This window comes from Equus asinus, chromosome 2 (genome assembly GCF_041296235.1).
Source record: "Equus asinus isolate D_3611 breed Donkey chromosome 2, EquAss-T2T_v2, whole genome shotgun sequence".
Classification (NCBI taxonomy): Eukaryota; Metazoa; Chordata; class Mammalia; order Perissodactyla; family Equidae; genus Equus; species Equus asinus.
In genome coordinates, this window is record NC_091791.1 from 41,125,481 (window position 1) to 41,181,138 (window position 55,658).

At 40.8% G+C, this 55,658-nt stretch overlaps 1 long non-coding RNA gene and 1 pseudogene across 1 annotated transcript; one reads left to right on the forward strand and one right to left on the reverse strand.

The window, feature by feature from the left end:
* Nucleotides 1-10,309: 10,309 nt before the first annotated feature.
* On the reverse strand, nucleotides 10,310-35,889 carry LOC139040750 (uncharacterized). The gene is made up of 4 exons (XR_011495069.1): nucleotides 35,751-35,889; nucleotides 35,050-35,140; nucleotides 34,531-34,691; nucleotides 10,310-15,567 (listed from the first exon to the last, which is right to left on the reverse strand). It is a non-coding gene; the product is annotated as an uncharacterized lncRNA (long non-coding RNA).
* Nucleotides 22,695-27,593, forward strand: LOC106845898 (mediator of RNA polymerase II transcription subunit 6 pseudogene; annotated as a pseudogene).
* Nucleotides 35,890-55,658: the final 19,769 nt, after the last annotated feature.

The following is a 55,658-nucleotide window of genomic DNA, read 5'->3' on the forward strand; positions in this document are numbered from 1 at the left end:
ATTTGTCTCTTTATGTCTATCTGGCATGTTATTTTCATGTACGCTACGCCATGCATCTTTAACCTTCCTTCCAGAAGGCCCTTACCTACATAACAAGAGTCTTTGGCTGAAAAGGGAAAGAACTGACATGATTCAAAATGCATGGGAGCCAGGTAAGTGTGAAAGCTTATAACTCCAACAGAGCTTGGGACCAAAGGTGTACACGCTTATTAGGGTAAAAATATACCCCACTTGCCTGAAACCATCCTAATTTATACTTGGTGTCCAGGTGTAATTTTTAATAGCATCCTCTTTCACTCTCAAAAGTTTCCTAGTTTGGACAATAAATTATATGAACACCCGTCTATGATGTGAGATCAAAGACCCAAATTGCAGAATCTCTGAGCTGAAAGGCACGTAAAGACCTTTAAGCTCAGCATCTTCTAAACATCACAACAGAACTGAAGCTCTGTTAAGCAGCACGTTGGACCCACAGCTTCATAAAGATTTTAAGTCACTTCATCTGTCTGTTTTGTCTCAGTAGCTCATAGCAGTGGAAGACATTATAAATGTTAATGAAGGAGAGAATGGCACCAGAATAACCTGGTTACACGTGACGCAGAGATATTAGCCAAAAGCAGAACGAAACTAATATTTCTGACTCCCCACTATGTGCCACATACTGACATAAGATGTTTTCTACAATATATTTATGTTGGGAGTAACGTCGAGAAACAGGGAGTATTTCCCCTCTTATAAGAGAGAAAATTGAAGCATAGCAAGAAGAAAATTGAAGCATGGCATTTAAGAAAATTGCTCAAGATCCGACGAGCTAACATTGCTGGACTGGAATTCGAACTCCACTCTTTCTGACCTCGAAGCCCAGGAGCGTTGCTCCTGGTAGAGCCTGTGGCCTCCCACTTTGCCTCCCCTTCTCTTTTTCATTCTCCACTAGTGTTTGAGGTGAGAAAGCAAAAAGTGTCCAGAGATAGCTCTCACCTCTGATGCCAGGCAAACTCGCCCACAATCTGGCAAATTCCTGAAGAACACGCTTCGTCACTGAAGGGCAGAGACAGAGCGCTCCCCTGAAGAAGTTCTGTTATGATCCACCTCCAGCTTCCAAGTATCAGCTTTTGTCCCACTCGGGATCTCCTGTGAAATGACAGTGAATGGTGAACAAAGTTATTAAATAATTTTAGTGTTCTCTTTCCTTTTGCGGGAAAGGCAGGGACTGAGAGAAAGGAGGAGAAAGGGAATTCAAAGCTGCTCTGTTACTCTGGAGTGACAGTGGCACAGCCCCATTTCCTGCCTGTGGTAGCACTTCAGAGCCATTGTTCTCTTCTGTGAGGACACTTCAGAGATTCTCGGAGACCGATGCCCTTGTGACTGGCCATAGCGAATATAAAAAGGCCCGGGTAGAGGGGCTGGCCTGGTGGGCAGCTAAGTTCGCATGTTCTCCTTCAGCGGCCTGGGGTTCACAGGCCCGAGCCCAGCTTATCAAGCCATGCTGTGGCAGGTGTCCCACATATAAAGTAGAGGAAGATGGGCACGGATGTTAGCTCAGGGCTGATCTTCATTAGCAAAAAGAGGAGGATTGGCAGCAGATGTTAGCTCAGGGCTAATCTTCCTAAAAAAAAAAAAAAAAAAGGGCTCGGGTAGAATGATGAAGCATTCTCGTGCCCTGTATGTTGGGAAGCGCTTCACAGCTGTGTGGCAGATATGAGTGGGCAAAGCAGTGAGGGAACTGCCCCAAAGGAGAGGAAGTAACAAGCCAGGGGCCAACTGGCCCCAGCAAAGCAGCTGCAGTGGCAGCTCGTGAAGGTTCACTGGTGAAGTCAAAGGTTGGGAATGATAGAAAATTAACATCACCCCATTGAATAAAGTCTGGGGAAAACATGAAGAAGAAAGTCAAGAGTGACCCAACACACTGACAGCCACCAAGTTTAAGTTCAAATGTGGGTGTGCAAGTTTGCATGCGTGCGTATATGTGCTTACATGTTCATGTTCCACATCATCCTACAAGTAATTGCAGCGTGTCTACCGTACGGTGATGAGCAAGACAGACTCGTTTCCTGTCCTGGCAGAGTGTACTGTGTCATGGACTCTGTACGCTCTATCTCTAGGTCCCGTGTCTTGAGGCAACGTGGCCCAGTGGAAAGAGACAGAACAGCTCAGTGACCTTGCTCAAGGGCTTTCACCCATCAAGGTCTCAGGGAGAATTTTCCAAGTGCGGTCCTTGTAGTATGATGTAGTGAAGATGTTTTATTTTAATTGTTTTGTAATTATTTAATGTATAAGTATTATATCAGACCCAGGATTTTCATGGATTTTATGGCTTAAGAAAGGAGGGGTAAAAATAGTGAGTCAATTTTTTTTTAAATTAAGTATATAATAGTGGAGGTGGTACAAAGAAACAGCGAAGGTTGTGAAAAGACTCAAAGAACTGACATTTCCAAATCACTGAGATAACGCGAGTGAAAATAAAAATGCGTGTGGTCCATAGAAATGGAAGTTCTAATTACCCCTCAGTGGGCATTTGCCCCCTCATGCACCCAGTGATGAATTAAGCAATTATCTTGTAAATAATGCTGCTCTTACTGCCTACGCCCTTGCTGACAGCTCAGCCATCATTCAGAATGCACTATGCGTGCCGATGCCATGGGGAACCTAATAAGGAGTGAGACCTATTCCCTGGTCTAAAGAGAGGATAATTTAGTAAAAAAAAAAAAAAAAGATGATCACAGAAATAACTGCAAAATGGGATAAGCCCCAAAGAAGGGTACAAAGTCCCCACAGAAGGTACTCAAAGGAGGAATAAGTCACGCCTGCTGGGCGAGGTCAAGGAAAGCTTCATGGAGATTTGAGATAAGCCCAGGAAAGTTGGGTCGAATTTCAATGATCCAGGAAAGGAGGGAGGGAGGGTTAGAAGGCATTCTATAGGAGAAACACTTGAGTGATGGTACAGGGACTGGGAAGTGGTATAAGGGTAGAGGTCTCTTCTGTCTATTTAGCTGAGATGTAGATGCAAGTCAAACGGATGATTAGGAGGGATTATAGTATAACCAGCCTCGAAGAGCAGACTAAGGATGTTCTACTTGATGTAGTGCAAATGGGCTGGGAGGCAATGGAGAGTTGAAACATGATTGGTGCTGCACTGGAGGAAACTAAGCCTGGAAATGGGCTGGAAGTAGAGGTTATTGTCACCCCAGCCCTGGCTGTTATGATTGCCGAGGAGAAGTGTAATAAAAGTGTGAATTTGGGGGATCAAAATGATGACTTTACAGAGAGAATCTCTAGGACCTGGGAATTGATTAACACGGATAGGAAAGATCCAAAGAATACAAGATAACTAGACCCCCCTGTTTCTCTAATATTTATACATAAAATTATTGCTATATAATATATATTATATAACTATTATACAGCTATTATATAGACAACTAGTTATATATACTATTATGTAACCATATATTACATGTCATATGTATGCATATATAAGATATACTATATAATATAATACATGTATTATATATTATGTGTAATAAACCACTGTCATTTGGTATATTTCATCTTGATTTTTTTTTTCTCCCCAAAGCCCCAGTACACAGTTGCACATTCTAGTCGTAGGTGCTTCCAGTTCTCCTATGTGGGACACAGCCTCAGCATAGCTTGATGAGCAGTGTGTAGGTCTGTGCCTGGGATCCAAACTAGTGAAGGCTGGGCTGCTGAAGTGGAGCACGTGAACTTAACCACTCAGACACAGGGCCAGCCCCTTGATTTTTTTGTTATGCAAAGATTTACATGTGTGAATATACAGACAGCAAGCCATCTATTTTCTCTTCTAAATAAGGATCATTCTCCTGGTCTTCTGTTCTTTTCGCTTCCCCCCGTCTTTTTTCCTGATCATCTTCCTCTCTTGAGGCTAATGTGGGCCTCTAAGGTGTTTATATTTATATTAGATCACTTAAAAGTGTTTGCCTTGGCCTACAACTTCAGCATATATATATATATACATATGATAAGTATATATAAAAAATATTTGTTCAAAAATGTATATAAATATATCATGCATATTTATATATTTTAATATATATTCTAAACAAACTTTGTAGATGTGATTAAGGTTACAGACCTTGAAAAGGAAGATTATCTTGGATCATCTAGGTGGGTACAACCTAATCATGTGAATCCTTAAAAGTGGAGAACCTTTTTTTGTCCCATCTGGGGTCAGAGAGAGCGAGACTGATGACAGAAGAAGGGTCATAGAGATGTGATGTTACTGGCTTTGAAGATGGAGGAAGAGGGCCACAAACCAAGGCATGTGGGCAGCCTCTAGACACTGGAAAGGCAAGTTCTCCCCTACAGCTTCCAGAGGGAATGCAGCCAGAAGGCGCTCAAAAACTACACTGCCTACCTGGCCTACCTTCTCCGCTTACTAGTTGTATGGCCAATGGCCTGAGGAAGTCACTCAAACTCCCTAAGTCTCCTCAGCCTCCACTAAAATGAGGATGATGCTTTGTCATGGAGGGTCAGGAAGCTCAATCAACTCTCAAATCCACTATCCCTTGCTTCTCATGCACAGGCTCGTCAGTAGGAAGTGTCAGTGCTTCTGCAAAAATAGCTAATTCAACATTACTTTATCAGACCATGTCCCTTCTCTGCTCAAAACCTTCCAGAGGCTCCCCTTCTTTCTCTCAGACCAACCTAAAGACTTCCTCTGTTCTCAAGGCCCACATGACACAATCTGATCCCATTTCCTCTCTGACTATACATCTGTCTACTCTTCCCCTTGCTGACTTTGCTCCAGCCTTAGTGGTCACCTTGCTGCTTCTGCAGCACACCACACAGCTTCCAGCCTCAGGACATTTGCACTTGCTGGTTTCTCTGTCTAGAATCCTCTTCGCCCGTATCCACATAGCTTTCTCCCTCAGCTCCTTCAGATCTTCACTCAAGTATTACTTTCTTCCTGAGGCCTTGCCTACTAACCCTATTTAAAATTGCAGTACCCCCAGCAAGAAACTCCTCATCCCCCTCTTCTATTTTAGTTTCCTCCATAGCAATTTCACCTTCTAACATAATAGATATTTTATTTGTTTCTTTACTTTGTTTCCTCCATTGGAATGTAAGCTCTAGAGGGCTCTTCATGGAGAACACATAGTAGGTACTTGATAAATATTTGTTTGATGAATAAATCAGTACATATACAAATCTCTAATCAGGAAATAAATATCAGCATTGTCTCTCACTAAAAATATACCTTTCAGCTACAGGTGGAAAAGGGACTCAAAAGAATAGTAATTGATCTGTCACTGAACAATGAAGCTGCAGCGAAGATCACATCCTTGACTGAATTTGTTAAGCCCAACCAGCTCAAAGGAAGAGTGGAAACATGGTCAAGGGTCCCAAGACCCAGCTCTTGTCTCCCAGACAGAGATACCAACCAATTCCCCACCCTTCCTGGTTTCAGCCAACCTCTAAAAACCATAAGAACAGTTTGTCTTAGTATTTCAGTACTTCTGCTTCCAGGCCCAGGAAAGAGCAGGAAGTGCGAGGGCGTGTGAAAATTGAGAGAAAAGAAGAATTAAACCCACTAGACGTAAAGTGCTCAGAGACTTCCTCTGTAGCCTGTCACAACACTTGGGTTTCAACGTGCTTTCACTGTGAGCCGAGAGGGACCATTCTCAGACAGAAGACCAGAAACCGAAATGCAAGCGCTAGTACTCATTCATCCAACACAGATTTACTAGGAGACAACAACTGTGTGCAGAGGAGAAGACAGACGTGGTCCTTCCCAAGTGAATTTACACTTCATGGTATAACGTTAGGAAGATAAACTCGGTTCAGGTTTTATCTATGCAATATCTATGCTGAGTTTCCAAAAGGGTCCCCAAGGAGTGTCTTAGACTATGAGGAATTGTATTTAGGGTTTAAGGCAAACTTTAGAATCAAGACAACAGAAGCTCTAGTCTTGGCTATGCTACACTAAGTAGCTAAATGTTAACTTCCTAAAAAAAAGTACTGTGCTTATTTCATTTACCACTATATCCTCAGAACCTAATACAGCACCCAATACTCTCAACAAATATTTGTTGCCTAAAAATTTAAACTGTCAGAGCCGGTTCCCTCATTTGTAAAAGGGGATTATAGAGCCCACCTCATGAAGCTGTGTGAAATAACACAAAATCGAGTATAGTTACTTCTTACATGGTGCCGGGTACATGACAAGCCTTCATCTAAATGAACCGCCATTTTGGCGGCAATGGTGGTGATTCAATGCTGCAGGAGGTTTAGTTAGCTCTGGATAAATTACAGTACATCCCTATCCCTAATCATTTGTTCAATCTGGACCTCTTGGCCTAAGCGTGGGCTTGATGAGTTAGACCTCAGAGTGATCCATTTCTCTCAGAAAAGTTCTGTTCAACTTGAGCCACAAACTCTGTAAAGGGGAAGGACGTGTTCTACATCCCAGCTACTGGGGTGACCGGCAGCAGAACTGAAACAGCCTGAGTCAGCACAGCCCATCTCCTTTCATTACATGGGGCTGAGCTCCCTGCCTCTCTGCAGTCGGGACTGGAGAGGGAAAGGGTACCAGCTTTAATTGCATCTAATAAATGGATTATAAAGAGCAAGGGCAGGCAATGGGAACATTTCCCCAGCCTTTCCTCTGTTAGGTTCTCAAAGCTAAAAAACAGAAAAGTGCTAAATGTCCTTTCCCTAACTGCGTATCTTTATGAGAGGCCAAGCTAAGTTTCCCTTGAAGTTCACTAGCCCGTTTCCTGAGTAGGTCTACAGGGTCACCTGCCAATGTGCAGGTGTTAAATAAAGACCTAAAGCCTTTCTAGAAGCTAAAAATCCTAGGATTCTCTCAAAGCTTTGACGGTTCAGCTCAAAATCTACATGGTTAAGGGGTATGGGTCTCACAGCTTCAAGCTGAGCCATACTTTTTGGAATACTGTGTTCTTTCTAGAACGTCTCACTATGGTAATAATAAATGAGATCTCTTCCAGAAATAAAAGCAAAGAGCCTTGAGCTCGATGCCGAAGATGTTTGTGAAGGAGATCTGCAGGAATAGGATATTAGCAGCTTTGTTTGCAATAATCATCTCCGACGTGCTTGCCAATACAGGTGGGTTTTCTGTCAGCTATCGTGGTGGAAACAGGGAATGTCTTCTCAAAGAAACAGAAAACGCAATGACTCAAAGGATTTCAAGTAAGTGTCACTATTACTGGATTTAGTCACTTGTATTACCTTTTTCTTATTTTAGATACCTAGCTTTAAATTAACTGCTCTAATAAACAGCAGCAATTTGCCTACTAATGGATAACAGGTTCTTTTGATCTTTCTTTTTTTTTAGGACTATGTGGTGGAGAAGACTCCAGAGTTCTACTTCTCCAAATAACTAACTATTCCTCCTCATCCTTCCATAAAGCCACCACAGCTGTAGGGGAGGAGAGACATTTCAGGAACAGCTCAGAGCAAAGTGCCAATTTCAAATCTTCTCAGAAGGCAAGTAGCATCCTTCCCTCCTTCATCCTTTTACTAAAGGCCTACTATGTGTTACTCCCTGTGCTGGGTGTTAAGAATATAAGGGTGGGTGAGGAATGGGGCCCCAGCACTGAGGAGCTCACAGACTGGTGGAGGACTTATGTAAGAGGCCTCTGTGTAAGCAGACAAATGCAATAAAATATGACAAGTGTGATAACCTGAACATGTGAAAAGTGGCGAGGCTGGGGGAGCCAGGGCCTGCTTCCTGGAAGGTGACATTCAGATTGCATCTTAAAGGATGACTAGGAATCGACCAATCTGAGAAACGATGGAGCAGCAGGCTGGATACACAGGCTCCGCTTCATTTGGGGCTCTGATTTAATAAGACAAGCCGCCTGAACCACGTGGGGGACCCCCAGTTGCCTTCAAAAGGGTACATTGATACACCTCGTCCTGAGGTCTTTACTTTTGCTTCTAGAGCTAGAGATAATTTTTCTCAGATGTCTCTTAGGTAAACCTTCCAGTCCATTTCATCTGAGGCCACTGGTACTACAATTGGACCAAGAGAAAGGAGGCTATGAACACAGCAACATCCTTGCTGTGAGCAAGGTGACTTCACCTCCTTCCCCCACCTTAGGTTTGAAATTGAGAAACCCAGAGACGAATATAGCCCTAGGCCACCGTGTGCAAAAATGGGAAATATCACTCACCAGGTCCTCCCCTGTGTTTAACCAGAATCGTCAGCCTATAGATTCAGGAACTAAGTGGCTTGACCATTTTGCACGTAAGCCGTATGCATTGGTCCAAAGAAGACCAGTGAGCAACAATTCAATTTAGAGTTCACTGAACCCTCTGGTTTGGGAAGGAAATTGCTGGTAATCAATTGCAGCAAGCACACAGGCTGAGGGCCAGGAAGAGAAAAATCACTTTAATGGGCAAAGCAGATGTTGCTAAACTCATTGCAACAGTGAGATGGGCACAGAGCCAGGTCTTGCATGAGAGATGCTGATCTGTTCTTCTGAATGAAGAAAACAGAGATACTTCAAAAGGGGATTCCACGAGGGAAGCCAGAGGTCTGTGTCCCCGTTAGACTGAATAAAAGAAAATGCACCGAGGTACTCAGGTCTCCTCTACCGCCACAGGACTTAAAGCTGTTAACATCTCATAAGGACTTTAAGCACATCCAGAATACTAGCTAAAAACTGTCTGGAGAGTCTTCGTTCTGTTCTAAGGAGCCTACGTGTTAGAGTGGAAAGAATATAGGCTTTGGCATCAGAGCCGTTTCTTCCGTCAATTAGTTGGTTCCAGCATCAAGAAGTTGTATGACCTTGAGCAAAGTTCTTAATCTGTTTCAGTTTGCTCAGCTGTACAATGGGCCTAATCTCACTGACCATATGAGAGCAGTTGTGAGGATTAATGATAATGTCTATAAAGTACTGTAGAGACATGCACTTCAGCAATAGCATGTTTTCAGATCCATGACAAGACTGGAGCCCTTAGAGACAATTGGCTCATGAAGGAATGGAGAGGTGGGGGGAGGGGGATTTCTGGTTCAATATCAGCTAGCTTTGCCACTGCCTCTCAGTGATGGATTGCTTCCCAGGCCAAATGTTGCTTTGTATATGTAGGTGGGTAAGCATAGAAGAGTTCAGAGAGTGCGATGTCAAGGCCAAGGAAGGTCACCGTGTATATAAGAATGATGTTTTCATGAAGTATCTTCTAACACAAGCCTGCTGAATAGAGATTGATTCTGATTCCCCAAACCTTCAACGTTCCTCGCTTACCTAATTCCCATGCATTCTTCAAGGGCGAAACAGACTCCTTCCTCTGAGAGTCATCACAGATTCCTCTAGACCTCACCATCTCTACCCATTCAGAAATTCCCTGGCTTTTTATCAGCTGCCTTAAATCCTTCATGGAACAAGATAGATTCAATGCCAAACTGATTCATTAAAAACTTTAAATGCTACTTGCTCAATTCTTTGGCCTGTAATAGTAAATTGTCTCACACTGCTCTTTACCTGAATCATGTAGGTCTCTCCTAAATATTTTGTAACTTCCTGGAGTTCAGATATTGATCTTGAACTAGTTAAAATCTCCAAACCAGAAGGCAGAGAGACCAGAGGGCTCCATTACTTGACTAGTTGCGTGAACGTGAGCTGTTTCTTACCTTTCTAAGCCTTGGTTTCCATCATCTGTAAATAGCAGATAATAATAGTGCCTTCCTCCTAGGCTCTTGCAAGGACTATATAAAATCAGGCCTATAAAGTGCTCAGCACTACCATGTTAGCTGAGTAGGAACAGTCACTCTCCTAGAAGCTTCTTCACCCAGAGAGGCTAGCCCATCCCTAAGCATCTAGAATGTCAAATTGCATTCACGTCCCCTGAGATTTCCAAACATCAAACCATTTCCATAAAGTGGCCACTCTTCAGAAAGCTATATCCCATTGAAAGTATGTTTCCAAGTTGCCATCAGCTTTAGAATGTTCCTGATAAGTAAGCAAAGCTGCTGAGGGACTTTGGCAGTGAATTTCTGGGGGCTGGTGAGAGGAGGATGTTTACCAGAGCGCAAAGGCCAGGTCCTGAGCAGAGAACATTTTGGCCCAGATAGATCCCGGAGAAGGCATTTTTGCCAAGCACAGACTCCATTCTCAGGTCCTGAAGTCAGCGTTAGAAACTAAACAAACCTTCCCGGGTTCACATTTGTTTACTTTTGGCAAAATGCAACTTCCTGTCTGAAAGGAAAGGGTCAGTAAAGCTTTCTATAGCCTTCTCACACATAAGTCTCTCCTTAAAACAATTGATTTGTTAAGCATAAATGAATTAAATGTACACAATGGGGATCTCCTGTCTCCTCGAAATATTCACATTTTAATAGGGAAAGCGCTCAACAAAACCAAAACAAATATTTTTTCAACTGTTGGCCCATGAGGATTGTTTAGGCCATTTCTTCTTCTGAGAGCAAGAAAAACAGACATCAGGAGGGAGCCAAGTTATATGTGCTGTGTCAGAGAAGTCACTTCGACACACTTGGGGGTTGAGATTTCAGTTACACAGAAAGTCAGAAAGTTTAAGTTCCCACAGCCACTCAAACCACATTCCCCAGCATGAATACAGAGCAACTGGGTCTTTCATTATATGACTGCATCCCCAGCCACACCCTTCAGGGTCCTGCAATTCTCTTGGATGGCCCCATGCCCTGCACTCAGGTTTGAAACTGACCCACAACCCCTCACAAATCCACCATAAGCCTTTTACAAGGATCCTAGATAATTTATTCTGTGTATGGGCGGGGGTGGGGGGGTTTCTGTAATTAATTTTTAGTGCATCTAGCAAAGTTAGCGTCAACTTTCTGTTTATTTATAATCCAACTGCTCGCTATAAATTGCAGATCTTTTTGTCATAAAATACTAAATGTGTAAAATACCTTAAAAATCATCTGCTCGACTCCTCTGCACCCACCTATACTCAGACACGTAAATAGCATAGATGAAGAGTATAGAGAAGATTTCTCCCTAGGTTGAAACTTCTTGCTCCTAGGGCAAGAACTATTTTATTTATCCTTGCACTCTCCAATATAGTACCATGAACACAGCAAGGACTAGGGAAGAAAGTGTTGAATGAGTAAGTTAAAGAGCTGTCCTCGTCTGCAAGGTCAAGGACAGCACACAAGAAGCCTGACTCCCCGTTCTCTGTGCCCCTCACAGTGCTGCCTCCTGTGCGTCCACTAGATTGTAAGCTCCTTGAAGGCTAAGGAAGTAACTTACAGTTCTTTTTGACCATCCCATCCTAGGCATTGAAATTTGCAAGCATTCAATAAAAATATTTTGAATGAGTAAAGGACTTAGTGAATGAGTAAGTAGATGAAGACAATTCTAGATGGTCCCCAACTTACGATGGATGGACTTAGTTTTTTGACTTCCCAATGGTGCAAAGTGATATGCATTCTGTGGAAACCGTACTTCAAATTTTGAATTTTGATCTTTTCCCAAGGTAGTATTATGTGGTACAATATTCTCTCAAGACACTGAGCAGGAAGCCACGGCTCCCAGTTAGCCACTCAGTCACAAGGGTGAACAACTGATACACTTACAACCATTCTGTACCCAAATGACCATTCTGGTTTTCACTTTCAGTACAATATTCAATAAATTACATGAGCTAGTCAATGCTTTAGTATAACATAGGTTTTCTGTTAGATGATTTTGCCCAACTGTAGGTTAATGTAAGTGTTCTGGGCATGTTTAAAAGCTACTCTAGGCTAAACTATGATGTTTGATAGGTTAGGTGTATTTAAAGCATTTTGGACTTAACAATATTTTCAACTTACAATGGGTTTATTGGGACATACTCCCATTGTAAGTCAATGAAGCTCTGCACATGAATGTCTTTCTTGAGTGACTGCAATATTATCCTGCCTGAAAGGGAGAATTCTTTCCTTCTCTAAGATGCTGGGTTCAAGGAGAAGTGGATTTGTTCATATTTCATTTCTTTTGGCCCTTCCTTTTGGTGTCTAACTGGACAATCACAAAAATGAGAAGAGCAGTTATGACAGGAGAAATCACCCCCCCTCACAGTGCTGCCAGTTCTCTTCCTACAAACCAAAGCAAACCAAGTCCATCACCTACTTTTAATGAAAATGGGTCCACCTTGGCCCATGAGGCCCTTACACCTGGCTCCAAGCTACCTGTCCATCTTATCTGCAGCCTACCTACCAAGTGAGCTTCTCCTAGTTTTTTAACTTAGTGAGATATTGTATGATGTCATGTTCCTGGGCATGCTTTGGCCTCTGTCTGGAATGTACTTCACTATCACTATGATTCTTATGATACTACCATCACCACAGCCACCTCATCACTGCTGCCATAGTCATTTTCACCACCATCACCCACCATCATCTTCATTCAAAACCAACATCACCACCAACACCATCACCGCCTGTCCACTACCATTACCATCTAATTACCACCACCTCACCACTACCCCTTTAAACTTGAAAAAATTCTTCCTTTCTTAAGAGCCAGCTCAAATGGAACTTCCTATATCCCTCCAGAATTTGGTGCCAAGCCCCTCTCTGAGCTCCAGCAGTCATTTGTTCTTAACTGTGTAATTACATCTAGCACATTGCATTGTAGTTTACTCAATTGCATGTCCTTTCTAGTAGCTCATAGCCTCTGCTGGAGTCTGAATCCAGGACTGAAAGAAAATATTTAGGAAGAGCCTGACCACAGATCACAGAGCAATGAGGGTCAAGAGGAAGGAAATGCATGAGGCCTGGTGGCACAGACAACAGAGTAGGGTTACATATCCCCAAACAAAGGTCAGCAGGTTTCAAGAGTTACTGACCTTGCCCCTCAACAAAGATGTGGTATGATTACTTTTTGGGGGCAGGGGTAGGGGGAAGATTAGCCCTGAGCTAACTACTGCCAGTCCTCCTCTTTTTTGCTGAGGAAGACTGGCCCTGAGCTAACATCCATGCCCATCTTCCTCTACTTTATATGTGGGACACCTACCACAGCACGGCTTGCCAAGCGGTGCCATGTCTGCACCCAGGATCCAAACCGGTGAACCCGGGGCCACCGAGAAGCAGAACGTGCAAATCTAACTGCTGCGCCACCATCCTGGCCCCGGTATGATTAGTTTTATAGCCTACCTCTTACATCTTTCTGGGATTCTCACTTTCATTCAAATAATCATTAAATAAAATTATAAAGCAGATGTTCAGTACCAAGATTGCAGACATACTGGGTAGATAAACAACCAGATCACTCTCACACAGGACTAGAATAGGGTGGGGGTGGGATAGTATGGGAAGGGTCTTCTGAGTTCAGGGAAGCCTCCAAGAGGAAGCGCGGTTCGGACTGAGGCCTGACCAACGAGGTAAGGAGAGAAGAGAGAGTCCATGATGAGGGAGCATATCTTTTTGTTTTTTGAATACACTAAGCGTATTACCATCCAGTCCCTTGAATTTTCTATTCCCTCCGCATGGAATGCTCTGCTCCCAGATCTTTACATGGACGGCTTCTCTTCATTCAGGTCTCAGCTCAGATGTCACCTCCACAGAGAAAGCTTCCCTAACTATCCAACCTAAAGGATCCCCCTTTCCAAACACTCTAGCACAGTACTTGGCAAACGTTAACGTGCATAGGAATCATGGCGGCAGTGGGGGGAATCTTGTTAAAATGCAGATTCTGATCCAATAGGTGTGTGGTGTTTCTTGAGATTCTGCGTTTTAACAAGCTTCTTTGTGATACAATGCTGTTGACCCAGGACCATGCTTTGGACAACTCTGGCTCTAGCGTATCATAGTGTCTGATTTTCTTCACAGCTCTTATCATTACTATAAGAAATTATCTTGTTCATTAATTTTTTTCTACTTATTCTTCTCACATACACATAAACCTTTCTACTAGAAAATGAGTTTCATGAAATTAGTTATGTTTTTTTCTCTTTTGCACCCCTGTCTCCCCAGGACTTGGCATATAGTAATTGCATATCAAATATGATTGAACATGTGAATGAATGAATGATCAAGAGTTTGGCCTTCTAGCCCAAGGCTGCACATCTCTCCCATCCCATAGGCTTCTAGAGCAAGACATCAGCATCTCATACCAAAGAGCACGAGAGAATTATCTTGAGAGTTAGTCAATGCCATGCCTGTGGGTCAGCATGTAGCCAGGGTTTCACAGTTCCTTCCTCTTTATTTCACCCCAGCAGTCACTATGAGCTCATCCCAGCTCTGGGAACACTGTCCTTTCCTGCTCAGCTTCCAGCATAAGCGCTTGGTGTTTCCGGTGGAAGCTACCCTCTCCACCCGAACCCTGAATCAAGGGAATTCTCAGATTCTGTGCCGTCTTTTCTTTAATCTATCTGGCTTTTACCAAGCCCGATGAGCTGTAGCTAACTTGTGCTCTTAAAATTATTCTTAAAAAGTCTTCCCTCTGGTCAGATACTCTATCTCATTCTGCTGCTCAATGAGCCTTTCCACCTGGGATTGAGCATGCTTTCAAATTTTTCATTTTTCCAAACCAGCTTCCATTTCCTGAACATCCTCTTTCTTCTCACTGACCCCAGTGGGCACAGATCGTCATTGCCAAGCATTATGGAACATTGCTTCAAGATTAAGTACTGTCCCTGGTATGGGGAATTCCAGAGGACAGACATGATCCCATTCCCTGGAGACCAAAGGCCTTACCACAGAGAGAAAGCGGCCTACACACAAAAAGAGAAATAACTTCCCAATCTACTATATACAAGGTGCCAAATGAGTAGCACACAACACTCATGTGCTGTGCACAAGCAAAATGGGCCTAGGAAGCCCACTTTCTTGACAATACTTTGTTGCTAACTCCTGTTACTCCCCACTGGCTATTCCTTCTTAGTTTCTTTTACACACTTCTTCCCCTCCTTGCCTTTAAATGTTGACATGCTCTGGGTTTAGCCATGACCTTTTTCTCTTCCATCTCTATACTTTCCTGCTGTGGGAAATCTCAGCCATTTACATGACTTTAAATAGTATCTCTGTGCTGACAACTGCCAGATTTCATCTCTATTCCAGACCCTTCTTTGAATGACAAGTTCATATAATCAACTCTTTGGTTAATATCTCCACATAGATGTCTTACAGACATCTTAAGCTTAACATATCCAAAACCAAAGTCTTGGATTCCATCTCTCTCTGTCTCTCTCTCTTGCTCTTTATCTCTGTCTCTCACACATAGACACTCACAGGCATATACACACACATACGCATACCCCCATTTAAATTCTGTTCATCACCCAATTTTCCATTTAAATAGTTGTTCAGGGAAACAAAAAAGCTGAAATCATCTTTGATTCTCCTTTCTTGCTTCCCCCACCTCCAATCTGAGTCAGTTAGAAATATATTTGGTAGTCTCTAAACAAAATTTAACTTGCAGTGATTTAATAGGAGTTCGATTATATTTTTCACAAAAGAAGTCCAAAGATAGGCAGTGCAGGGTGAGATGACAGCTCCAGAATGTCATCACAGATCAGGCTCCTTTCTTTCTGTTTCCTCTGTGGGTGACTTTGTCCTTTTGATTGTTGCCCCTCGTCCTCAAGATGGCTGTTCCACACCAGCATCTGCAATCCAGACAGGAAGAAGGGGAAGAGCAAAGGGAAGATGTCATTTGGCAGTTGAATGCACTTCCTTTTAAAGAGCTTTCCCATGCTCCCTGCTCAGCAGTTCCCTCTCACATCTTGTTGGCTAGAACTATAGCACATGGCCACCCTTAGTTGCAAAAGAAGCTGGGAAATACAGATTTTTGGGGGGTTAGGTACATTGTCACCCCAAACAACATTTACATTATAAATTTATATAATTTATATTATATAGCATTATATTAGTAAGAAGGAAAGGGAGAATGGATATTGAGAAAGCAACCTAAAATGTCTGCCACAAAATCCATCAGCAAGTTGTTATTCCTACCTCTGAGATACATCATAAATTCATCCCTTTCTCTCTGTCTGTGCTATCACCAGCACCATGATCCCCTCCAACCAAGTTACTGCAATAGCCCTTTAAGTTAACTGGATTCTACAATTGCCGATCTCCACCCAAAATCAGAAAGCATATATCAGATCATGTAATTCTTGTGTTAAAATACCTGTTATTTGCCACTGCAAGTAGAATAAAATCCGAGCACCTATCATAACCCACACGCCTTGTATGATTTCACCCCTGCCTACCTCTCTAGATTCCCTTGCATCGCGCTCTCTATTCATTCACTCAAATACATTTATTGAGTGCCTACTGTCTTTAAAGCATTGTTTTAGGCACTAGGGATAAAATAGTCAAAAAATCAGATAAAAACACCTTCCTTCATGAAGTTTACACTGTAGTGGAAGGAGGAGACAGCTAATAAACAAAATATTTAAGTAAGATAGTTGATGATAACAAAATGCATGTTGATGATAGTCAAATGATGATAGTAAAATGCTTGGTCATTCTCTCTACTTTACCTTTACTAAACTCCCTCCAGTTAGTCCAACTCTTCTAACTGAGAGTCTCCTCTGCCTAAATTGCTTTTCCCTCACCATTCCCACAGCCTTCCATGTATGTCCTTTGGGTATCAGCTTAAAGGTCACTTCTCCAAAGGGGCCTTCTCTGACCACTCATAATAAAATAGGACCACCCTGGTCTTCTCTTTCATAGCACTTATCACATTTTGAAATTGGATGGATGGATAAATGGATGGAGAGTTGATAGATAGATAGACAGACAGATAGATAGATAGATAGATAGAGAATAGATGTATTAATGCATATGTTTAGTTGTTCAATATCACTATCTCTCACTGAAGATTTACCTCTGTAATTGCAGAGATCATGTCTACTTTGTCCAGCATTCTAGCCCCAGGGCCTAGAATGGTCAGTTCCTGACATATAGAGGCACTTAATGAATATTTGTTGATGGATGAATAAATCAGTGAACAAGTGAAGTGAATATGATATGGGCCTTTGAAAAGAAAGATCAGTGCTTTGGTAAGAAGAGAGAGAGGAAAAAGGCTTTCTTAGACAGAGCGAACTAGATAGGCAAAAGCAGAGAGGCAGGGATTGCCTTGGTCTGATTGCTGGGCAATTAGCCATTTTGGACTAGAATCATGGGAGAAGATATTAGAGGGATGGATTGGAGACACATGAAGGAAGGTCTCCAATGCTGGGCCTTATGTGGGGCAACATTAAAAATAAACAGATAGAAAGTAAGCACACCTTCACAGAATAATACCATATCTCTTTGGAACAAGCCCCACTCAGAGAAATCAAAAGACAAGAAAAGTCCATAAACTTGGGTTACTCCACTGTTGGGATACAAATCACCTCTTCCCTCTTAACCAACTTAATACCTTAAAATTATTTCTTTCTGATGATAAAAGTAATAAATATTGAGGCTGGTCCCGTGGCGTAGTGAGTGGTTGAGTTCAGCACACTCCACTTCAGTGGCCCAGGTTCACATCCCAGGTGCAGACGTACACCACTAGAGAGCACGCTGTGGCAGTAACCCACATACAGAATAGGGAAAGATTGGCACAGATGTTAGCTCAGAGTAAATCTTCCTCAGCAAAAAGAGGAAGACTGGCAACAGATGCTATCTCAGAGCAAATCTTCCTCAACAACAACAACAACAAAGTAATAAATATTTATTATAGAATATTTGCAAAGCACAGAAAATTATAAAAGAGAAATTCAGTATCACTACCGTGAACATTGATACAGGCTTTCGCCAACTAAGGAGCCCCCTTTGTCACACTCAGCCTAGTGTACCAGTGTAGGGGGGTTGAGGGCGTGGGCAACAGCAGTGACCAAGCAGCTGGGACAACCAGAGGAGGAATTGGTAACTTTGGCTCCAACAGTGGGCACTGGAAAGCCGCTTTATCCCTTTAGCTTTGGTTTCCTCATCAGTCAAAGAAAGGATTTTCTGATTGGTAGATTTCAAAGTTTATTCCTTAGGGCTTTATGGAGCCCTTTAGAAAAGAAAGGGGAAAGGCTTGAATCTCGCCCCCGTGACCTCTCCTCCAGGCAGCAGAGATCCACAATTACCTGCTTCTCATATTGGATTTTGGCATAAGTTTTGTATTGGATTTTTTCGTTGATGTTTTATTTTATTTTTAACAACAGATGAGAAGACTAACACAAGATTGCAATTCATTTTTTTAGATACTTAATAAAGTTACTTCCAGCTCTAACTTTTGATGATGATTCTAATTCCTTTCTGGTAGAAATCAATATAATCACAAACTAGGTGAAACTGAAAACTCATTTTTCTATGGTCCTAGAGGAGCTTCCTAAAGATTCTAAAAGTATCAAAGTGCCCTAAATAGAATAGCTTATATCAGCTCAGCTACAGCTGTATATGACTTTGGACAAAGCGTTTAACCTCCCTATACTTCAATCTCTTCATTTATAAGATGGAAATCATATCACCTACTGTATTGGATGCAGGAAAAATGAAATTATGTCACATACACAAAAATGCCTAGCACACAATAAAGAATGTAGCAGTAGATTATATTTCCTTGCTTCTTACTATGTGCCAGGATCTGTGCTCATATTTGGTATACCTTCCATCATTCAATCTGCATGCGAGCTTATGAGATAGTCACTTTTTTACTATTGTCTATTGTTGTCCCTGTTTTGCAGATGGGAAACTGAAGCTTAATGAAGGTAAGTAATTTTTTTTTCAGTCTTGCACAGAGCTTGGATTTGAACCCAGGTAGTGAGATGCATGGGGCTGGGCTAGAAAATGAAGAACAGTCCCAACAATACTAACTGCAGCTCGCCTATTTTGAGAGCTCACTGGATGGTAGATACTGTTATAAAAGCTTTGGCTCGTTTAATCCTTGTGTCAATCCAACGGTTTACAGACTGGAAAACTGAGATGCAGAGACACTAAGTGCTATAATCTCTCTGCTTAGAACTGGTTTCAACTACTCACGTAGTTTCTCTACTGGACATTAGGAACCCATGCAATTAATTGTCTAATTGATCCTTCTGAAAACATGGAAAAATAATTATCCTCTAAAATGAGAACTCCCAGGGGAGGAGGTACATTAACTCAGGATTTACAGCAGGAAAGGGTAATCATCCAAGACTCCTTCCCCTCCCACCGCCCATGTCCATTCAATTACAGGTCCTGCAGCCTCACCTCCTGAATTTTCTAATTCATCCCTTCCTCTCCATCCTACTTGACTGCTGTAGTTGGGCCACTTTGCCTCCCAACAGCCTGCCACCTGGTCTCCCTGCTCCAATCCTGACTACTCCCCTAGTCCTCTCAAACTCACCCTCCATACTGCAATTTCCCTGCTAAAATGGCTCCCCCACGCCCTACAGAATAAAGCCATCCCTTCACATTTGTCTCCAGCCCCATTTCCGGGCTTAAAATAGATATATTCTAACATCAACAAATCACTCATAATTCTCCACACCAACCTTATCATTTCTCATCTTTGTGCCTTTTTACGTGTTCTCTCTGCATAGAAATCCTTTCCCATCTTTCTGCAGGAAATTAACTCTTGCTCTTCCTTCTCTGCATCGCCAGGTTAATACACGTCCCTCTCCGCCAGGCTCCTAATGAGCCCTGCGTTCTTAGCACATTAAGTTGAAGGTCTGTTTTGATGTCCGTCTACCCCACCACACCATACATTTTTTGAGGGCAAGAACAGCGGTGTTTTATTCTTCTCTCTACCCATGACTCTTAGTACAGTGTGTGACTTATAGTGAGCACTCAATAAATATTTGTTAAAGAATCGAACCAAAGTCAGTGAACTAGAGATTGTAATAGGCAGTATGTAAATCTGTAACATGTTGTTAGTGATAATTAACATTCAGTGAACCCTCCCAAGTTTGAATAATTCTATTAAGCAGGTAACATAAACCATTTGCTCATCTAAGCACTTTACCTCATTTAATCTTTGCAACAGTCCTACGAGTTAGGTGCTATTACCGTCCCCACTTTACAGATGCAAAATTTGAGAGAAAATAAGCAACATTCCCAGGATCACTGACCTAGTAAGTATCAGGGTTGGGGTCTGAATCTGACTCCAGGGTCAAGTTCTTAACCAATAACCACAAGACTGTATCCAACCAATAACCAACAAGCATGTATCATATACTCAAGCCAAGAGCTGCCAATGCTGCATACACAGGGACCAAAATAAAGGCATAACATCTATCTTAGAAAGAGAACCAAGAGAGATTTGTAACCAGCATAAATTATCAGGGCATGGCTGGTGTCAAGAAGAGCGGGTCACCTGGCATCTACATGTAGCTCCAATTCTCCAAAATGAGGAGCTGATGCTATGGCCACATCCATTTAAGCCACTGTTTAGCAGTTAAAGCCAAAGGTCTTGGAGTCAAACAGACCTAGGTTTAAGTTTCAATTCCATTCACTTTAGCAGCAAATGAATGATCTTCTCCAACCCTCAGTAGCCTCATCTGTAAACTAGAGATAATGCTACTTAACTGGCTTTGAGAATTAAAGGAAATAATGTCAGTTAAGTATCTAGTGATGTGCCTGACGCACAGAAGCACTCAAAATAGCTACTGTTATTACTGTGATGTTGACTATTATCATGCAAGCACTAAATCAAAAAACATTCCAGGAAGGAGGAGGTCACACAATATGCATGGCTGCTGGGAATCCATCGCTCCGTCTGGGGGTCGGGGTTCATCATGACCCGGGAAGACACCCTAAGAGCTGTCTACAACTAGAGACTGCTGATTGCACATTCTTCACGAGTGGTGGGAACAGCTCAGCGGTCTTCATGACGTAGTCTGAGAAAAAGGCCCTGGAAGCTCCCAGTTTCACATTTCTTTTGATTTCATTTTAAAACCTAATGGGTTAGAAATGTAAGAATAGACCAGAAAATGAGGTCTTTCAGAGTCTCCCCATCTGCCAGTCTCTGGTCAGGACATCCTTGAAGAATAATTTCCCCTCTAGCCCATAAGAAAGGTGATGTTTATATCCCCTGAAGTCTCATCACCGGTATTTATTTGATCAATTACTGATAAACTTGGTCTTTGAACAGACTTTTCTTCTTAGAAAGACACTGCAAGTGATGGATTGGGGTGCTGTTTAAAAGCCTTATTCATGAGAAGCTACTCAAGAGTTCCTTTTTAAAGTCTTATGATTTAACTAGACCAGGATAGGAATAAGTTAAACAGGTTGGAATAAGTTAAACAACTGACATGAAAGGCCTGAAGGAGATTGCCCAGCTGTCAACCTCTGGTGGTGCTAGGAAGGAGTCTCCACCACCCACAGCATCCTCTTCCACATCTGACACAGACGGTGCTTCCTCTGCTCCATAGCAGCTCCTCCCTTCTCATTCCACCCACTTCACTTCTCCCGCTGTCCATGTCCAGGAACACCACGCTGTGTGAATGTAGGCCAGGATAATACAAAATTACGTCCTCACGGATGACTAAACTCCTCTCACTCCATTCTTTACCATATTTTTTTATGAGAAAATTCTTCTTGATCTATTCAAGAATGCGACATTTGAATATGCCAAGGAGTATTTGGATACCTCCTTGATTCAACCGTAATAATAAAAAAAATAGCTAATATTTCTCGAGTGTTTATTATGTTTTAGGATCTGTGTTGAGAGCTTTTTATGTATATTATTCACTTAATCCCCAAGAAAACCTTATGAGGTAGATACAATTATTATGCCCATTTTATAACCAAAGAAACAGAACATGAGAGATAATAACTCATCCAAAGTCACACAGCTAGCAAAAGAAAAAAGTGGTTTTTAAACTTAAATGTGCTGAAGTCTGCATTAATACTCTTAACCTAGAAACTTCTACTACAATCCAGTGCAACCTATTTACTGAGTGTCCCATACACAGCAAAGCTACTCAAGGGGCTCTGACTTCGGATTATGTGACTGTATCTGAGAATTCCTATATCTTTTTGAGATAGATTCAGAAAGACAAACTCTTCGCAGGTGGCCCTTTCTCTCATGAAACCTGCACCCACAACCTAAAATGTGCAGAGGAGCGTGGACAGAACACCCCAGAGGCCTGCCCCAGGCTGGGGAGTCTGCACTGCTCTGCAGTTGGTCTCAAGGCTACCCAGACCTTCACCTGTTCAGCCCATCCCCTGCCTGTGCATTTGTTACTATGCTGAAGTCCTAAGCTGCCCCTTGAAGTCCTGTGATGTGTCAAGAAGAAGAGTCACAAGACGTAAGGTCCTTTCCTGGAACGATGTTTTGGATTTGGTTTGAGGGCCTCAGCCTGAGCAGAGCAACACTGTTTTAGCAATTTACAGTCCAAGACAGATGGCAGGGCACTGAACCATAACCGGCACTGCCTGTCACCTAGACCTCTGAATAATGCATGAAAGTGCTGGTAAGATGCCCTCTTAGTAATGCCATGTGCTCTTTCTTAGAAGAAAAAATATGAGAGTAGGTTCTTTTTAGTTCATAGTTAGCATGTGCCAGGGCACTGTAACACGTGTTATTTCATTACAGCCACCCTGTGAGGTCAATACAGACAAAAAAACTGAGCTCTAGAGAAGTTACATAACTTGCTCAGTGTCTCACAACTAGTAAGTGCCAGGATTTCGACTCAGGTGGTCTGACACTCTCACTCTTTACTATATCTTTATTCTATACATCATGAGAAAAATGAAGTAACCAACAGCTATATCTTTAATGTGGCTCAACGCAGCCATTTTCATCAATGACCCACAGGGCTCAAGATGGATGCTGTGTGCCGACTCATTCCAGTTATGAATTTCCCATGCCTGTCGTGGTTCAGCTTTTACATTTTTTAAAGAATTCCTTTGCTGTAGGAAGACCCCCAAAAACACCACTGAATCATGCCAGTGGTGGATATCCAAGATCAGCTACTGGAGACTTTTTGAGTTAACACTTTCTCAATCCCCATTTCAAACAGTGGTGGTGTCCTGGATTACTCCCAGAAAGAGTGATCCTTTCCGAGACTGGACATGTAATAAGGAAGTGGACAGACTACAGAAACTAACATTAGAATACTTTAGTGTTTCCATGAGGCAATTCCTTCCCAGCATATCTCTAGAAATTAATATGTTGTCTCTGAATCCCAAATCCCAAGAAAACTTGGTCAAGAAATTGACACAATGGTGGAAAGTATTATAATTACACTGTAAGAACTAAAGCCTAGCAGTCAACAGAGACATTACTGGTTTAAAGGAATCACTGACATCAAGTAGAAAGCAAGAGCAGAACAGCTGACGAGTGCAGCCAAGGGTTAAGGCCGATATTTCAGGGAACTGGGACAGGCAAATGGAAGAGGGAAGCTGCCTTGATCCAAACAGTCAATCTTCTTTGTAGCTGTTGCCATGTTATAACTGTGTGTTTGTGGTCTCATTTGCTATCAATGGTGAGTCATTTTTGAAACAAAAAATTATATTAATAAATTTATATGCATATACATTTTATAAAAAATCCTATAAGCAGTATACCAAAAAATAAAGTTTTGGGAGTAAGATAATTCCTTAAATTGGCAGTTTCAATATGAGATGCTGTGTTGTGCTCTTAACCTTGCTTGGAGATCCAATGTTACATTATTCAAATACTAGCCAATAATGTGTGCTGGCATTTTCAAGCATCTGAATATGTGCAATAGGCTACAATTCCTTGCAAATACTATTAAATTTAATGTTTCTTATTTATTAAATACATTTTCTTAGATATCTATGGTAATAAAGCAAAGATTATGACAAATGTTGAAGTATTTTAAGAATAATTTAGGATTTGGAGAATTCCTAAGACTTCCTGGGAGTTCTGATTTCTCATCTCCGAACCCTGAAGATTAATATCTGTTAGAAATTTGGAAACACTAGAATTCTTAAATGAGATGGTTGGAGGGAAAAATATGGGGCATCCTTTGGCTGCTCAAGAGCCTATTCTTTTTAGCTTTTGGAAGCAACAGCAGCAGCCTCCTACCCAAGTCATCCCACTAGTGGATTGCTAACATGTCACTGCTGGGGGGAGCTCTCAGGCAAGAGACTTGGGATCAGCTGTGAATTCCAGAGTACCCACTGCAGTGCACAGAACTCAGGCTGCTTTTGATGAAGAAATGTCACACTGTTGATACCATCCATCCGTAGGTTATTGGTGGCACACCAAGGACGGAAAAACAAGAGAAGGCCAAACCCAAATACAAAGGAGAGAAGAACAAGCTCTATTTCCAAAGGCACCGTGTGGACTTTGACAAAATTTTCCACCCAAATTTGTGCAGCAGAGATCTGGAGAAAAACCTATCCCAGAAGATCAAACAAAGGAGGAGTCAGAACCTACCACGAGCTGAAAAATCGGAGGAGACAAAGACCTCTAAGAGCATCCCACAGAGAGCGAGTACTACAGGCTCCTTGAGAACTAGGCAAGACACCAGTGAGTGCAGGACGAAGGAGAAGCTAGCATGCCTCCTCTTCTTTTTTTGTATTTCCCACCTATTTGTGGCAGATACTGAGCTCTAGAACACCTTGTCATAGCCTTCTCTGTATGGAAAGTGCCTGTTCTTTAAGAAAGGAGATTACTCCCTTCGTGTTTCTATCTGAACTTTCCGTATGCATTATTTGTACCCCTCCCCATCTGGGCTTGGGCAGCCCACCCACCTACTCATGTACCTATATATAGAGGTAAATATATATAAAGATATGTATATATTACAAAAAATTTAAGTAGTTTGAGGACAATAGTTGATCAAGAAAGGCTGACTATTGTAGAAGGCTTTCATCTGTACATGGACATTGTCTCAAGTTTGCTCGCTTACAAATGCACCCCACTCACAGAGCTAACTGTCTTAAAGTTCTTCTTTATGCAGCTACTACACCAAAAATGGAACTTTCAAAAACCATGTTATCTTTGTGCACAGACCCACACCAATCTTTTCTCAATCCATTCAGTGTGAGTGTAGGTGCTGCCCAAATGTGGTCTTGTGCAGTTTTCATTTTATTTTATAAATCTAAGACTTTCTTTAGAAAAGATGTGGTGGTGGCACTTTTTTAAGGAACAAACAACAGTCTTCACAAGCCAATCCCCAACTGCAGTAGCAAGCAAGGAATTAATTGAGCCCCAAACACTTCCCACCAAGTGGCATGCAGAGTGGCCTGGTATGTATAGTGCAGGCAGAAGAATTTGGTCTTTATTCTGTGGAAAATGGAAAGTCCTTGGAAGATTGGTATAACATTCCCAAAGCAATATTTTTGGAAGGTAAATTTGCCTCTTGAACGGGATGATACAGTTGTCTGTCAGCCAGCCTTTGGCCCATTACCAAAAGTACCTCTCTACAAACCACTTTTATATTTTTAGTCAAATTTTGCTTGTGGGGAAAGAGGTTGCAATACACTATTGTGTAAATTGTTAGGAGGTAGGGAGCTTGATGGAAGCCAAGGACTTAGTGAATGGATGGATGAATGGAAAAGTCACTGAAGCTCTCTGAGCCTCAGTTTCCTCATCTGTAAAGTGAGGGTAAAATACCTACTGCATGAGAATGGGTATAAAATACTCAGTAGGTTGGCTATCATTTAAACATTAGCTCTCCAAATGTTAGCTAACATCATCATCATCATCACTAATGCTACCACCAGCACCACCATCATCGTTATCACCAGCAGCCACAGCAGAAGCATCACATGCTACCCACATAGGGCCTCCAGAACAGGCCTTCCCACAATCTCTTGAAATCTGCTCCACTGGCAGCTCCTTATTGCTTATCATAGGATCCCTCAACGTGCTCTTCTCTAGCATGGAGAAGATGCAATCGGGGGCAGGGTGTTGAGGAAATAATTAAGAAGGCTGAAGGTGTTGACCGGAAAACAAATTAGGTGTTAATTCAAGCACAATGACAATCCCCAGGAAATTTAAATTGCTTGGACACCCTTTGGGTTATTCAAATGTTCCTCAGAGATGCTAATCCATCTCCTTGGGACTCCTTTACAAATGGCAGCTGCCAACAAGTATCCTTGGTTAAATCCCCCTTAAGAGAATTATTCAGAAACGGACATGCCCTGTGCTCCTCCAAGAACCAAGTTAAGATCATTTGTCCCTACTCAATTCATCTTTTACCCCAAATGCATTCTCTAGGAGCAATCTTCCTCTTTAGAGTTCCTCTCTTGGGTTTTAGAGAACTTTTTGGCTTGAACTCTTTCTAAAATTAAAGCCAAGTGCTGTTGCTCTCAGATGCCATGAGATTTCATTGTGGCCGGAGCTGACTATCACAGACGCATCCCAAACCACATAAGTTCTTATTGTTTAAACTGTCTTAAGCAGCTGTTAAAACATACCCTAAGATATCAAAGCCACTCTAATTAACTTCCTGCTTTGCTGGGACTTCAAAGTCTTTCGAAAAGTTTTAAATAGGGTTTTTATAGAGAATTTGACCTAATATTTAAAGGAAAATTTTGCAAGCTTGCCCAAGAGACTCCAACTTCTCCTTCCCTTTTCCACTCCCCTTCCCTCCTTACCCCACAGAATCTTAGAATTCTGCAACCAGCAGTGAGAATTGAGGAGAAAATTTTAAATCTGTCGTAACCAAAATGGTGAGTCTCTTTACCTGCATCCCCCCTATTTCTCAGGTCAGTAGTTGACATCCTGCCTCAATGACTTTCCCTGCCCCAGCCCTTCTCAACCTGGCAACCCTTTCCCATCCTCCAAGACACAGCTCAAACGCACCTTCTCCGGGAAGTCCCCTTGACTCTTCCAGGGTGGAGGTACCACTCCCTTCTCTTGTGCACGCACAATCCCCCCATCTCTACTTGTCCCTAATCATGATGGATTAGAGTGTACCCACTTATGTGTCTGTCTCCTCGTCTAGACTGTGAGGTCCACAGGGTAGGAACTGTTTTGTATGAAGCTTTGAGCTCCCACAGCCTCACACAGGGTTCTTCGTATCCTTCGTCAGTGCTCAATATATGTGTGATAAATGAGTGAACCCCAACTCCTTCTGGGGGAGGTAGGGTGGTAGTCCTTACCATTTCTTACAGGTTTTGACCTCTCTCCCTAGGCTTCTGTAAACATCATAATAAAGGCATTATACCTCATGATCACTCCTCTAAGAAACAGTGCCATAAAAACAGCCACAACTTAGAAATAAGGCAAAAAAAAAAGTGGGCAGTACATCTTTCTCAGGCCACCCAAGGTCCCTTTCCTAGGAGAATGCAATTAGTTTATCTCATTGTCTACTGTTGACTAAATGTCCCTGCCTCGGTGAAGTTACCTGTTATCTTGTAGATTTTTGTCTGGTAGAGATGCAAGTAATTTCTGTCTGGTGGAACAGATAACCCCTAGGATTTATGGCCTGTTGGACATTAACCAGTTATATCCTAACATTTTGTTATTAAATTTCCTGTAAATATCAGCAATTCTTAGATAGTTCTTGAGCAGGCCATAACATCTTACTGGATCCCTCATTAATTAATGAGGTAAATAAAATCTTTGACTTGTGTTTCTTTTACATTTCTCTGAGAATCAAGATTTTACCTCTTTGAAAATTATTTTTTAACACAAGGTGTAAACCAGATTGACAACGTACAACCAAAAGGTCAACAGGATGGATTGAAGGAGCAGCAGAGAACCCTGGGCTGGGAGTGTGAGAACCTGGCTCTACTAGGAACTTCCTAAAACCTCAAGAACCTCCTTTTTACTTGTCTGTCAAATGGGGACAATATCCTAAGCTCCTCTCTCCCACACAGGCTTACTGAGATCATCAAAAGGGATGATTTACTTAAAGAACTTGGGAAAAGTCTAAAATACCAGTCCCCCCCATGAAGTACTTGTAATAAAGGAAGGTCAGCTTTTCCCCTAGAAAATAGTGATAGGGAGGAAAAGATGTGGAAGGAGACCAGAAGGAACACAGATAGGAGGGAGCTGCTGCCACCCCCAAGGAAAGTCACTGTCACCTCTTGCATGGACCTAACCTAGAGCATTCCAAATCTTCCACTCCTGCCTCCGTTCCCAACCATTCTTCACATAGCAGCTGGTGTTCTTCCAAAACTGTAAGACAGATCGTGTCACACCCATGCTTCAAGCTCTCCAGTGGCTTTCCAACACTCTTAGGATAAAATTTAAGCTCCTCTTTTTGGCCTATAAGGTGCTGTGTGATCCAGGCCAATGGCTAACCCTCCAAAGTCTTCTCAGGCCTTTCTCATCCTCACTCACTTTGCTCCAGCTCATCTCAGGTGTCGTTAGCTTCCTCAGACTTACTTAGCTTTCTCACCTCAGGGCCTTTGCACTTGCTGTTTCTTCTGTCTGAAAATCTCATCCCCATGCCCCTTTCTTCTCATTACTGGCTTCTTCTTTTGATGTTAACTTAAATATCACCCTCCCAGAAAGGTCCTCCTTGCCTACCCTTTCTAAAGTATGTCTACCATTATTCTCTCTCTCAGTACCCTGTTCTTTTCCTTCACAGCACTCCCCAGGATGTGAATATATTTATGTATTTTCTGTCTCCCCTACTAGACTGTTAGCACTATGTAAGCAGAGGCTAACTGTGTCTCTTGTGTTCACCCTTGTGCCTGGCACATGCTAGGAGCTTGGTACATAGATGTTGAATAAACGAGCATAAAGGCACGAGAAATCTAGCTGGCTCCAAGTACAGATGCCCCACGCTGTCTGTATATATTTCGGAACCAATGCAATGCAAGTTCCTCAATCTTGAGCACTTGTTTCAAAAGACTGCAGCCAAGAAGAAAAATTCCCACGCTCACAAGACATCAGCTGAGAGCTGCTTTCAAGAACAGTGTTCCTCGGAAAATGCTTTGCTTCAGGAACGAGTAATAAGTCTCCTCAGCAGCACTTCATTTCGTAACTCCAAAGAAACCAAATCTCTTCATGAGAAGAGAACAGCCCTTCCCACGAAGAATTAAATGTTACCCAGAAACACAACTGCTTCTGCACCCAAGGGCTAGGTTTGAAGCAGATGAAGGAAACAACCAACTGGAATTCAAGAATATCTCGACAGAGCACGATGGGGAGAGAAAATCCCAGGCTGCCTCTTAGAACTCCACCCCTGGTTTGTTTCAGAGTATCAGATTACATGGCTCCCTCTAAACAAGCCTGCGTTTCTTAATCAAAGCCCAAGGCACAGCTCCGTTTCCAGGGGTTTAGGGTTTTCCAGTTCTGTGATCACTCTTCCCAGGCACTTCAACCACTTCTCCAAATGCCCCCATCACCTTCAAGATTCTCTCATAGGCTCCTGGGCTGCGCTGGTTGGGCTCCACACCTCTAGTGAAAAGATACCTTGAATATGCGATGCTCCTTAAGAGTTGCTGGTTGGTGGCGTACTTGTCTGCCTTTGCATTTTTCATATCAAGATTATCAAACAGCAGCAAAAACATCATGGCATCAAAAAGCTGTTTCCTGGAATGGTGTCTGGTGGTGGGAGGGCCAAAAAAGATCTGCTCCACCATGTAGCTGGCCCACAGTTTTGCCTTGAGATCAGACTCTGCTGGAAATCTCCCCGTGGACTTGCTTTGAGGGAGACTATTACTTTACGATCCAAGATAGGTTTATGATGGGCAGGGAACGCCTGTCTTTGAGTGTTTTCCTCTTTCAGGTGCAAAAGGCGTTTTTCTCCACACCAGCCAATATGCCTGTCATCAAAGGCCAGGCTACAGTCTTCACAGCCAGGACCCACCCACTCGTGCGGCCTCTCTGCCCAGAGCCCTCCAGTCCTAACTCAGGAATCCAAATTGAATAGTTCCTGTTGTCACTCGGAGACCAGTGCATCCAAAAAGCTGTTCTTCTTTCCCCAAATGCATGAAACTCTTAAAACTTCTTCAAACTCGGAAAACTGAACACATGAACTTGTTACCATGCTTTGTTTAATTTTTTTCCTCAGAAATATTCTTGTGGCCAAAAATAGAACATTTTCCATTCTGAGGAACAAGCGGCATCCATGGGAATTAAAGTAGTGCTTCGTGCCTCTCCAGAAAATTCCTGCCAAACACGCACACACACACACACACACACACACACACACACACACAAGCTGCTTGCGAGTTGTAAAAAGCTGCTTTCTGTAGGTACAGTGGTGGTCAGGAGCCAAAAGTCCTCTGTTTATTTTCTATCCAAGAAAATTACCAGAAAAGAGTGCTAGGGCACCTCAAGGACGCTTTATAGGAAAAATCTAGCTTAATCTAGTGTAATGATTTTGAAAATGGCCTTATTGTCCACTCTGCCTCCCACCCACCATCATCCCAGGATTCCTCTCAAGTCTTACTCCTCTAAAATTCCAAAGCTTCACACAGTACAAAGTTCACGGCCTTTATTCTAGGGAGCTACTGTCGGATGATTAGCCTCGAGTTCTCTCTAAAGTTATTCCTACAATAGAATCAGAAATGGCAAATTTAGGAAAATATTCTCAAGCTTCAATGCTGAACAATATGTACTGGTAAAGTCAGACATGCATAAAATGTCAGAATAACAGTAATCCAGAAAATTATGCTACTAGCAAAAGATATGGGAGTGTTTTGTACACTCTGTTCTAAAAGTTTGTGATTCTCAGCATTTCCATAATCCTCTTTAGTGGAACTTACGTGACTATAATGATATTTCGCATTTTTGTATTTGGACATGCAACACGTTGTACATCCTCTGGCCCCTCCTAATCGAGGAGTGGCTTAGCTATAAGACCTGCCAGAGCTGTTTTCATATGCTGCTGAAAAGCATTTGGTTACTGTTGAGGAAAATGAAGAGTCCTTTAAAATAGCAGTGTATTCCTGACACCAAAAGTAGGAAAGACCAATAAGGCGATGTAGAGACAGTGAAGGAGAGGCCAAGAAATGGGGGAAAGCATGAGGATGAGGGAAGAAAAGAGGAAATAGGAGACGGAGAAGAATCAGAATGTTGCATTTTAATTGGTGGTGGGTGGAGGCAAAGAGAAGAAGGTTGATTGATCCATGATGGCCATGGAGAGACAAGCATGGCAAGAGAAGATGGGAAAGAGAGAGGGAGGCAATATGCCTAGCAGTTAAAGGTCAGTTATTTACCAGCTGGGTTACATTGGGCCAGTTCATCACTCTCAGCCTCAATTACCTCATGTATTAAATGGAGATAATAGCATCTCATGGAGACGTGTAGATTAAATGAGTCAGTATACAAGATGCTTAGAACAGTGCCTGGTGCTGAGTAAACACTCAACAAATGTTGGCCATTTTTATTACTGAAAGATAAACAAGTTGCATGTTTCCATCAGAGAACATTTGCTTGTGAGCTAGACCTCCAGTTCTATTGTCCTTGAATTCTTCTAGGACACACAGAAGCACAAAAATTGTGAGGGAGCTGTGAACCCAAGCAAGTGTTGGTGAAAGGAGCAGTGGCAGGATAACAGCCCAGATGCGAATGAGTACGTGGAACAATGAGCGAGCCCCTGACATTGAAAGAGGAGGAATTCATAGCTGCCAATTAGTCACAACCATTCTCTCCCACTTCATTAGCTCATTCACCCCACAAACATTGTCCAAGCAACACTTTAAGCCTACACACGTTTAGTCTTTCCCCAGGTTATCTTTCTAGCATCACTGTGAGCCCTTTCCACCAACCTCACCATTTCATAGCTGCACGGGGATAATCATTCAATATACATTCCTTACAATCCCACCCCTGTGTGTTTGTTTAAGCTCTTTCCTCAGCCTGGATTTCTCTTTCCTTTTTCTTCATCTAGAAAGATACTAGTCATCCTTCCAGGCCAAATGTTGTCGGGGTTTTGTGTGCCCTCTCTTTCCTTCTCTCCCACTGTTTAGCAAAATGACTCTCCCTGACCTTAGTACCCTTGGCATACACACAGTAAATAGGTATATCTTGTTGTGGGTTGAATTGTGTCCCCCAAAGATGATATGTTGAAGTTCTAACACCTAGTACCTTCAAATGTGTGAACTTATTTGGAAATAGCATCTTTAAAAAATTGATTAGGTTAAAATGAGGTCTTTAGGATGGGCCCTAATCCAATATGACTGGAGCCCTTATAAAAAGTGGAAATTTGGACACAGAGACAGACTTTCACAGAAGGAAGACTACATGAAGAGACGGGGAGAATGCCATGTGAAGGCAGAGGATTAGAGTGATGCATTGAAAAGCCAAGGAATGCCAAAGATTGCTGGCAAATCCCTAGGAGCTACGAGAGAGGCATGGAACAGATTGTCCCTTACAGTTCTCAGAAGGAGCCAACCCCGCCAACACCTTGACTTTGGACTTCTAGGCTCCAAAACTGTGAGACAATAAATTGCCCAGTTGATCGTACTTTGTTATGGCAGCCCATGAGACTCATCCATACCTCCATCACAGCATGTGTGCTTGCTTTCCATGTGAGCTCCTTGAGGTCAAGAACTGAGTCTTACTTGATTTTGGATCCTCAGGCCTCTTACAGCCTCTGGGGGGTAAAAGGGTCTCTAAACTTTAAATTCTTATTAAGTAACCCTTGAAGAATTCAGAGTCTAGAACAGGGGCAGCAAACCACAGCTAGTGGGACAATTTCAGCTGGCTGACTGTTTTGGTAAATAAAGTTTTATTGGAACACAGCCACACTCATTTCATTGATGTTTTGTCTGTGGCGGATTTCACACTGTAACCACAGAGTTGAGTAGTTGTAACAGGGACCATATGGCCCACAAAGCCTAAAATATTTACTCTCTGGCCCTTTACCGAAAAAGTATACTGACCCCTGGTCTAGAAGAAAAGAAATATAGATGAAGCACACCAATAGAATACAGTAAGTGCTATCATAATGCACAGATAGTACAGAAAAGAGAATGATGGGGTGAATCAAAGCCTTCATGGAGAAGGTGACATTGGAAAAGTGAGAGAGATTTTACTCAGAAAACGCAAAATACTTAACTTATTCACTTGACTGTGCTGCCTGGACTGATCATTTTTGTACTGGTAGTTGCATAGAGGCTAAGGATTGGAGCTGAAGCTGGTTTGGGGGAAAATAATGATGAATGAGTTTTGTTCTCTACACATCGAGCTGTACTTTCCAGTGGCATATCCAAGAGGATGTGTCCAGCCATGAACGGTGCTGAGCAGTCTGTGTCAGAGACACAGATTTGGGACTCAATATAATAAAGATGTATCACACATCATAGGAGGAAAGAAGATCGCTCAGGAAAACAATGAGAAGTAAGGAAAGAAGATGGTCACACATAAAATTCAGGGGAACTTCAGAACTTACATGGTTGGCCAAGGAAGAGGAAGAGACCTTGAAGGATTTGAATAGAGGCAAAACAGGAAGAAAGGAGAGAGTCATGTCCTTAAGGCCCAGGTAAGGGAGGGTTCAGCTGTGTTAAATGGTGCCAAAGGCCAAGAGGACCAATCCACCAGATTTAGCAACTGAGATCCCACATGGCCTGGTAACAGTAATTTCAACGTTCATCACTGGCACAAATTATCCCTCAAAGCAAATCATAAGGAATGGCACACTACAGTTATTGTCAAGAAAAAAAAAAAAATGAAGAGTATGAGAAAGGGAAAGAAGAAATCAAGAAAAGAAATGAAAAAAACACAGAAATTGAAGATAACTGGATTGAAATTCCTACTTCACCCATAAAATCTAAATCTTATACTCTTTCTATGGAGGTTCTATCCTTTGCCTAAATTCACCAGGACTGAAAATTAATCAAGTGCCTAGGATCCATTCCTTTAGACAGCCCAGCCAATTAAACAACTGACTTAATGCATACCAACAAGCATTAAGGTGATCACAGCTGCAAATTTTAACTGCCTGCTCTGTGCCAGGGGTTGTAGCAGAGATTTCACACCAATTACCTCATTTGATCTCCAGTGAACTCTATGTAGTGAATATATAGTGAAGTATAGTCTGTATTTTATTCAAATGAGGATATTGAAGTTCAGAAAGGTCACCCAACTATACACCATTCTGGGAAGAAGCAAGAGTAGGGGACGCAGGAGAGGGAAGGGGGCTGAAACCAATGTTTACAGAGCGCTTACTCTGTGAAGGTATTTTATTAAGAATTATGCCTACTTTGGTTCATTTGAGCCTCACAAAAACCTATGTGGAAGAGGGGGTGGTAAGGAGATGAACTTGGAGAGGCTCAGTACAATGCCAAAGGCCAACATTGAGTGAAAAACTTGGTTTTCCAAAGAAATCCTTCAAAATTCAGAATTAAATTAGATATTGAGCTATTTGAAGGTAAGACCAGTCGAAGTCAATGTTAAAATAATTCAAAATAATGCCGGGTGCCTTCTAACACATTCCAGAAGGGCTCCTCTGACCATGACTGAATGATATAGAACCCTCGGTTCCTGCAGCCCCACCCCTAGAAGAGGGAAATGCCCTGACTGGGCTGCAGTGGCTTCAAGCTCCTCCCCCTTGAAATAAGCGGTGGGGCCAGAGGACCCTAAAGTTCATTCCAGTAGGAAAAGTCGATGTTTCCAAGCACGTGATAGGAGCTGGCAGGTAAGGGATGTTGACTAAATGTTTATTAAATAAGCAATTCAAATGAGACTATGAAAGACCCTAGTGAAGAATTTTTGGAAAAATTTCCAAGTGGCAAAACCACTTCCCTGTTTTTGGAGGACTTTATTCTGCAGGATTTTCACTCACCTGCTTTCCACAGCTCCCAATGCAGTAGAAGGTTGCTGGTTCAATGCCCTCTCTCTGCCCTCATTCACACATTCATTCCATAAAGAAAAAATCCTTCTTGGAAATGTAGGTGGTACATTTTAGTGAATGCTTAGAAGATAGTCTTGAAATAATGGAGCACGCTAAAAAAACAAAAGCAAAGCCTTCTGCTTAAGAACAATCAATGTTCATAAGGCCTGATGGAAGACGACCGAATGGATTACTCATTCTTTATCACTGTTCTAATTAAGGATTCGGGTTTTTCTTTGTTGACTATGGTGAGAAAAACCCTCACACTCTGCTGATGGGAGTGCTCATTGCTTCTGGGAAATAATCTGGCAATTCTTATCACGAGCTTTAAAATAAGTCAAGCCCTTTGACCTCAGAATTCTCCTTCTGAGGATACAAACTTAGGAAAATCCCCAGAAAAGCAGGATGAGAGAAGTAGTATAGCGTATTGCCTAATCTCTGGATTTACAGTGACTGTATTTTAATACTCACCAATTGTGGAACTTTAGAGGAGTTACTTAATCATTCTGTGCCTTGGGTTCCTCATCTGCAAAATGGAGATGATAATAGTCTCTGCATTGCGCTGTTGTTAAAAGGATTGAATGAGTTATTAAATGTAACATTCTTTACATAGCGTTTTTTTCATTTATTCCTCAAAAATTCCTCAAGGAAGGCAAGAAAAATATTGGCCTTATCTGGTCAGTAATAAGAACTCAATTAAATGTAGGTTCTTTTTATTATTACCATGTACATGAAAAAGACAAAGATGTTCGTTGTAACATTATTTATTACAGTGAAAATTTATCAAAAATTATATGTTCAACAATAAGACAATGGTTAAATAAATATTTCCATGTGATAAAATAGGCAGCTACTTAAAATGTCTTCAAAGAGAAGTTAATGAAATAAGAAAAATTTAGCAAATAATGTTAAGAGAAAAAGTGGGCTGTGGAGTTGCATGTATGGTGTGATCCCAGTTTTGACGCGATGTTGTAGTGGATAATACCCTTCACCCAAATCCCTTTGGAGTGCTTAGCCCTCCTCAGCTGCTGCAAATATCATTGCTGATAGCTCACAGCTGCATCCCTCACTGGGAATTGTTCTCGGCCCTAGGAAATAGGCTCATCCAAAATTAGCCCCTCCAGGGGGCCAATGACTTGCTGATGCAGGGACACAAAGGCCTGCCCACTTACCTTAATTTGGAATGGCTCTGAAAGGCCATTCCAGCTCCCGCTCCCCTGACAGTCAGCGGAGTCCCAGTGGCATCTGCATGTGGAGTCAGACTCTCCGTCTGCACGGTTCTCCCTCACTCCTTACAGGAGCGTCTCGAGACAGCACTCGCCCAATAAACATTCAGCATGCAGCTTTTGTTTCAGAGTCTGTTTCCAGGGAAGCCAATGCAAGATATTTTTACATCAAAATATCATGAGGGAACATCTCTGAGTGACGATATTCCTGGATTATTCCAAATTCTCTATAATGAGTCTGTATTACTTATTTTAAATGAATAAAATGGCATTGTTTTAAAAGAGGCAGGGTTCTCCCTAGAGTGCTGCAATTAATAGAGCCCGTAAATTTCAATACATAGATTTTGCTTTTCTGTGATAAAGTCAGAGTTGACTTTTCTGTAAACATACGTAAATATTTTAATTTAAATGATGCCTCCGGTAAGTAATGAGTCTCAGTCACACACCTTGGCGTATATAGTGCCTCAGCCTGGCCTTCAATGTGGTTGATCCATATGTCCCAAGGATGCTGCTGTGGCTTAAAATGTAACTCTTTTTTCTTGCATATTGGTCTTCCTATACTATGCCATTTACTAGCCACACACAAAAAAATCAGCCTCATTGTTTTGTAACAGTACACTGGTGTTTTATTTTCATTAATCTTGTCCGTACTCCCACTCATCCCACTATCCTCTCAGCTTTGATTCTGAATACCATTGAAAGGCTGAAAAGATCCAATTCTTTCTCAAAGGATTAACATTTTTTTCTTCATTGAGGATATTCAAAAGAATGTGCCAGAGACTCTGATGGCAGTTTCAAAAGAGGAGGCCTTAGGACATCTTGAGTGAAGATGCATCGTAGGAATAAGTGCTTCACCGTCTAGAGTAGCTCCTTGCCTAGGACAATGCTTTGAATGGATCAGCTTAGGGTGTTTGTTTAAAACAAAATCCACCACATAACTTTTAGACTCACTTTATGTTCAATGTAATCCTCTAGTTTTAATGCCACAGGTTGTCTCTCAGCAGCTTAGGTTAAAAAATAATAATAAAACTTTAGAAGTAACTGAGTCAGACTTTATTCTTGTACGTATAGTGCATCTCTTCCTATAAATGCCAAATTGTTGTAATGAGGCCAGAAAAAGCCATCAAAATTCATAGAAGCTGCAGATGAAAGAAAGCAGCTTGTGGAAAACTCCCCGCCGAACAGTGTATACTACCCTCAGAGAAGCGTTGCCATAGCAACTGATAAATGGGGAAAGAACAGGCAAAGCTTTAGGCTTTACGTTTTTTTGTATCATCAATTTTACTATCGTGAAGATGTACAATGTCCTTGCATCAGTAGCGATCAGATTTTTTTTCTACCAGAAATGTCAAGTACAGCCTGATATAATATAGGGTATCCAGGCAAAAGACTTTTCATATTTAGAAAGAAGACACTACGCGGAGTCGAAGGAAACAGGTTGTTTTTAAAATGGCAGGCTTTTTAGTGATCCCATTTCTGGGAGTCTATCTCAAGAAAATAATCAGAAATGGAGGAAAATCTTCATGTACAAAGATGTCAACACAATGCTATTATTTATTTATAATAAAAATGGGAATAAGCTAAGTGCTCAACACTAGGGAAATTTTTGAGTAAACTGCTACATTTAACTAATGTTTCTAAAGACTTTCTAGTAATAAGGAAAAATAGCCAACCATAGTGTTGAATGAACAAAGCAGGATATACGGGTTTGTGTTTGACACAATGTTAACTACACAAAAATATATACAAACTAAGTAAGCAGTAAAAACCAACTTGAAGGAGAAACATCAAAACGTCACCAAACAGTGGATGTCTTAGAATAGTGAGGTTATATGTGATTTTTTTTTCCTTCCTTCTAACTTGTCTGATGTTACTGACTCTCCGTAATGGAACAAAAATTATAAACTTCATATTATAACAATAGGAGGAGGAGGAGGAGGGCATGGGGGAGAAAGTGGCTGTCCCTTCACCCTGGTTTCTTTGGTGATCAGAGAAAATAAATCTGAGGCGTCATTGAAATCAGGCACCAGGCTGCTGAGATGGGGGGCAGAAAATCAACAATGTAAGAAATGGGCCTAAAAGAACACGTTAAAATAAAGGTGAAAGGGTAACCACAGTGAGAACTGGCATTGGGACAGTATTTTGAGATGTTTGCCAGTGTGATCTTCTTGTGTTTCTTTTCACCAGATCTTTCTTCCGGTTGGTCAGTTGTGTGTTCTGAGACACGTGTTCAGAAAGTAGGGAAAACCACAAATCTGTTCTTGGCTTGGGTTTTAGAGCCCAAAGCCTCTGAGAAGCTGGAAGAATTTGGGGCACGAACTAAAAGAGAGGCTTGCCGGCCCTCAAGATTTGAAAGCATTGCCCAGACCAGGACGAAGGGGAGTGTTTGGAGAGGAAGCTAGGAAAGCTTGGGCCCTGGTGGGTCCCCAGTGATGGGTTCTGCAGCCCAGCCACCTCCCCTGATTGTGCAGGAATGGGAGGGGAAAGGCTAGAAATCTCACACAGGCTTGGAGGTATTTGTACCCCTTTCCCTGGTAGAACAGGGAGGCTTCCAGATGCCAGAGTAGAAAAGATGGCATGGCAGATGTAAGCAGCCCAAAACAGATGCTCAGTTTCCCCATTCCGAATGATACAGAAGAGAAGTTAGACTCTTGCACACTTAAAAGTAGCTTGGAAGGAGTGAATTCCACCCTATACCCAGCCACCCCACAGGATGCGTAGGGGCAGAACACCCTTCATGCTCTGGAGAGCCCACTGAGCAGTCCAGGGCGTTATCAGCCTCAGAGTTTCTGTGTCCAGGGAGGTGTACCCCAAGCCCTCTTGAACTAGCAGAAAGAGCCGTCTAGCTCTGAAAGGGCCCTGAGGTGAGAACAGAAAGGACCCAGCAATGGTCTGTGTGACCTGATGACCAGGATCAGGCAGAATGGACATCTCCATGGCTGCCAGCACAGACAGAAAATTATGCTCAAGAAATGCACTGCCTCCAGTCTAAATCGTAGCCATACAGAAGCCCTGAGGAAATGCAATGTACTCACGGGGAGAGGGGTTGCTGAACTGACTGAAACTTAATTTCTAATACCCAAAGGAATGGGAGCTCAAAAGAGAAAGTAGTTATTTCATTGGTACTAAGAAACCATTGATTGTAAAACGCATCATTAATTTGTGTACCACTAGCAAAGAGAGACGCCACTTAATATATGAAACAATGCTTTCTCATCACTTAGCATTTTTATTTTATACTTGCTGAAAAAACTCTTCTAGACTTGTCAGGACATAGACTTTTATTATATAGCACTCTGGTGTATACATAAAAAGGAAAATAAATTGGTTAAAAAATTCGTGAAATTATCTTCACATTCAGAATCTCAAACTCTTCTGATTCAGTCTTCGTATTTTTCTGCACAGTATTGTCCTCCACGCTGATGATGAAACATTTCTTACAAGTGCCCCCACTGTTGGCTCCAAGTATTCTTCCAAGATGTTGCCACCCATTTTAAAAGGTTTGATGTGGGTGCATTCTTGCTTGGCATGTACTAACAGGCAATGTCTTTTTATATAACACAGTAACAAAATGTGTCAGAGTTTCACATACTTGTAGCGATCTATCTCTATTACCCTGTATGGGGTTGTTGCTTTGCAGTGATTTCTCAAAAACAAAAGAATTTGCTTTACTAATATTTGTACCCCACTGCTCTGTTTCCTTTCTGCTAACTATAACTTTCATTTCAATACTGAAACTTAGAATGATCTTTTTGAAAATACTTTAAACAGCAATTAAACTCAACACGGGTAGTACCAACAATGCATATAATTCAACTGAAGGGACAATAATATGAATGCCTGTGACCAAGTTCCAACATGCACAGGCAACACCAATTATGTCAGCACTGTCCCCTGGCAAACAGTGCTTCAAGGATGCCATCAATTATAAGATCCTGATTTCGGAGATGTTAACATATGAAAAGGTGTGTATTAGAATTAATGAAGTATGATCATTTGAGTTAAAGAAATATTTAAAAGGATTCCCTTTTAAATGTTATATTTATTATTGACTATAATATTATAGTCAATAATATAAAAACTTTGTATGGTGACAGATGGTAACTGTACTTATCATAGTGATCATTTTGTAATGTGTATAAACATCGAATGACTATGATGTATACCTGAAACCAATAGGATATTGTATGTCAATTATACTTCAATAAAAATAGTACATATCAGGGCCAGGCCGATGGCATAGTGGTTAATTTCATATGCTCCGCTTCAGCGGCCTGGGGTTCACAGGTTCAGATCCCCGATACAGACCTACACACTGCTCATCAAGCCATGCTGTGGTGGCATCCCACATACAAAATAGAGGAAGACTGGCACAGATGTTAGCTCAGGGACAATCTTCCTCAAGCAAAAAGAGGAAGATTGGCAAGAGATATTAGCTCAGGGCCAAACTTCCTCCCCCCAAAAAAGTGCATCTCTTGCACTCCTAAGCTTGTAAAATAAAGTTATGCTTATTACACAAGCGTAAGGCCCTCCTATACACCAAAGGGAGACTACATGTGCAGTTTAAAGGCATCCAGCTAAGAGCACATAAACAAGCTGGCCACAGGGTAAGGTCCAAAGTCCTTAGTCTAATGTGGCCTCATGCTATCTGGCAGGAATTGGTGAAGCAGGAACAGCACCCCTGCGCTGTTGACATGAAGAGGGAGCTTTTATGGTTTCATAGAGGAAGTGTCACAGCATCCATTTTTCTGTCTTTCAGATAATCCATTTTCAGCCTGGCCGTTAATCAGGCCACGAGTCTTCCGGACAAAGACCAGATTATAACCTTCCCTTCACAGTACGGCTGTAGTAAATATACAAAAAGACAAAACAAACAACAACAAAACCTGATGAGTAAGGGGAGTAAAAGGGAGGATAGATAGATGTGTTTTTAACAGCTTGGGCTTGGAGTCCAACTGACATGGGTTTGAGTCCCAGATCTGCACTTATTTATTGTATCACAATCACTTAAGCTCTGTGTGGCAGAAACTAGATAGATACAGGCTAAATCCGTTTCCTCTTCTTCCAAGGCATATACCAAGACATATATCCCAGCCCCCTTGCATTTAAATAGGACTGTGCAATTGATTCTGGCCAATAGAATTTGAGCAGAAAGGATATACCACTTCTAGGCCTGAAATCTAAACCCTTCTGTTTGATACTCAACATCCTCTCTCCTTTCTCTCATCAACTGCCACTAGATTCAGAAGATCTAAGGGAGGATTCTGACACCCTAGGAGATGGAGTCACCTCCATATGGAAGGAGCTTGAATCCCTGAATAACTGTGTGGAGTCGACACCTTTGACCACCAAACTACGTAGACAGTAACATGAGCAAAAAATTAAGCCTTTGCATGTGACAGTAGGTGTCCCACTCTGTTGAATACATTCTGTATGCCTTAGCTTCCTCATCCATGGCAAAGATTACATTAGTTACTTATGGGAGTCAGCACAATGTTTGCCACACAGTAAGTACTAAATAAATAGTGGCTATGTTATTATTATTGTTGATATTGTCATTGTTATTGCTGAGGCAGAGAACATAGATGTAGAATTCTAACAGGCAGGAGGTGTTTTGCAGCATATATAGAGGGAAGTAAAACTTCTGTAAATGTCAACTGATGCAGACTGTATTTAAAGTGAAATTTGAGCAATCACATTTTCAGAGACTGAGAGTAATCTGGAAATAGTAATAAAGATGCCGAAACTAGGAAGTGACTGGTTCCCCAGCGCGCAGAACAACTTAAGGACCAGTGTCAAACTCAGAAGGAGGTCAGCAGAAGCTGGGAGAAGAGGAATCTGGATGAGGTCATACCAGAAACCGCTCCCCTGAGCTACACTGGGCAATGGTTCTCAGTGGTTCCTCAGGGAGGAGGAAGGAGAGTCGTCATCAAAATTCTACTCCCTGAATATATAATGGTTAAGTTAAGATAGAATAAAATATATGTTATTCTTTCTTGATAGCATGATCCAGTCATCCTCATGCCTTTACTGTTTCCATGAAGTCCTCAGTTAAAGACCCTTCCAAGTGCTGCCACGGGGACACACCCCCACCTGCAGTTTGGGGTCAGTTCTGCTGAGTAAAGAGGCTCCTCCTTGTCAAATGTTGCTTTTTGTTGTGTGTCTGGTCCTGAGCTAACATCTGTGCCCACCTTCCTCTACTTTATATGTGGGACACCTGCCACAGCATGGCTTGATAAGCAGTGCATAGGTCCACTCCCAGGATCCGAACTGGTGAACCCTCGGCTGCCAAAGCAAAATGTGCGAGCTGAACTGCTGCACCATGGGGCTGGCCCCAAATGTTGCTTTGGCAAACTTTATTTCTAACTGTGCACTCGACACATTCTACTGCATTTGAGATTTGCTCCAGTCAACCTTGTTGTTTGTTTATTCATTCAAGAAACATTTATTGAGCACCTACTCTGTGCTAGCACTGTGTTAGCTACTGGGTATACAGCAATAGGAAAACAAATACAGCCCCTGCCCTTATTATTCTTATAGCTCAGCGGGGGTAGACCAACAAGAAACAGGTAAACAAATAAATGTACAATTACTTATGTAGAAAAAGTGCTCTGAGCAATTAGGCAAGAAAAAGAAATAAAAGGAATCCAAACAGGCAATGAAGAAGTGAAATTCTCGCTGTTTGCAGACGACATGATTATATATAGAAAACCCTAAAAAATGCCACGGAAAGCTATAGAAGTAATCAACAATTACAGCAAAGTTGCAGGGTACAAATCAACTTACATAAATCAGTAGCATTTCTATACTCTAATAATGAACTAACAGAAAGAAAACTCAAGAACACAATCCCATTCACAATCACAACAAAAGGAATAAAATATCTCAGAATAAATTTAACCAAAGAAGTGAAAGACCTATACAATGAAAACTACAAGACTTTCCTGAAAGAACTTCATAATGACATAAAGAGATGGAAAGACATTCCATGCACATGGATTGGAAGAATAAACATAGTTAAAATGTCCACACTACCTAAAGCAATCTACAGATTCAATGCAATCCCAATCAGAATCCCAATGACATTCTTCACAGAAATAGAACAAAGAATCCTAAAATTCATATGGGGCAACAAAAGATCCCAAATTACTAGAGCAATACTGAGAAAGAAGAACAAAGCTGGAAGCATCACAATCCCTGACTTCAACATATTCTAAAAAGCTATCATAATCAAAACAGCATGGTACTGGTACAAAAACAGGCACACAGATCAAAGGAACAGAATTGAAAGCCCGGAAATAAAACCACACATTTATGGACAGCTAGTCTTCAACAAAGGAGCTCAGATCATACAACGGAGAAAGGAAAGTCTCTTTAACAAATGGTGTTGGGAAAACTGGACAGCTACATGTAAAAGAATGAAACTATTCTTTTACTCCATGCACAAAAATAAACTCAAAATGGATCAAAGACTTAAAGGTAAGACCTGAAACCATAAGGCTTCTAGAAGAAAATATAGGCAGTACACTCTTTGGTATCAGTCTTAAAAGGATCTTTTCGGACACCGTGTCTTCTCAGACAAGGAAAGCAATAGAAAGAATAAACAAATGGGACTTCATCAGACTAAAGAGCTTCTACAAGGCAAGGGAAAACAGAATTGAAACAAAAGCACAACCCACCAACTGGAAAAAAATGTTTGCAAGTCATATATCTGACAAAGGGTTAATCTCCATAATATATAAAGAACTCACACAACTCAACAACAAAAAATCAAACATCCCAATCAAAAAATGGGCAGGGCATATGAACAGACATTTCTCCAAAGAAGATATCCAGATGGCCAATAGGCACACGAAAAGATGTTCATCATCGCCGATCATCAGGGAAATGCAAATCAAAACTACGCTAAAATTTCACTTTACACCCATTAGAATGGCTAAAATAACCAAGACAAAAAATAACAAATGTTGGAGAGATTGTGGAGAAAAGCAAACCCTCATACACTGCTGGTGGGAATGCAAACTGGTGCCGCCACTATGGGAAACAGTATGGAGATTTCTCAAAAAATTAAAAATGGAAATACCATATGACCCAGCCATCCCACTACTGTATATCTATCTAAAGAACTTGAAATCAGCAATTCAAAGAGACTCGTGCACCCCTATCTTCATTGCAGCATTATTCACAATAGCAAAGATGTGGAAGCAACCCAAGTGCCCATTGACTGATGACTGGATAAAGAAGATGTGGTATACACACACACACACACACACACACACACACACACACACACACACACACACACAATGGAATACTACTCAGCCAGAAAAAAGGATAAAATCATCCCATTCACAACACGCGATGGACCTTGAGGGCATTATGTTAAGCGAAATAAGCCAGATAGAGAAAGACAAACTCTATGATTCTGCTCATATGTGGAAGATAAACAAACACATGGGCAAAGAGAACAGATTAGTGGTTACCAGAGGAAAGGGGGTAGGGATGGGCACAAAGGGTGAAGCGGTGCACCCATAACATGACTGAGAAATAATGATGTACAACTGAAATTTCACAAGGTTGTAAACTATCATAACCTCAATAAAAAAGATAAATTAAAAAAAAGTGCTGTGAAAGGGGAAAAAAGAAAATCATAGTATTCTTAAGGGCAAAGGACAAGAAGTCTCCATTAAGAGAGATCTTCCAGGAAAACCTGCCTGAGGAGAGGATAATTAAATCATTTGGGTAAATTTGTTCCTTATCTTCTCAATAAACTGTAATGTCCACTTGAGACAAGGAGTCCTGCAGCATTGGGCAACGTCCCTGTGCAATAGATGTTCGTTATATTCATCCATGAGCCTTGTCCTCTTCTAGAGCATCAGCTTGATCCGAGTTTGGGCCTGTCTTTATTCCTCTCCTTCTGCCCCTCTACTGCTTTCCCAGTCATCAGCAGCGCCAGCTTCAAGGAGAGCGTCACATTTCTCTACGGTCTTATTCTTTTGTAAGATTTGCCCTAGTGGCCTCTCAGGCAGGCCTGATCTTTGTGGTTTCAAAAAAGCTGGAGCATGTTTGGGAATAATCTTGATTACTGCCATTTCTCACACGCCAGTCTTTGATGGTGGCTCAGACATCCCGGGATGGTTTTCAGGATTGTCTCCTCTTTAGGAGCGCCGTCTATGGTTTAGTCTTTCTTTAATCCACTCTCTTAAAATAAAGAAACACAACAGTAAGAGTCATTATTAAAGGGAAAAATCAAAAAGTAATAATACTCCAGAGACATTAGAAGTATTATGAAAAGGAAATGTTTAAGTGGAAAATACTCAGCTTTGGAAATATAACTGCAGGCATCTGAACTTAAGTATGAAACCCAGTTAAGGGATGTGAGAAATGGTGAGAAGCTCTTTTGCCGTTGAGTCAAGTCTCTGGCAAATGATCCTTGATGAATCCAAATTTGCGCTGGGATTTGAAACTTTCCATGCTCTTGTATTGCATCAGCTGCTTTGAGTTACTTTTAAAGAAACACATTTTTAATGAGAAATTTTTGACAAGGAAATGCAGTGCAGATGTAATTCTTTGGAACAATTATTTCCTTTGTTGATGGCCTTTTTTTCACAGTACCCACTTGCAATTAAATAAAACAGTAATTAAAACTCTAAATTCACTCAAAATTACTGTCCCATCAGTCACCTCCAGAGATCCTTCAAATGTCATTGTGGAAAGAATGTCTTATCAGAGATGTAATGTGCTAAGACAGAAGGCCTTCGGTTTTTCTAATTTGGAGTCATAAATTGGTAATATGCAAAAAACTTCTAAGTGATATGAAAATCATCACAATGAAATAAAAATCCAAGGCTACAGACCATAGGATAGCCTCAGTTTCTTGGGGGAAAAAAAAGATTGAGGTTTTTTTGACATTTTTATACAAATTACAAATGCATTGAAGAATTTAGTGACTTATATGTTACGGACATAGACCGACACACTTCCCCCAGTGCAGACATGAAAGATTCAGTCTAATATAGCCATGACATAAGTGTATCTTTCTGAGTCTCTCCCTAACTGAAAAAGGGTGTGTTTAAATCTGACGTTAACTCATCGATTGAGTCTTTGAAGTTTTTTAGTGATTCAAGAATGGCTTCCCCTCCCCCATTCCTTCTTCCTTACCCCCATCTCCTCCTGCTCCTCTAGCCTTCCCCACTTTCCTAAAAGGTACCATCATCCTTCCAACGATGCAAGCAAGCAACGTCCAAGAGTGACTCAGATTGCTTCTTCTCATGGCCCATTTTAGCCATTCGTCTGTAATTTCTTTCTCATCTGCTCCCTACTTGTTCTCCCTTTATTAAAACTACACTATTCTTTTATTATATTTCACCAGGTCTTCTGATTTTCACTCCTTCCTCACCCCAATCCTCACAAGACAGTGTGTCCTAAAGGCGGCTAATGAATCACTCTCCTGTTCATAAAACTCCAGTGCTCACTTTGCCTGCCTAGGTGCATTGCAGGATTCAGTCTCAATTTACCTTCTGGTACAACATGCATCTTCCCCTTTAATGTACTCCTTAGTACTCCAGCTGAATTGAGTTGTCCTTAGTTTTCTGTGTATGTAGTGTACTTGACCCTCTCCATATTTTCAGTCACAATATTTTCTCCCCAAAGAATGCCATTCCTTTCATGTCCTCATGTCCAAATCCTATCCACCCTTTAAGTCTCAATTCAAGAAAAGTTTCTTCGTGAAGTGGGCCTTGAGAATGACTGCAGGCTCCATAGGAATCCTAGAGTGTTCAGAAAATTCCTGGCGCTAACTTTTATCGCATTCCAGCCTTCTCTTTCTCCACTAAGCTGAAATTAGGAATATTTTCCTAATATACCCAATACCTACAATTAGTTCTCACCTTTTGTTCTTTTGTTTAACAAAGAATTGAGTGGGATTGTCACTGTGAAGAGTTCTGGAGGTCTAAGTAAACATGCAGGAGTCAGTTTACCTAGCATCATTTATAAATAATCACACATGACTTGAAAGCCTTAGAGTAAACCTGCTTGAGATGATAGAAGATCACCAGGCCTTGTGGGTAGGAGCGTGAAGAGATCTCAGCCCTGCCAGTGAACTTTAAATTCCCAAGCTCTGGGTGTTCCCAGCCTGCACCAAGAAGTGCATGCTCCGATCCTACAGGTTTCCCGTGAAGTAGGCAAATTAGGAACAACTGGTTGAGGACAAAGTTAGAGTTTTGAAGCTTCCACTGTCTGCCTAAAGCTGGATTTCTCATACTCCCAGTGTTCATGGTCAGGTCTTTTGACTGCAAGAACAGTCAAGCTCACATATATAAAGGGTGGGTATTATGAGAATACATAGGGATCTCACAGAAACCCATGGACAAGAAACTAGCACAACCTGATGCCTCGTGAGAACCAGAACTGGGGAACCATCAGGAACCAGGGTCACTTTATTTCATAGGACTTACCTGCTTTTCTCAGGACATCTGTTCTTATCTTCTCTTTTTGCCATCCATTGTCCTCTGTTCCCTCATAGTCTTTCCTCACTCATCATTTTAACTTGTACTTGGTTTCTTCAGAACTCTCTTGCCCCAACTTGACCTGTGATTTTCATGTTCGTTCCCTACCTGGCTCGTCTCTCAGTGCCCCAATTCTACCTTACTGAAAGAGCAGTGCCATTCATCCAAAAACATTTTGAGCAAGGTCACTGACGAGCCTAAGTTAGGTACCCACCTAGGCTGTTATGTAGTTGTGCGATGGGGCAGTGGTAATAGAGACAAATAACATAACAGCCGTGACTACTTGCTGTGAGCTTCTCCTCTTAGAAGGTGGTTGTGGTTAGAGCAGGCAATGAGACGTTTCACTGGTGCAATTGGCAAAGGGGCTGGAGGTCCTGAGTGTGGCAGCCTGGGGGTCCTGACAGAGTTTCCTAGATCTCCCTTCACTAATCATATTTTTGGATAGCAAGAACACCTGAATACTCCTTCACAGTTTGGTAACCTAGACCGTGAGGCTCATCACTAGAGCCTTAAAATGTTTAGGCTGTTGTCTTACCTGTAGTTGAATACTAAGAAAGGCCTTTACAATCACACAGTCATAGAAAGATAGCTCACCTTCCATGACTCTGCTGAATACTTAAAAAAAAATCTCCTCCACACATAGTTCATTAGCCTTGTATTTAGTTAGCAAAGTCCAGGATGTACCTTGTGGAAATAATTGTGAGCATGGGAGATAATTGGGCACATTTGCCAAACAGCGTTCACAAGAAAAGCATTTGCTCATAGCTGTTGGAAATCATGAGACTTAGTTCTAAGAGTTTAGCATTGAGGGAAATTGCCAAATATAAAGTATTTCAGAATGAAATCGCCTATTCAAAATTGAACAAAATGAGCAAGGGGAACAGAGCTACACTGGAGAGAATCTCGATGAACTCGGACCTGCATCCTGTTTTGGCATGTTGAACTGGCAAAGAGAAAACCTGTGATGTCTGTGCCCACTTATTTAGTTGGTAAAGAGCCAGGGTCATAGTTTCTATCCTATTCCCCAGTTGACTTCATCATGTTCAATGGCTACAGCACGTACCTGGCACCCTGACCAGGAAGCTGACTCTGCAGGTCCTTGTTCTCTTTAAGAATGAGTTAGTTTTTTGGAGAGTGATGAAAATTTATTGCCACGACTGAAAAAAAAACAACTAGAAAAACACACTTTAGTCCATCCATCTTGCCATCTTCACTGGCAGGAGACAACCTATCACTTACCAGGGTCTTACTGTTCATCCCGTTCTGCAATGACAATAGGAGAACAACGAAAGAAAACCAAGGAGAAAAAGATGACCGTGACGTCCCTCAATTAGAAAATGCATTATTTTATTAAGTCAAAGGGGAAAAAATTGCCCTTCTGAATAAAGGTCAAAAGCAATTTGATAAAAATTCAACACTGATGCTTAATTTTTAAAAAATTACTTAGTAATCTGGAAAGAGAGGGAACAAAGAGATATGACCCAAACAAGATAAAGAATGTCTATATAAAACCAACAGCAAATATTATATGCATGATGAAGTCCTATTCACCGTGCATTATATGCATGGTGAGTCCTATTAACATCAGAAAGAAGATAAAGATGCTCTCTCTTACCATAAACATTTGAGACAGTCTGGAATTTCTAGTCAATTAAATAAGATGACAAAAACGAAAGTAAGGTAGCTTCGGGTAAGGAAATAAAATTATTATTTGCACATAATATCTTTGTTTATCTTAAAAAATTAAAATGATAAAAAAAACTCTCAATGTGAAAAAGAGAATTTAATAAGGGGCAGGAAGTTACAAAATAGGCACAATTTTTTTTCCTAAATACAGCAGCAACTATATTGGAATTAGATCAAGAGGACAGACTGAACATAGATCATTGTCAAACCTCCCACGCAAGTTTTTTTAATATAACAAGGACAAGCCCAATGAGCACTGGAAAATAGGGGGAGGTCTCATCAGTGACTAGAAATCATAAGTAATTCTTTGAAAACAGAAACAGACACAAGAGAAAAATACTGTAAAGAGTAGAACAGAACACAAGAACCTTAACTTAGATTTAATAAACACAAATCGCAGAGAAAGTCTTGGATCAATCAATATGTGATTAATAGTTCATAGGTAAGTTTCACATATGAAGTGATAAAAAGACAGTATTTGAAAATTGAATCGAAAAGAACATTAAGAGAATAATATGTTATGACCAAGTAGAATTTATTCTATATTCCATGTAGAATATATTCATGAAATTCACTACAATAACAAATCAAAGGAAAAAATATATGACTTTTAAAAGACTTAGAAAGCATTTGGTAAATTTCAATACATATTCCGATTCAAAAAGGAAGAAACCTTAGAAAGAAGATAAAAGGAAATTTCTTTAACTTAACAAAGGATATAGGGTATATCGCAAAAGCCTATAGAAAGCACCATGTTAATACAGAAACATTGAAATAATTTCCAATAAAATCAAAAAAGACCAGAAAACATGCTATGATTGCAATTATTAAATATTTTACTGGCAGTACTAACAAGTTAAATAAGATGGGAAAAATTTTTAAAAGAAACATACATATGGGAATGAAAAAGATATATAATCATTATTTGCAGATAATATGATTGTCTACATAAAACCTAGGGGAATAAACTAAGAAATTTCCAGAACTCATATGAGAGTACGTACAGCTAGTACAAGATCATCACAGAAAATTTAACAGAATTTCTAATCATCTGTAATAATCAGAAAGTTAAAAGGAAAAAGACACTATTCATAACAGCAACAAACACTGAAAAATCCAACAGGAAACATTCAAGAACTATATGAATAAGATAAAAGAAAATCAAAATAAATGGAGATATACCATTGTTTTAAATGGAAAAATACAATATATTTTAAAAGTTACTCAAAATTCCAATAAAAACTTTTCTGGAACTTGACAAACTGATTCTAAATCTTATATGAAGGAAAATGAATGAGAGAAGCCAAGATATTTTTCTAAATAATAGTAAGGGGTAACTTGATGAATGCTAAAAACCTAAGGTAAAGTATGTTAGTATTAGCTAGTGAACGGAGAGATGGCTCACCAAAACAACATATTTACAAACAGTGTGTGTATATGGGAACTTAAAATATTATAAATGTGGCATTTCAGATCAGTGGGGAAAGGACAGTCATGATATTGTGAGATAATGGATACTCATTAGATCGCTACCTCATGCCATACTAAAAATAAATTCCAGATAGAATAAACAAAATATTTAATAGTAAAATTTAAATTTAAAAAACAGAAAGTATCTTTTTATAATCTTATGAATGTTGAGTGTGGGATGGAAAATCCAGAAGCCAAAAACAAAAGCAATGGCATTTAACTGTATAAAAATTTGTGTGTACTAGCAGACAGCATAAAAAGGTTATAAGACATTCAACAGACTGAGAGAACATACAACCAACAATGAATCACTATTCATAATTCATAAAAAGCAATTACACATAAGTAGGGTAAAGACTGACAACTCAATTGAAAATAGGCAAAAAATTAGAACAAGAAAGTCACATAAGAAGAAACACAAATGGACAGTAAGCATATGAGATTTGCTCAGCTCACACTAGGAGTCAAGAAAATGCAACTTAAAACAATAAAAATATTTTTTCCTAAGATAAAAAGAGTTTAAAAGATTAACAGCATCCAATATCAACAAAGCTGTAAAAAAGCTTTATCACTAGAAGTAAAATTTTAAAACCATGACAAATCCCTTTTGCAGAGCAATTTGGAAACACGTGACTAGCATTTCCACAATTTGGGAAAAGACAAAGAAGCTTGAATAAAGATATTAACTAAAGTCTATTTTTTATTTGTAGTGCATCCCATCAAGAGACTCAATTCCACTGACTACATAGGCACAGCTGTTTCCATTCCTTGCTGTAGAAAATGGATGGAGTTCATCCTAGGCCAGCGGGTCGATTTTTCAGCTTCCATTGCTGAAAGTCCAGCATCTAACAGGCAAAGAAAACAACAAGAGCAGGACTCACCACCCACCCCATTGCCCAGTCTCAGCAGCAGTTTAAATATTTCAAGGGTCAGATGAGAGATCCTGCGCCAACCAGAAGGCTTCAACATAAACACTACTATGACTGGGTGGTCATGTCAATCGTACTTCCAGTGGATGGCAAGAAATTAGAAAGTGAATTGAAGATCTGCACTGTTTATTGAAATTCCTTGCTTTGGATGCAACTCAATTTAACAAGCATTTACCTAGAAACCACATGGGGTTACGTGCAGGAGACTCATGGATAACTAAGAAATAGTTCATGACCTCTAGGAATTTATGTCTTTTGTTTTTGTTTTCTACTCCAGACACTTAGTGATCGTTGTGATTCCCTGGGCAAAAGCTAGTTACTCTAAACTAGCGGTTCTCAAAATGAGGGCCTGGGAGCAACAGCAGCAGCATCTCCTAGAAACTTGTTAGAAATGCAGATTCTCAGGCCCCACTTCAAACCGACTGAATCAGAATCTCTGAGGGTGGGGTCCTCCAGATGATTCTGATGTCCACTTCAATTTGGGAACTACTACTTACTACTATATTAAGCACTAAGCAGTACCTAGATTTATTTTCTTTGTAAAAATTTTGCTTAAGATCCTTTGTAAACACAAAAGAAACCACTGAATAATTTGTATAGACTATTTGCTTATAAAGCAGTGGGACATTTTGCACATACAACTTCTAGAAACTTCCCATTATTACAGAGTTATCCTATACAGAATGTTCCTGTAGCGGAAACGTATATTCATTTACTGCTAGACCAGTACATGATTATTTCTTGAGCTCCTATGATTTAGTTGACACTATAGATAATGTTGCAATGAAAAACTTCATGCATCTAGCTTTTCTTTCCCTGAGTTAATTCCATGGGATAAATTTCCAGCCATGGGATAACTATGTGGGAAAAGAAAATAGGAACAGCTTTATAGTTCTTGGTGCATGCTGCCATGCTGCTTTCCAAGTAGGTTAGTCCTCACATGATGCCATCTCTCCTGTGAATGCATGTTTCATCACCAACTTCCCCACACAGGGCATAATCATTCCATTTTTGTGTGTATAATATGTTGTCTCAAGGCTCCTCTATTCTACTTACTTTGTTTTCTAATGAGATCATAAAGTTTTCCCATGTGTTTCTTTAATATTCACATTGCCTCTTGTGTGACTCATCTGTGGATGATTTCTTGGTTATCAGAGATATCTCTTTAAAAGATTCTCATTCAAGAAGTTCCCGCTAGACTCTGGAAACAGAATTGTGTTCCAAGCGTATGAGAGTGTGGAAGTAAGCATCTAAAAGATAAGGAATTTCTCACCTAAGCCATTGGTAGAGCTTCTATAGAGGTGTCTTTTTGAGTTTTTCCAGGGCTGCTGCTGGCGCTTACGGTGTCTGTGTGAATTAGAACAAAAGATGTCTCTTCCTGGGGCTGCAATCTCATGCCCTGGGCATAAGGCTCAATGAATGGAGGGTTTTGGTTTCCATTTGCTCCCTAGCCCAGATGCCTGTGAACAGTGAACACTCTGCTTGACCTTATCCTACTGCCCTGAGTCTGTCACTCCAAGTTCCTGTGCAGAACTCTTGATTTTCTGAAAACTAAACAAAGCCAGAGGAATCCTACCATTTCCTCATTTTTATGGCCTAAGCTGCTTGCATGATGGCTTCAGGTTTGAAGGTGGCCCCAGCACTTCAGTTGTCTTTTCTGTGGTTTGGAAGGAAGCCCTGTGCTTAGGCAGGTTGGACACTAATAAGGACCCAGAAGTTGGAGGGCATCTTCTGCCACGGCTCTTGAAAGGAAGTGCTGTGTGTGTCACTGTTTCGCATTCATCAGAAGGGAAAGCACATTGCTAAGGTCATTTTGGTAGAGTCTAAGGAGACTCTCTGCAGCTGTCCTTTCCATCAGCTTTGGCATGTCTAAAGAACTCTATCTCTACCTCGCCTCATCCTTGACCACTCACCTCTCACTAACTTTCTTTATTCTTCCAGATGTTGACACTAATTTGTACCATCAGCATAACACACTCAAGCTTAGCTTAAAAGAAAAATCCTTTCCTCCATCCCTCCCCTCCTCTAACTACTGCCCTTTTTCCCTCCCTTGACAGGTAAACTTCTAAATGAATCCTATACAATAGTCTCTGCTTCTTTACCCCCTATTTGTTGCTGAGTCCATCGTAAACTGACCTCCAACTCAGCAGTTCCTCTAGAACTATTCTCACTAGGGCTACCAGCTTAACTCTTTAAGCGTCAAGCCCAATGGGCATTTTTCAGTCCTTATTTTAATTGGCCTAGACAAACTGTTGATCCTTGAAACTCTCCTGCTTCCTTGAGTCCATCACATGAGAATGTGTATGCTCCACAAAGATAGGGGTCTGTCTGTTTTTCCCTAATGTATCCTAAGTGCCTATAACAGTGCTTGGCCTATAATAGCCTCTAAACAAATATTTGTTGAGTTAATTATTCCTTTCTGGTTCTCTTGCTTATCTGGACTTTCTCTCTGTGTCCTTCTACCTCAGTATGCAGCTGATATTCAGTTTCATCTTTGAAAGCCAAATAACTGAATGCCAAATCCATTGTTATATCTGGCATTCCTGAACTTGTGCATACTGATAATGGAATAGCACAGGTTTCCATTGTATCTGATCAAACCACAGTAATACAGAAAAACTATGTCATTCAGATTATTGATATTATCAAAACGTTCACTTTCAAATATAGGTAAGCATTCTAGAGGCAACTGGGAGTGAAAATCTTGAGTGCTGTGTATGCCTAAACTCTACCAGTTAGTTGAAAAATATGTGTCAATATAAGAGTAAAATGCTGAAATAATTAACAATAATTGTGAAAGCTGTCTATTTCATGTAGGAAAACAGTTATTAAAGGCTTTCAAATAGTTAAATAAGGAAATATATCAGTTAATATAAATATTAGTAGACAGTATGTTTGCTAAGTGTCTTTTGTGAGAACATGACATCCATTGAATCAAAAATGTTTATGAAATTTTAAATAATAATAACAGGTCAAAATAGTAAAGACAAGATATCATGATTTTAGTCTTTGTAGACTATACTATACTAACTATACTAACTAACTAACTATACTAACATTCACAAAAATAAATAAAATCACTTTTAAGAACTATATTGACTGTTCAGTTATTTAATTGCTTTAGGCCAAGAGTCTTTCAAGAAAAAGTCTGTTGGGAATACTTTCATGCCTTGTGAGGATAAATTAAAAGGAAAATGTCACCTTTGCCACCTCCAAGTTTCACAAGTAGGAGGCCTTCCAAAATCTGGACACAACAACAATCAGTTATTTTTGGTGCAAACACAAGAAAGAATATAAAAGAAATAAAGAAAAGAAGAAAGCGTTAGAGAATAATGGGTACCCCCAAATATCGCACTCTTCTATTGACATCAACTGAAAGCAAACAGCAGTTTATTATAAATGTGCAGATGCTTGACCACAGGAAAAGTCCAGGAAGAGATTAAACTAAGGAATGATGGTTTCTACGCTATGATATCAAAAGTTTTCAAATTTGACTGCTCAATCTTTTTTTTTTTTTGAGGAAAATTCACCCTGAGCTAACATCCATGCCAATCTTCTTCTATTTTGTATGTGGGTAGCCACCACGGCATGGCTGCCAGCAAGTGGTATAGGTCTGCACCTGGGCACTGAACCCAGGCCACTGAAGTGGAGCACACCAAACTCAACCACTAGGCCACAGTGCCAGCCCCAACTACTTAATTTTTAAATAACAAATAGTAGCAATAATTACATTTTAAAATAAGATTTCAACTTTATTCTCATATGCCAGAATTTCATTAGTATATAGTATATTAGTTATGGCCAAATACTGATCTTAACACTAGGCCATACCACAAAATTGTCTATTTGTAAGTCTTCTTTCTCTGCTGATTTAAATATTGATGTCTCTGTGAGAAATACAGGCAGGAAAGAGACATGTTAAATAACACTGCAATCATCAAAAAGACTGGGACAAAACTAATAACCCATTTTCCTCAACAAATAAATGTAATCTTTAAAAGAAAAAGTGAACCCACAGATTATCTAATAGTTATATCAATTAATTACAATATATAGACCTTAGTGGGCTCATTACTCAAATAAACTAATTGTAAAGTAAACATATGTATACATATATTTACGTATGTATATACAAAGCAGTTAATGAAATTTGAATTCTGACTAGCTACTGGATTCTGTTAAGAAAGTGTTGTTAACTTTTTAGGTGCAAAAATGGTACGTCTTATTTGTTAGAGATATCTACTGAAATATTTATTAATAAA